At 40.6% G+C, this 72,089-nt stretch overlaps 1 pseudogene; it reads right to left on the minus strand.

The window, feature by feature from the left end:
• Nucleotides 1-10,067: 10,067 nt before the first annotated feature.
• LOC127444762 (serine/threonine-protein phosphatase 4 regulatory subunit 3-like) lies at nucleotides 10,068-45,619 on the minus strand (annotated as a pseudogene).
• Nucleotides 45,620-72,089: the final 26,470 nt, after the last annotated feature.

Genomic DNA, 72,089 nt, shown 5'->3' on the forward strand with positions numbered 1-72,089 from the left:
TTAAAAATGGTACATATATTGCCAATTCTCCAAGGGTAAGCAAATTTTGCGCACAACTGTAAATGGTATTAGTGTTAAACACTGCAGGCAGTTGTGTTATGGCAGAGTTGGAACTACACTCCGCAGGAAGCTTTATCTCCAAGATCTGGATTAAGCACTCTTGATGAATTCAAACTAGATCTTAAGTCATATTTATATCTCTCTAGGTTTTGTGAATTTGGTATATGTACTTTTCTGTTGTGTGCTTAATTGCTCTATTAATGTTTTTTTTTATTTATTTTATTTTATTTTTCTCATTATTGTATGTGTTAGAAAGTGAAATAATGTGTGCAGCCATGATTGCAGTTAATCTTATTAAGACTGCATAATATGAGATTCTTGCTGAGATGTCACTGTAGACATTTCCTCCCCTGGTGAAGCAGTGGTCCAGGTGAGGTGCTTGGCCTTGTTCATTACTCTTTATTAGTCTGGACGTTATCCCTTAGTGGGGCTCTGTGACAAGATCCGAGGAGCTGCTGCATTCGATTAGTTCCATAGCTTTCCTGCTCTTTGTGTGATAAAGAGCCCATCATAGACTCTGTGTTCAGAGGTCACAGATGTAAATTCTCTCTACGGAGAGGCTGGACTACTCTGTGCTCCATGGTAGCTCACAATGTGCTGTCCATTCTCTCAGGCTCTGCTGAAATTCTCTACCATCTCACTGCACTAAAGTCAGTCTCAGTCTAGCCAATGAGAAAGTCAGTCTTTGTGTTAATTAGCAAAGTTCTGGCCTTCTGTATCTGAAGTAAACAAAAACTTATCTCCTAATAATTCTCTCACTTCCTGGTAGCAGATATTCACTCCAGTATGCTCAATGGCTTCCACTCTTTTCATGCATTTATCAAAGCCTTGATCTGATAAATGACATTCTCTTTCATCTCTTTCATTGTTGGAGGCAGCCAGAACATACTGCTAAATATCTAATATTGTTTTACAGGGTTTTGTAACAAACAATGTGGGTTTGGACCAACACAAATAATTATTTATTTTGTGAACTATTTATTTAACCATTCTTTGAGGACCTCAGTCAAGTACTGTGATATGAGTGTGCTTGATAATTTTGAAAGCTAACTTGAGAAATAATTAAAGTCAGAATATTGGACAGTGAGCCAACATTGTGTGACACCTATGACGCCTTAATTCGAGATGACTTTTTTGCATTGAAACTTTGGTTACACAATCTTGCAAGCACTGAACTTGGAAATTCAACAAACTAAATAAAGAGTGGATTGATTTACTTCATTAAAATCTAAAAATGTACCCAGAGGTATTTTGTGTTTGTTATGGATCATTTATGAAGGATGCATATGGATTGCATGTGTGGAGTTTGACCACGTTTTTTTGCACATGTGAGGACTGGGTATGTAAATTTAGAATTAATCATATCTTATTTAATTATTTATAGCCCAGTGTGTTTTCCAATTAAGTAAACGTGTAATGATAATTGTATTGTTTTAAACTGTTATACATGTCCTTAAAGCCTGGTTAAAAATGCTTTGAGTGATTTAAGCATGTGTTATATGTATAAAATATTGTGAACAGTGTTGGGTGTAATACATTACTAAGTAATTAATTACTGTAATTAAATTACTTTTTCATTGAAAAAAGTAAAGTAAGGGATTACTCTTAATTTTTCAGTAATTTAATTACAGTTACTTCTGATGTAATTGTGGTAAATACTGTATAGACTATATAACAATTCTATATAAAACAGTGAATTTAAAATCAAACTTTTATGTCTAATATTAAAACCTATGTTTTCTAATTTAATGCAGCCCCCTTAAATTCTTTGGCCAGTTCATGAATAATTTATTTGATCTTATATGATTTATTTGAAAGAATTAAAAGAACAATTTCATGTCTATCCTTATATTTTTTATCTGGTCAAGGTTGATAAGGGTTTTAGAAAGTAATTAGTAATAAGTAATGGAATTATTTTTCAGACAGATTAATTAGTACTGTTATTAATTAAACTGTAGAAGATGTAATTAGTAGTTAGTAATTCATTTTTTTTAAGAGTAACTTACCCAACACTGGCTGTGAATGATAAAAGCATGTATTAAGGTGATGTATACTAAAGCATATGGGTAGGCTAATGCCCTGTTTGTATTTTCATTTTGATGTTAGCCTCTCCCATATTTCATTTCTGTATTTCATTTTTGTATTTCATTTCCGTTTTTCATTTTACTATTATTATTATTTTTTAAATAAAATATGGCCCCATCAACCGCTGTTTTTTTAAAAAAAAAGTTTTTTTAACGGCCATCAGAATAAAACCCTAAAAGATATTTTTGTATCCTGTGTTGTTTCTTTATAACCCACCAGCTACATTTTTGGTACCAGGATTGGGGTATCTGACTGTTGGGAGTCAGGTTTTTTGCATGTTCATCTTGAAATACAGTAGAGGTGAAGATAGGTGCCTGAGGGACACAGAGTGGTGGCTGTCTTCAGTGGTGCAGTGGTCCACTGAACAGGCGTCGGCCAGAGGTGACATTGCGAGCTGACGAGACTGCTGGACGAAAGAGAGTTCTGCTGATTCCACGGTGGTACTGTTTGATGAGACACCTATCCAGTGACTTTCTACAAGCAAGAAAATAGGTATATTACACAGACATTCGGCAACATATCCTTTAGTTTCAGCGTTATAGACTGATTAAGAGACTTTTTGCCCATAAGTGAACTTTCACAGTTTTTTTATTTATTTATTTATTTATTTTTATTGAGTTGAACTGAGATAATTTTAACATTTAAAAATGTCACAATCTGATGATGATTGTCCAGTATTACAAAACACTGATGATGAACATGGTGCAGGTAGTAGTATGCATGATATTCAGGGACAGATTCAAGAACTCAACAGAAAGCATGATGAGACTATGGCAGCTATCATCAATTTGAGTAGTGAGCCAACCAGGTCTTATGAATATGTGCCAAGAGAGCACCACATCCAACCATTTAGTGGTGATTTCAGCAAATATGACATGTTGATGAGTTCATTGACTAAGTAGACAGGGTACTGCATGCTAGAAATCAGACCACAGAGGACCAGTTATACCTCATAATCTCCCTCTTAAAGGGTGCAACCTTAGAAGAGGTCAGATTACAGATGGGGAATGAACCAGAGTGACCATGTGACCACTTTGTGTACCTTAGAGAAGCTTTTCGAGAAAAGCGCAGTGTGTCTCAGTTATTGCAAACATTTCTTAGCCATAAGCAAATGGAAGGTGAGGATTTTCATACTTACTCTAATGCTTTGTCCCAAATTCTGAGTTCTATCCTGAAGCAGTCATCAAATGCAATATCAAATGTGAATTTGGCAATCTGAGATCAATTCACTGAGGGGATTAGGGACACAGGCCTTAGAAGTGAGCTTTGTAAGCTTGTGAGACACAAGCCACAGTCAACACTTATTGAAGAGTGCAGGGTCAGCCATGATATGGCACCCCTGGAGCAGATAGAGTAAAGGGCATTGCTCAAGCAACCAACAGTGGCATCTTGGTGGTGCTGGGGCTTGAACCCCCAACCTTCTGGTCAGTAACACAGAGCCTTAAACACTGAGCCACCACTGTCCCATGAAGCCCTTATGTGGTCTCTAGAAGATCCTAAATCTCGTGTCACAAATTTAGTCAGCAACAGAAGTGTTGTGTCGGAGACAGCAGAAGCTCAGTGCACTGCTGTTGGTATACCTGAGAAAAACCCTGCTACTCTTGAAGACATTTTAAAAATTGTAGCAGAACAAGGAAAAGCTATAGGAGAGCTAACACAAGCTGTCGAGAAACTTACTTTGCAGTGCACTAAGTCAGTGCCTATGGCTCAGAGTAAACCCAAGATGCAGCCAAGGTTTACAGATGATGGTCAGTCAATATGTTTCCAGTATAATGGTGTAAGACACATAGTTAAGAGGTGTGTGAAGAAAAACAAACAGACTGTCACAGAGAATGCTAAATCATCAGTACAGCACGAAAACTTGCACACTATCTTGCTCTGAGCCAGGCAGTGTGAGGGCAGTCCATAGGCTCAGCCAATATCGATACCTGTCATGACCGACTACTCAAGCATGCTCTGGGAAAATGTCTTGTCGATAATCTAAACATTAGTGGAGTAACGGCCTCTTGTTTACTTGATACAGGAAGCCAAGTCAGTACTTTTACTGAGAGTTTCTTCAGAGAACACCTGTCTGGGGAGGATGAAGATATGCTGTCCACAGCAGGTTGGCTGAAGATTACAGCTGCCAATGGTTTAGACATACCTTACCTAGGTTATCTTGAGATGGAGGTTGAAACCATGGGTATAACCTTACCAGAGTGTGGTTTTCTAGTAGTCAGAGACTCACAGAACTCTTCTGTTGTACCAGCCCTCATTGGCATGAACATCATTAGCAGATGTAGACAACTGGTTCATGCAGAGTTTGATACTACTCTAGGTGGAGAGTTGCAGTCTGATTGGAGGGAGGCATTTCAGCAGATGCAGAGTGCCAGCAGTCTAGAAAAGTGAAGCGTAGTCTGAGTAGCTGGAAAAGACATGGTACACATACCTGCTTCATCAATTACTATAGTAATGGTCAAGGGATCAAATAATATGTTACATGATTATTCATGTGACTTCCTGTTAGAACCAGTGAACACACCCTTACCTGGAGGTCTGATTGTTGTTCCCTCTCTTGTGTCTTCAGAGAAACTGCTGTTCCTGTACAGGTTGTGAATCTCTCCCCAGAAGATATCTGGTTGCAGGCCAGAACCAGACTGGGTACTCTGTCTCGTGTTGAGAGTGTGAAGTCCAATGAGATGTGTGAGGTGAGATTTCAGAGAATTTCGGCTAATATCGAAGAGGTTACTGTAAATACAAAAGACAGTCAGTTATTGGAGGACAGTTCCAAATAGTTTCTCAACAAGTTACACATTGGTGGTACTCCTGAATAGCAGGCAGAACTGAGTGATTTGTTGATGAAGTACTCTGATGTTTTTGCTCTCGAGGATGAAGACCTCGGTTTTACAGAAAATGTGCAACATGAGATTCATGTGGTGGATGATGAACCGGTGGCCCAGCCTTATAGGCATATCACACCCACTTAGTATAGGGAAGTCAAAGAACATATCACCAAGCTCCTTAACACTTTCACATGTACGATCAATCTGGTGTGATTACACTAGGCTAGGCTCAAACGCGTATGATCAAACCTGTGCGATATGCATTCGTGCTGCTGTTTACAATAATAAGAAGGACTGGAGTGGTTGTCAAAATGTACCAGCTGCTCAAATAGTCTTTTCAACATCACAATATCTTTATTTGTATGTTACAAACTTCAAACAATTACTAAATAAAAGTATAAAGCTGTTACCGTCGGAGCACACTGTTGTTTCACAACCACTTCCTGGGAAAGTGGAAGGGCAAAGTTTTTAGAACCTTTTATGCTCCTCATTTTGACTCTGAATCCCATCTTGCATTGCAACGAAAATATGGTGCCGCACATTCGCAATCACATCTTATCTATTGTAATCAATCATTGTAAACATCTTAAAACCACATTATATGTTTGATAATATATAATCTGACATTCTGTGCATCTGCTGTGATATAATCTGTCCTTCAATGCATCTGCTGTGAAGTGTAAAGTAGGATTTGTTTTAATTACATTACATATATGCATTAAATAACTCCAGCTGGAGAAACTCACGTGCAAAAATATTAAGAAAGGAGTGATCCAAGAAAGCACTACTGTTTATGCTTCACCTATCGTGCTAGGCAGGAAAACTGATGGCAGTTTCAGGCTGTGTCGATTACTGGCAGTTGAACTCAAAGACCAAGCAAGACATGCTTCCTCTGCCTAGGATAGATGAAAGCTTTGATGCACTACAAGGAGCAGTTATTTTCTTCCATTAATTTAGCAAGTGGATATCATCAGGTGGCTGTCCATGAGCGAGACAGGCATAAGACTGCATTTACACCACCATTTGGGATCTTTGGGTATTCTCGGATTCCCTTTGGTGTTTGCAATGGACCTTCGACGTTTCAATGTCTTATGCAGGCTTCCATGGGTGATCTAATTTTTCAGATCATTCTAGTGTACCTTGATGACATACTAGTGTACTCGCCCAATTTTCCTGAGCACTTGCAGAGACTGGAAGTAGTCTTTAACAGACTAAAAGGAACAGGTCTCAAAGTTAAGCCTGAAGAGTGTCATTTCCTGCAGCAAGAAGTCATTTTCTTAGGTCATCAGATCTCAGCTTGAGGTATTGGTACTGATATATATATATATAGTTGTTAGCCGATACCGCTTCAGAACTCTTTGTCTCTTTCTTTCTCTCTCAGTGTAATAGAACATTTGATTTGAGAGTCCTGGAAAGGCTTTCCTGTTATTGATAAGTTCGGCCACCTGCCGCAACTGATGTGATGAGTGGCTCCAGACATTCATTACTGAACTCCAACACATTTACAAATCTTTCATATGACCAGTGTGGCCACACCACACCACCATTAAATGTGCTCTCAGTGCACACCACTCTTTGATTAAGACCAACCAGGTCTCACATGTATGAAAGGTAATGTAAATGTAAATTTGTCATTTTATCTTCAAGCTGTTCTTTATATCAAAATAGTCCTTGGAAAGTTTGTTTGGGCTGACACATATAACTAACTCTCAATTTAAATTTTTGCTAATATCCCTAAAATGTCAACATGATTACACAGGAAATCGACATGTCACTTCCAAATGTTTATGTACCCTAAAATTTACTTATTCTGCCGAATTAGTTAAACATGTTTACCTTTTAGTCTGGGACTGCTGATAGCGTGTTGCGTGAGCAACCTCTGAGGCATATGTTATGGTCTCATGGAAACCAGGAATTAAAAATGGTGAGTGTGATTCAAGGTTGAATTTTCACTCTAAATTTGCATTTTACTTCACTGACGGTCGTTTATGGTTGGGGTTTGGGTTCGGGGGTAGAGTTAATAAAATATGCATTCCTGTTTATCATTACATAATTTACAATGATGTATGATGAATGATAGCATTTAACCTCAACAAAACTTCCAGCTTTGGCCACTGGGGGCAATGGTTAGAATTTCTGTAGCACAGACTGATTTTGCAGCAGAATAACTTTCAAGCTCTTGTTGCAGAATCCACAACGTGATCAGTTATAAACATAAATTCGTGAGGAGCTTATTAATCAAATCCTTTCCATCATATTTCAAGGATATATACGCATCTGCTAACCTAACATCCTCCACCTCCCCAACCCCATTTTTTATTTTAAACACCTACATACCATTTATAACTATTAGTTCTCTACCCATTCATAATTCTTGCTTTAATCAAGTAGTCCTGGGGGATTTTAGAACGTCTTGCTCTTGAGACCCTCTGTTATGGAGAGTGCAGCAAATCTGTTTACCTCTGTCATGCTCGAGAATGGAAAGAACTAGTGAACTCAAGAAGTGTCCGGGCCTCATCCAAAACCAGTCACTCAAACATGAAAGCTTTTTGTAATGCTGTGTTCCGTGTTTATAGTGCAAACATAACAATTTCTTAAATGCAACCTCAAAGCCATTGAGAAATTTTGAATTGCACAAATGATGAAATTACTGTTAATAGAGAACTGATGCAATCATTTGGAGTTGGGTTGCACCCAATAATTACCATACCTCTTGATCCCATTTTTTGGAATAAAAAAATAAAGAAAAAAAATAAATGAATGTAATACTTTTTTACCTTTAAAATTATAATTTCCCTGCTAATGCAGGAGCGGCACTCTGTAATGACAACTTTCATTACCTCTCTCAGTCTCGTTTCAAATGCTGGTCTGTGATATTGCCTTAGAACGAATGATGCTGTGATGCAATCAGCTTTTTATCCAGCTCTGGATTTTGACAAGTGCAATTAAAGCTCCTTTAGCTGTCATCTGGTAGGAAAGGGCACATCCAGTTCCCTATCTGTCACTCACTCGACGTTGTGTCGATGTAGTGACACTAGGGGTCACACTTGGGAGCCCCTAACACCTCTGCTTTTTTGAAAAAAGGCCAATGAGAATTGGCGAGTGGAATATGCATGCCACTCCCCCGGACATACGGGTATAAAAGGAGCTGGTATGCAACCACTCATTCAGATTTTCTCTTCGGAGCTGAGCGGTTCTATTCATTGAAGCTGTATTCATCCACGAAGTTCTTCACCTCATCTGCTGGATTCTACGGTGCATTTCAGCGGCTTCTCCCCCTCTGCACCCGTGGAGTGCAGAGAACGCCCCTGGGTGCTTCGGCAGAAACAACTAAAAGTGTATATTCTAAAAAAAAAAAAAAAGAGTATATTTTCTTTCTAAAAGAGCGGCACACACGGAACGTCTTTTTAAAGATGCCTTTCCATCTGTGTGTTATTCCTGGTTGCGGTCAATATCTCTCCGCTTCTGACAGCCAAGATCGCTGTCTTTCGTGTCTGGGCGCTGCCCATGCAGAGACATCATTCGTGGATGGGTCTAGTCCTCACTGCGAGAAAGCAAGCCACCCCAGCGTCTCCCCGCCTCGGTCCTTCTACCTACGGGCATGAGGCCGTGCCGGTTAGCACTGCGGGCGATTTGGGGAACTCAATGGGACCACCTCCGCCGGGTATCCCTCCACGGACCTCCCATTCTCCAGCACGCTCGCTTGCTCCGGTCAGGCGCTCGGACAAGATCGCCGGACGGACAACAAATCATCGGTAGCGTACATCAACTGCCAAGGTGGTCTACGCTCCCATTGCATGTCACAACTCAGACCCTGTGCAAGGTCAGGGAGGACGAGGAGCAGGTCATCCTAGTAGCACCCTACTGGCCCACCCACCAGACGTGGTTCTCAGATCTCACGCTCCTCACGACAGCCCCCCCCCCCCAGGCAAATTCCCCTGAGGAAAGACCTTCTTTCTCAGGGACGGGGCACCATCTGGCATCAGCGACCAGACCTCTGGAATCTCCACGTCTGGCTCCTGGACGGGATGCGGAAGACCTAAGTGGCCTACCACCCGCAGTGGTAGACACGATCACTCAGGCTAGGGCTCCCTCTATGAGGTGCCTGTATGCCTTGAAGTGGCATCTGTTTGCTAAGTGGTGTTCTTCCCGACGCGAAGACCCCCAGAGATGCGCAGTTGGATCAGTGCTTTCCTTCCTGCAGGAGAGGCTGGAGGGGCGGCTGTCCCCCTCCACCCTGAAGGTGTATGTAGCCGCTATTTCGGCGCATCATGATGCAGTAGATGGTAAGTATTTGGGGAAGCACAAATTGATCATCAGATTCCTGAGAGATGCTAGGAGGTTGAATCCCTCCAGACTGCGCCTCGTCCCCTCATGGGACCTCTCCGTAGTCCTTTGGGGTCTACAGGGAGCTCCCTTTGAGCCCTTGGAGTCAGCTGAGCTTAAGGCACTCTCTTTGAAGACTGCCTTCCTGACTGCGCTCACTTCCATCAAAAGCGTAGGGGACCTGCAGGTGTTCTCTGTCAGCGAATCATGCCTGGAGTTCGGCCCGGGTTACTCTCACGTCATACTGAGACCCCGACCGGGCTATGTGCCCAAGGTTCCCATGACTCCTTTTAGGGATCAGGTGGTGAACCTGCAAGCGCTGCCCCAGGAGGAGGCAGACCCAACGAGACTGTGTCCCTCTTGCCACAACGCTGAACTACCAGCTGAAATAGCCAGGACCTGGTCTCGGCTCCTCAGCACTGAATGAGTGGTTGCATACCAGCTCATTTTATACTCGTATGTCCGGGGGAGTGGCATGCAAATTCCACTCGCCAATTCTCATTGGCCTTTTTTCAAAAAAGCAGAGGTGTTTGGGGCTCCCAAGAGTGACCCCTAGTGTCACTACATCGACACAACGTCTCGTTCCCTCTATCAGGGAACGGAGGTTACGAAAGTAAACAGGATGTTTCTTTTACCATCATGTGAAACTTTTCTCTACATGTATCTCCATCGTTTCATTCCAAGACCCATTCTGTCTGTCTCATTTTCTCTCTCTCACACTGTCTCAATCACACTTAAATACATATTTTCTCTCAGAAAACTGATGTTCTGATGTCAAACATGTCTGAAGTTGTTTGCCCCTTTTTCCTCCAAGTGATATTTGACAGTGCCTCTACGTTTAAAGATGTCTGACTCCATTACATCTTTGTCTTCACAGAGCTTAGTAATATTCTCTGTGATGACACATAATTTATTCTCATCCTGATAAAAGTACAGAAAAACTTTCTTATATTTACTTCTTGAGGGCTTTTGTCATTTGTAATCTTCAATTGATAATGCAGTCTAACCTTAGATGAGCTTCCAGTATTTCTTATTTGTGCTTTTTCTTCTACATTATTAATATTATGACATTTTTTGCTTTGTTACAGTAAGATATACTGTATATACATATACAAGCACATATATGTACACATACTATATCTACATACAATATTCAGAATACATGTTTATTCAAAATGTATTTATCATCAATTTATTTATTCTATTAATTTACAAATACATACTGGTTACACATGCAATATGAAAACATACTGTAAATAGGCAAATCTATGACAATGAATAGCTTAAAGGGGACCTATTATGCAAAATTCACTTTTACATGGTGTTTGAACATAAATGTGAGTCGGCAGTGTGTGTACGCAACCACCCTACAATGTTAAAAGTCCACCCACTCCTCTTTCTTATATTTCTATTAATCTAAAACAGTGTCTCAAAGTGATTGGTTTTCGTTTCTGCCCACGACTGGTGACGGACTCCACCCTGTTATCATAGATCCTCCTCTGAGTGATCTACACACAGTCGGACACTTTTTTCCACGCTGGAGCAGCTACGGTGAGAAGAATAATGTCTCAGCTTCGTAAGCATCATAAGTGTTCTGTTGTTGGCTGTAAAAGTGAACATAAGAGTCTTCATGTACTCCCAGCATCAGAGCCACTGAAGACGCAGTGGACAAATTTTGTTTTAGAAGCAAATGTGCCCCAAAACATACAAAAATTCGTGTATGTTTGTGCAAATCATTTTACACCGGACTGCTTTGTGAATGAAGGTCAATATAAAGCAGGATTTTCCAAAAATTTGATTCTCAAGCATGGATCAGTACCAACTATTCATGTTCCAGCTTTATATCCTGAAGATATAAGTATCGCACTTTATATTTTGTGAATGTTTGCAAATCGCCTTCCCGAATGTGCTTGTTAGCTGATTCCACGGCTAATGCAGCTAAAGTTACCATTGTCTCTGATTGTATTCACGGAGACCAGAGCTATGTTGTTATTTTTACACTTACTGTCTGTATAATTCATAACCGCACCTTTATTATGCATAATACAGTAAGGTGATTGTCTTTTTGAAAACTATGTATGTTTTCTGTGAACATAAGAGAGTTGTACTAAAAGTGGAATGTTTACTTGCAAAGGCCAGCACATCTGCACAGACTGTAGTCTGATTTGTTGTTGCTGTAGTATCCGAAGCACGAGCTGTAAAGGCACAGCCCTCTTCCGGAAAGGCAGCAGCTCATTTGCATTTAAAAAGACACACACGAAAACAGCGTGTTTTTGATTCCACCCAAAAAGAGGCATTTACAACATGGTATAATAAATGATCCGTGGGGTATTTTGAGCTGAAACTTCACAGATACATTCTGGGGACACCTGAGACTTATATTACATCTTGTAAAAAGGGCAATAATAGGTCTCCTTTAATGTACACATTAGTGTCATTGCAATTTAAAAACTACAAAATTGAATATTTGACTAAAAAATTACTGTTCAAGAGAGACTGTATGAAAAAAAAATTGACAACATGACCTTGTGTTCCACAGAAGAAAGAAAGTCATACTTGTTTTGAACACCATGAGGGTGAGTACATGATGACAGGTAAACTATCCCTTTTCACTTTAGAAAGATAAATTCACAGTACTCTGTTCTGTTTTCAATGCAAACTTCAACAGACTTCGTTAAACGTTGAACAAGAGGTCAAAGGGCCAAATATTGAGTCATAGACATGAAGCTCACTAAGGTCACAATTACATTAGCACTCCATTCAGTGTGATGCTTGTGTTGTAATGTATCAGTGTGATGACTTGAAGGCCAAGTTTGCATGCTTCTTTCACTGAACACAACTTGCTACACTTTTAAGCTAATACAGTTTCTATGTTAATCAACTGCATGTACAATGCAGTGCCTCAGCCTGTTAACTGAGAGATCGAAAAGCCATTCATTATATAAAGTAAATGTAAGTGACTATCCAAGGGGAAAAAAAGAGTGAGGTGAATTTCAGACTTGCTTAGGGAAGACCTTTTATTTCAAAGGAGTGAATTAATATTATCGATCCAAAAAGCCCTTAATAGTGTTGTTTACTCACATTTACAGAAACCAGGGTTCAAGCCTGAACAAAGCACTGTGCTAAACAATGTCGTTGAACTTATTAAAACATTACTCAGTGGATTCCAGAGGTTTGAGTAGCTCACCAGGCCAAATTGATTTATGGTTTCACACTCACTCTAACTGGCAATGGCTTTTAGCTTTCACATATTGCCCAGCATTCCTGTTGGTCAAGCTGTGTCTTTCACACTTACAGGACTGAATTGAATGCTCCCAAGGGAAGAGATTGCTCAGTCCAGCTCTGTAGAAAACCCTGTTTATACATAATCACACACATCTGTCAAATGATTAAAAGACTGAGCATTCTAACATGGTTGATAATGAATTTCATGGCTAGTAGCTCTCTTTTAGAACAGTGTTTCCCAACCTTTTTTCTGCCACGGCACACTTTTTACGACTAAGAAATTCTACGGCACACCACTATCCCACACAGGCTAATCATCGTCAATATTTTTCCTTTTCAAGAACTTGTCCATGTTTTCTGTCCGTCTTAGTAGCGTGTTTACTTGTAATGTTTGAAATTCGTCTATGCCAAAAAACAAAACAAAACAAAAAAAAAATTCACATAGGTAGGCTACGCTGTGTGAGGTCACAGGTGGCAAGAGCGCTAAATGGGTAATGAAAAACAACAAATTTGCTTCTTTTCTAATTTGTAGATTTGTTCTTTCAATGCCACAAAAAATTACAGGGATGCAAACTCGGGCAAAAAAGGTAAGACGATCAATGGTCCACAAAAATTTTTTCTGGGGATATATATATATATATATATATATATATATATATTTAAAGAATAAGCTAAAAGCACCAATTCCAATTATTCAAGTTTACAATTGTGCAGAATTAGCTGCAAAATAAAGAGTATTTTGGTGAGGCTTGCTTCTGTTTAACAAATTTGTTCAATTTTATTAACGGATTAGTTCAGTGACCCCTTCTGGAAATGTCACTACGTGGCGACAAATGAGCGTCTTATGTGCTATGAGTGAGTCAGTGAATCATTTTGAGTCGTTCATGACCGAAATCTACCAAGAGACTTTATAGTGTTTAAGCATTAAAAGAACAAATCAGATCTATAGTCTTCCTTCAGTCTGAGCATTATTTTTCATCCAAAAAGACAACAATAATAGTCTAATAATAGTGAGTTTCAACAATGTCCTTACCTTCTCCTTTATTAAAACTTGCATGGCTACAAATCTACTGACTTCAATATAAGAATTATAAACACAAAGCAGATCTATGGTATCATTTTCCTACAGTAGCCTATTTAAACTGCTGAGTATGGCTTTTATCAGAAAAGACCACAAATAATAGACAAATAATAATAATTTTGAGTTTCAGTAATGTTCTTTCGTCATTGTAAAGCACATTTCACGAGTTGAGTCGAGGCGTCAACGCTCCGTTCAATGCCAGCGTCAAGCGGCGCATTGCCCTCCACATGACAAGAGTTGCAGAAAGTGTCACAGAGCAACGATTTTACAAATCTGCCACATAAAAAAGCGGGAGGTGTGCACAATATACATTGAAAACATGTATTTGGAAGAGAGAAAAAAAGCTTGCAGTTGCTTAGGTCTAAGCGCTTTCTTGGTGAAATTAAATTAGTTCAATAACTGGGGTCTCTGATTTTCTTAAACGATAAGGTAATATTTAATTAAAAGAAATTATGAGACATTCAATGTCTCCACAAATTTGGACAGTTTTTAAATATTTCTTGTTGCTTAGTACTCTCAAAGACATTATTGGTGAAGCAAAAACGTGTGTGTGAAAAACACTTTGCTGTAAAGTGGCGTCACTTCATAGATTTCAATGTATTCTGCAGCACTTACACGAGTCATGTGAAAGACCCTTAATGCGTATAAATATCATTCACTTTTGCACATTTATCATTGCTCTTCACAATCACAAATGTGACCGATTATGGTTTCAAAACAGCGAATTTCTCCGAAAGGTGAGGAGTTTGGATCCCTGAATTTTTTTTTTCATGCATTTATTTATTTTGTGGAATTTGATAATTTTCCCAGGAACACCTTTCACGGCACATAGTGGTTGGGAAACACTGCTTTAGAACACTATGGGTTTTTCAAAGTAAAGACAATGAGGTGGTTTAATGATTAGGATCTCATGATTTAAATATATCCCAGCTCAGTAGGTCCTTAAAATGCAAGAGGATGGTGATCAGACTTTCGAAGCTCCAAAATCACAGACAGTCAGCATAAATGTCATAGTGTAACAAACTGGCCATGGAGACGGTGCTAGGATCCATGTGCAGGAAGTTTATTAAAAGAGACACAAGCAAACAATCCAAAACAGCAGGCAGAGAGACATAGTCGTTAAGCAGGCAGATAAATCCAATAAACCAAATAGACAGTCCAACCAGACAAACAAAACAAAGTGTAATCCAAAAAGCAGTAAATCCAGAAAAACAGGCAATGGTCATAACATGAATCAAGAAACAATGGCAATGGAAAAACACTCTGTAAGGCAGGGTAAACTGGCAATACTTCGCAATGAACAATGGAACTGCATGGCTATATATACATGTGGTAAACAGGAAATGAGCAGTGAAGAAATGGGTGAAGATCAGTATTCGGGAGAGGGCTCCCTCTGGTGGTTGGTAGGATGGGTAACAACCTCAGATGTTACACATAGATACGACTCTAGCGGTTCTATTAATGTCTTCTAAAGCTATACCATCGCTTTTGGTGCAAAACAATGATAAATATTTAAGTACTTTTTAACTATAAACCATCACTTCTGGTAAGCATCATGAGAGGGTGGCGATCATGCAATCTCTCGCATGACATTGCTATGTTAGGGACGTAATCTCACATTCTCCTCTCGATTGAGACATCCAGGATAAGCACACAGACGCAGTAAAAAAAAAAACAAAAAAAAAAACAGATACAAATACAGATCTAAACCAAAACCATCAAAGCTTCTGTACAGTGTTCCTCCTACTCAGCTGTAAACAGTGCTGCTCTTACGTCACATGCGCAAACTGCTACTGACTGGAAGCAATTTTTTTAAGAAGTACTTAAATATTGATCTTTTTCGCACCAAAAGCGATCGTGTTGGTTTAATTTAACAGTTGGAGTCGTATGGATGACATTTATGCTGACTGTCTACTTGCATTTTAAGGACCTATTGAGCTAAGATATTTTTCAATTTTTTTCAAATGTGTTCTGGTGAAGGATGAAAGTCATACACACCTGGGATATCATAAGGGTGAGTAAATGATGAGAGAATCTTCATTTTTGGGTGAACTATCACTTTAATTCATCAACGGAGAAAGATTTTTGTTTTTAGGGACAGACAGCACTCCATTTTATTTTGGGTTGTTGCTTCTGGTCAATATGTTATGTTTTTTTTTCTTTTTGTGTTTTAATAATTGGCTTTTGTCTACATGTTTTGGATTGCGAAACCATACCTGTGACCAGCTCGCTGAGGGGACTTAACTTTGTGTCATGTTTATGTGTTAGTGCAAATGTGCATTTCTATGTACCTGCATTTCACACTGCCATATTCTAGTTATGTATCTATATAATGGATCACTGTGCAGTTTTGGCTGTTACAGGAGAGAAGAAGAAGTACATGAAGAAATAGGGTGGGTTAGATAAAGAGATGTCAGAAAGCAATCATCACCAACTGCAGTTTATAGTAAATACCATATATTTACAACTGTGGCAGTGTTTCACAAGCTATTTTGTCTTATGTACCCCCATCATTTGGATTCATTATTACTTAATCAAAACCAAACCAAATATGTTCCTTTTAACTCATATTATACTGGATATAATTTAGCATTATAATTAATATTATTAAAGTCTTTTTTAAATAATGTGGATGAAAAATAGGTTCACCAATTTGTGTGTATGTTCTGCTACACATTCTGCATTATTACAGATTTTATTTTGTCTTCTTTCATTACAAAGGAAATAAAATATATAAATAAATATGGGATTAAATCACAATTAGTTAACTCAATCGATTATTTTGGTGTAAAAAAAAAAAAAAAAAAAAAAAAAAAAAAAAAGACAAGAAATCTTTCCAAGTACCCACTGGAACTTGCTTACTGTAACTACCCCAGGGGGAACACAATAGCCCTGATTGAGCATAATTTAACAATGGCATAATCAAAATGATCGCTTATGGAAATTATATAAGCCTACTGTATATGCCTTCTCGTTTGTTCTCTGACCTAATCAGCTGGTTTTGAGAAAATATTATTTTTATTTTTTTCAACATGTATTCCCTGCTGAAGACTACTGCACTAACTACACAGCTATCACCAGGGGTTGACTTAGCACTAAGCAAATGTAGGCAACCTCTTAGGGCCCACAGAAGCCAAGGGCCCCTTAAAAATACAAATAATAGGCTTTTTTATTATCATTAAAGCTAAATAACGTGTGCTGAAATTCTAAATATCATTGTTATAATGGCGATATGATTGATATCGCTGTTATTTTCAGCACCATCAATGCAAGCAACCCCCTCCCCCCTCAGATCAGGCTGTAATGGAATATTCCAAGGTTTTATGCATCTACACAAGTTCATAAAAACGTGAAAGTGAGTGATTTCAACATATACTCTGTTGCAAGTTACAAGCTAAGCTACACTGTTGCTAGTTCAGTTTGAATTGAATTTGTGGAGAGAAAAAATGAAACGGAATCAAGATTTCCTAAGGCAACACCGTCTTTCCCAATTGATCAGATTGCTGCACAGCCTGCACTGCCACCCGGCGCTGCTTCCATGAGCACAGCACTCACTATAGTCACCAATACACAGTGTTGATGATTATGATCTGGGCATTGACACTCATAAGAAAACATTTTTCTCAGACTGTTGACTCGTTTTCACAAAGTCAACTTTTAGTCTAATAATTTGGATATAGTTAACTCAAGGTCAAGTTGATGGAGGAAAAGTGCATTAAGAAAGAGGGAGAGTGAGAAAGAAAAAAGGCATTGTAGTGGTATATACAGTATTGTAGTTAATAGTAGCCAGATTGTATTTTTTTATATAATGTGCTGTCAGACATTATTATTCACTCCTTTTTAGAAATTTGGCACAGCCAGGGAGAAAGACAACCACGGACATATTTTTGTTTGCTGTTTGCAAAGTCTAGTGCTGTCACATAGACAATGAGGTATCTCAGGACACTTATTGTATTTCAGTGAAATATTTTCTCCATACCATTCCATAATATATATATATATATATATATATATATATATATATATATATATATATATATATATATATATATATATATATATATATATATTACACCTTATCCTTGAGTAATCATGCTAAATTGCTAATTTGGTACTAGAAAATCACTTGGCATTATATCAAACACTGCTGAAAGCTATTTGGTTTGTTAAAGAAACTTTGTGTTTGTTTTTGAGTTGCCACAGTATGCAATAGACTGGCATGTCTTAAGGTTAATATTAGGTCACAAATGGCAAAAAAAGAAACAGCTTTCTCTAGAAACTCGTCAGTCAATCATTGTTTTGAGGAATGAAGGCTATACAATGCTTGAAATTGCCAAAAAACTGAAGATTTCATACAAAGGTGTACACTACAGTCTTCAAAGCAAACAACTGGCTTTAACAAGGACAGAAAGAGATGTGGAAGGCCAGATGTACAAATAAACAACTAAACAAGAGGATAAGTAGTTTGAGAAATATACGCCTCACATGTCCTCAGCTGACAGCTTCATTGAATTCAATCCGCTCAACACCAGTTTCATATAAAACAGTAAAGAGAAGACTCAGGCGTGCAGGCCTTATGGGAAGAATTGCAAAGAAAAAGACACTTTTGAAACAGAAAAACAAAAAGAAAAGGTTAGAGTGGGCAAAGAAATGCAGACATTGGACAACAGATAATTGGAAAAGAGTGTTATGGATCTTAACCCCATTGAGCTTTTGTGGTATCAGCTAGACTGTAAGGTGCATGAGAAGTGCCCGACAAGACAGCCACATCTATGGCAAGTGCTACAGGAAGCGTGGGGTGAAATGTCACCTGAGTGTCTGGACAAACTGACAACTAGAATGCCAAGGATCTGCAAAGCTGTCATTGCTACATGTGGAGGATTTTTTGATGAGAACTCTCTGAAGTAGTTTAAAAGTTTTGAAAAAAAAAATTCAAATTGTAATAGTAATTTTTCACGTTATTAATGTCCTGACTACATTTTGATCAGCTGAATGCCACTTTGGTGAATAAAAGTACCAATTTCTTTCCATACGAGCAAAATCTGTACATTATTCCAGACTTTTGGCCGCCAGTATATATATATATATATATATATATATATATATATATATATATATATATATATATATATATATATATACTGTATATATATATATATATATATATATATATATATACACTACCGGTCAAAAGTTTTTAAACACTTGACCGAAATGTTTCTCATGATCTTAAAAATCTTTTGATCTGAAGGCGTATGCTTAAATGTTTGAAATTAGTTTTGTAGACAAAAATATAATTGTGCCACCATATTAATTTATTTCATTATAAAACTAAAATGTAATTAAAAAAACAGTTTTTGAAATTGATGACTTTGACCAAATAATAAAGAAAAGCAGCCAATAAGTGCCCAACATAGATGGGAACTCCTTCAATACTGTTTAAAAAGCATCCCAGGGTGATACCTCAAGAAGTTGGTTGAGAAAATGTCAAGAGTTCATGTCTGCAAATTCTAGGCAAAGGGTGACTACTTTAAAAATGCTAAAATATAACACAGTTTTGATTTACTTTTGGATTTTGTTTAGTTACAACATAATTATAGTTCCATTTATGTTATTCCATAGTTTTGATGACTTTATTATTATTCTAAAATGTGAAGAAAAAATATATATATAATAAAGAATGAGTAAGTGTTTCAAAACTTTTGACCGGTAGTGTATATATATATATATATATATATATATATATATATATATATATATATATAATATTTCTCATACAGCACCTTTAAGAGAAAACTAACATAAATGTGTGTCATTGAAGAGGGCCCCATCCCTGTACTATGCCTAGTGCCCCCAAATCACTAAATCTGCCCCTGGCTATCACCTGAAATAACTAGGTTTTATATTTTCAAAGGGTTGAGCACCTCTGTGTCAAAAAGACCTTAAACACTTGTAATGCAGAGCTATTCAGCATGTCTTTTTCTAGCGAGGAGCTGTGCTCTGAAAAGGGGAAATGAAAAAGATCAATGTTGGAGAGTTTAATGAGGATATAAGATGTCTCTGGAGGCCATTTTCCTCCCTGTCAATTTTAAGACCATTTCAGGCCCAGTCCAATGTCAGGCAGATTTGCATTTGATTTATAGTCACTGTCACTGAGATTCTGACAGATGAGTAAAACCAAAATATTCTCATCTTTTGCTCTATTCGCTCGGGAACATAAACACAACCATAAATTTTGAGCTTTTTCTTGAATCCTTCCCTTTTGGCGCACTTCTAGACAGGGACAAATTGCCCGCTTCTGGATTAAACAGGAACAAACCAAAAATCTGCACAAATTGTTCTTTGTTTTAAATTGCATAAACTACATGCTGAGAGGTGAATCTATAATCTGAGTAGGCCAATTTAGTTTTGAACTGCTGGTACATGTATTTATTGGTACTCGTTGTTTATAGACCTGTGGACATATAAATAAAAATGAAGAAATCACTCTCTGCATCCAGTACTCTCCACGAGCAGCTTGAGAAAGCAATAAACTTCAACATCAATACATCAGAGCGAAAGTCATACCTTCATCTCCTCTGAAATGAACCCAGTGGTCCCCTCCCACACTTCAGGCTCTCGTTTTACTGCAGTTCATTCGCCTGAAGGGCTAAATTGTCCCCACTGGAATATTGGCTCCAAATATACTATTACAAAGCAATTTTATGTTGGTTCAATAAGCATGATGTGACTGCTGTTTTGATGTACCAGTCTTTTTCATTATTAAGGAAAACTTCATCCCCCTGAGATGCACACTAATATCACATTTAACAAAATTCACCAAAAATGTGGATATACTGTGGTAGAAAGAAGAGATGCAGGCCATATGCTGTGTCTGAAAAAAAATATCAACTGTGAAACAACTGTTTTGCTGCCATTAGTGTATCCTTCCCTCTTAAAAAAAAATCAAAACAGCTGCTCACCAGCAAATATACTGTATTGTGTTTTGAATGCTGATCCACAACACAGGATACGGGTGTGTTGGTGTTCCAACAAGGCTTTTTGTCTAACCAACCAGATTTCCTTGGTTTACCATCATTACCAGAAAACCATACAAAGCTAAGTTTTGCTGGAGAACAACTTGGCTATTTTGGTTCATCTGATAGACCAGCATAAACCAGCCAAGACCAATATAGGAATTGCATGCTGTTAAGCTGGTATTTTCAGCAGGGTTTCTCAAAGTTGTGTGCTTTTATTACAAAAATGCTTAAAAAAGTTACACATAATGTTCCAAAAACTAATTTAAGTGAAAAAAAAAATTATTTCCCTTGCACCAAATTAAAGAAGTTAAGGAATCAATTTTCTTGAGCCCTGCTTTTGTTGATCCTGTGTGTGGTGTGAAGTTAACCCAAAGAAACTCAATGTTCAGGGAGTCTGTGTCCACAGGTACTCAATTAAACAGTCTGCCTTACCATAGCACAGGCGTTTAATGTGTTTTAATAAATGTTAAAACTTCATAAATGTTTATGATGTTTGGTGACTAAATCCCTGCAAAGTCATCACATAACTTATTTTACTTTGTTCTGAAGGTTTATGAGTTTTACCTGCAGACTGTACTGAGGTTGTATCAGGAGGCTTGCTGCCTCAAATGCCAACACATTCTAATAATGATACAAGTGCCATTGACTCTTGCGTGGCTTGTGACTGATTGCAACATTCTAATATTTGGATTAGGGCTGTAAATCGATTACAATTTTTAATACAACTAATAACATGACATGCCGATTAATTAATCGCATGCATCATTATTTACTAAGAATGGCCCCCAAATAAAGGTCATTCATAATTCATAAATAATGCATAATAATTAAAATATTTATAAATATAGCATTTAGGGCCTATAATAAATATATAATACAGATTTAAATTCAGTTAGAAATAAATTGCATTATTGTGGCAGATAAATAAAATATTGATTAGACAATACAACAAGTGGCTTAAGAATTCAATATATTGTTTGATTTATTCTCATGTCTTTGAACAAACCTACAGTTGACAGTAATCTGTGTTGCATTGAGTTCTTCAATGTGTCCAGTTCTCACAGTACGTGTTATTGCGTTTCCTCTGCACTATTTTTAATTGTCACTTTATGCACACGTGCATGCCTCAGATGTACACGTCTGGAGCATCTCACTGGTATTTAGCGTCATAAACACGGCATATTTCTGACGCTGTGTCAAGTTAAATAAAGTGGAAACCTTGAAAATCATGTCTCAAGATTCCTGTATTCTGTTGTGCTTTGCCCACCTTTTGTGCTTCCTCAATAAGCAGTTTCTTTCTAGCAAGTCAGTCCACTGCTGGCCATCTTTGGAACACTCTCGGGAGGCTATTTCCAGTCATGCCAGTGCAGCTCCTATCTACTTTAATGGAGACAGACCAAAATCTCAAAAATGGTTGGTCAAGCTTACAATCAAAGAACATATTTCAAATCAGCAATACAATCTGACAATACTGGTCATAATTTGTGATTCTTTACCTCATATTACACAAAAAAAAAAATTAAAAAAAATAAAAATCCTGCCTTGTATAGCTAATGTGCATGCTTGTTCTAGATTTGATTGACAGGCGATGTCTGTATCTAAAAGGTGATTCTCTCTTTTAACTGTAAGGCGGGATTTCTGTTGACCGTTGGGCGCTCAGAGCTCCTTGGTTGAGCGTTCCAATTTCTCCCATTCATTTAAATAGAAGTGGCCCATCTCTGCTAAATAATCTCTAGCGGTTCTCATTCAGCGGCTGCGCTTCTTGTGAGGTTTGTTAAGGCGCACTGCCACCTATAGATGCGGCTCATAAAAACAGATGTACTTCAAGCTTGAACAATTGCCGAGTTTGGAATGGCATACTACCATAAAACAATTTCTATATCTTCCATAGACAGAGTAGTATGGGTAGTATGCCATTTCAGCTGTTTTTCTGTGTAAACAAGTGGCATACAAGTGCAACTCCTATCTACTTGAATGTGGAAAGACCGAAATCTCCAAAAGGGTTTTTCAAGATAAAGAGAAAAGAACATATTTCAAGTCCCGCCTTACAGGTAAAAAAGCCATTCACCTTTTTAGAAACAGACATCACTTGTCAATCAACTTGAGAATGTGCATGCGCATTAGCTATACAAGCCGGGAAAATGTAGTTGTTACTGCTGATTTAAAATATGTATTTTGATCGTAATCTTGACCAACCGCTTTTGGGATTTCGGTGTTCCCCTATTCAAGTAGATAGGAGCTGCACTGTCATGACTGGAAATAGCATCCCGGGAGCATTCCAAAGATGGCCGACAGTGAACTGACTTGCAAGAAAGACTTTGACTTAAACATAAACGTGCAAGGATGCGCTTTAAGTGCTTCTTGAGTTGCTGTCCATGTGCGAGGTTCTGAAATGTGACTATAGTGCTGCTCGTCAGTGTAACTTATATTTGTGCGTTACTTTATAAACATTTGTAATTTACCTCACTGAAAATGTTTATACACATTTAACCTAATTAATTACACAAATACAAATTGTTTTTCAATAATTTTGTGTAGAACTATCGGACCCATTTTATATTAGGTGGCCTTAACTACTATGTACTTAAACATTTGATACAATGTACTTAGTATGTACATACATGTTGTTGCATTGCAATTACATTTAAAGTACTTGCATTTAATTATATTCGTAGTAACACTGCTTACTTTACCCCTAACCCAATCCTTACCCCAAAACCTAACTCCTAATCCTAACCCTAACCCACCCTTACTCCGAAACCTACCCTACCTCAACCTCAGTAGCAGCAAATGTGGAAATTTGCATAACAACGTGTAGTTACACAGTAAATAGTGTTGTATGTATTTAATGTTAGTACATAGTAGTTAAGGCCACCTAATATAAAGTGTGACCGAACTGTTTATTTTACACAATCACTGCTTCATTCATCAGGTGTGCATTTGTATTATTCTGTTTTCACAAATTACTCTGTTGGTAATAAAAGTTTCCAGGATCAGTGAAGGCAGCGGAGGCCTTGTGTATGGTCCTACCAATGACAAGCATTAGCTGAGGGGGAGGTTTCATTCTCAAAATGTGGCCCCACAAATTCCACAATTTTAATTTTAATTTTAAAATACATAAAGAAACAGGCTCATGACAAATCTTTCAATAAGTCAATACACCCTAACATTCTGGTTTTACCCACAGACTTTAAGCCATGTTGCCATGCTGTTCTTTAGAATGACTAGTGCAGTAAAATTATTGGGTAAAATGAATGATAGGCTACATCAAGACTTTAGGTTAGAATTTAATCAGTAGGCTATAATCAGCATGTACATGTCACCATTTCCTTTAAGACTCTTTTAAGAATTTTTAAGCAAATTTTTTAATTCACTAGTTCATTTTAAATGGTCCAGTGTAACAAGTGAATTTTTAAATGCATGTATCTATCTCAATTACTATGAGTTTAAAAAAAGTTGCATGCATCATAATTATAAGTGACCAATAAGATGGCTTTAATATGTTTTTTTAATCATTATTATGTCTGTTAGTGTCTATGTGCATTCCTTATTGAGCGTGCTAGATGTGCGCATCTTATAGAGAATGCGATTATTAGAGAATATTAGAGAATCTTATTAGAGAATGCGGTTGCTAATATTAATCTCAATTCTCCATTACTGAGCACATGTGCCTCTCCTTTGTGATTGGTGCACCGTGCATTAAGTATTTTATTGATAAATGGTGTTCATAAAGAGGATGTTTGTTATTTTCCCTCTAAACTATTTAGTGCTTCTCTTGCATTTCTTTTACAAGAGAAGCAGCAGGATCAACTCTGCAGATTTGTTCTCTCTCTCCCAGTTAGTTGCACATTTGCTTTTTATTCTTGCACCTGAACCCAACAGTACCAACACTAATCTGTATATATTATTAGGCTGAAGTGAGTTGATGTGGTGAGCTTAGTGTATAAGAGCCTTTCTCACTGGTAAGGCATTTATTTGGGCTTTAGTGGGTTAGTTTATAAAGGGTTCCAAATTATTATGTTTTTTAAGTGTATTCATAATAAATTTGCCATTGCAGGTGCGGTGTGGCCCTGTAGAACGCTAGCTGCTGTTTATTCATACCTGTTTCTTTACATTTCTTCCTGCATGCTGTTTCATCAGAGTCGCTTCATTGTTTGTTTTGCTAAACGTATTGCACTACATTTGTCATGTTTCTGCATTATACAGTGCAAAACATTAAAGACAGTGGGGAAAAATACCTCAGTATATATAACATAAGTGTGTATACTGTATGTTGTTCCAGAAATTAAAACCCAACAGATACACATACAAAATTTTTTTTATAATAAATGCTTGCCCAATAAGAGCTATCTCTAACGAGTTGGGCTCAGGTGCATTCAATAAGACAGAAAATCAGATCCAGATCGGGTCTCGTGATAATGTGGGAAATTGCACTATATAGTAACTTAACTTACATTTACACCACCATGTTTAATCCACATTAAGTAGAACTGAAACTGGAGCTGGCAGGTCCAAAAATGCTAAACTAATGCTGAAACTTCTACGTTATCTCCAGAAGTTGTTGGCTTGCTCGTTATTTGTTTGACATTCGGTTTCTCCTACCCATGGTCTCTGGAGTCGACAACATTATCATTAACACAATTAGGTTAAAGAATATATGACTCTATCATACAGGCATAAAACATTGAACTCAAATGGTCAGTGCTTGTTGTAGCTGTAGAATTATGCCTAAAAATGCTCAGCTGGGCTTTCATTTACTAGCACTTGTAAGGGAACCTCTTAGGGAATCTGAAAATTCCACCCATAGCACTAAAATGTCAGAGGTGTCCAAGTATTCATTCATCAATTAATTAAATTAAAGTGTAAGTTATGCATACAATTAACAATATTTAGAATGTGTAAATGTTTTTTTTTTTTTTTTTTTTTTTACAAGTGTTTAAGACAGAACATGCAAGACAGTTGCACTGAACACTTAGACACCACCCAGATAGCAAGGAAAGGTCGATTCAAATATTTTTAGTGGTAAGGGTCGGAATCAGTCGTCGATCAATTCTCAACATTGAATCAACATTCACTATTTGGTCGGTACATCAGAATGTTGTTAGGTCGAAAATAGAACATGTATTCAACATGTACCACCGACCCATTTGGTCGAAATTTTAATGTTTGTTCTATGTTAAACTTGAATCTACACCGGCCCAACCATCAGTGGATGCGTCGCTAGAAAAAGGTAAGCATAAATGTACATTTATTCATCATTTTACACAATGTTTTGTCAGTCTATCATTGAATATCACTTTAGATTTGAATTGTTTTATCCCTCAGAGTTTTAAAAACATTCCCGCTCGGTAATTTTGTAATTAAATGCCCTATTTGCGCACTGCCCAGTTTTCCGTGAGGCAGCCGGTAACTGAGGTAAGATAATGCACCACGTTGGACTCATTCCAGTTGTTGTAGATGGTCAACTTCAACCTGATCAATTTCACTCATATTTTCTAAACTTTAACTTTAGTTCATTCATTTCTCTATCTACCACTCGCGAATGTCCTAAGACGCGCGCGTGAGCCTGCAGTGGTGCAGCGTGCGCCATAATTTCAATAATACACAAGGTGAATAAATGTTAGAACTGTCATTACTTTCTCAAAGTAAACAGTTTCTCAAATTTTTTTTTTAGGGAAAAACCTTGTGGCATTTTCTGCACTAATGTTCATAGAGGTCCAAATGAGCATGGCTTAAGTCTTAAGTTATCTTTATAATATTACATTTGTATGTCTCACATTACAATATGTCTCAGTAACATACATTTAAATACATTGTCATCTGCTGTACCTATAAATTATGCTGGGAAACAGTTGGTGTCTTTTGTGTTTTACCAAAAGAATTAAATATGATGATTTGATGATGATGATGATTAGTAGTAGGACTGTTAATAATACTGCTTAATAATGTCACTTGTTCTTGTATTTTTTTTTTTATTTGCTTCATGCTTCAGAAGGTAATAGTTTTTAGACAATAAAATGTTTTGCATTGTTGAAACTTTTCAGCTGGATTTTCTTTTTCTTTATTCTTTTTTTTTTTTTTTTTGGAGGGATTTCCTTTGCAGTAAATCCACTCCACAGAGGCTCAAATACAGAAGATAGTGGTATTATTTTTGAGAATTGTATTGTAGTGCCAAATATCTGAAGATAATGTTTGATATACTGTAGGGTGGCGTTAAAATAAAATAGCCTGGCAATTCTAGTTATTTATTTATACATTCATAAAACTTGAGTTTATTATGGAATGACCCACTGTTGAAATATAGTTTCACTGTGTTTGATGCCTTTTCATTTACCTTTAGGGAGGAACTTCTCAACAGAGCCGCATCACAGCACATCACTGAATGGTAAAGGCTTTCTCATCACTGATCACAATTTTCCACCTTTGCAAGCTTACATGGTGCAGATGAAACAACAGATGTCAATGGAAATAAATGTTGCCTGTAGACTTACTGATGCACATGAATTACTCCAGAAAAAGTACTTATAAAATATTTTGTAAGCCTGCTGATCATTAAATTAAAAGGGCAAGAACTTAAAAATACCTAATAAATTAATTTATGAAAACAAAGGAATTTATTGCTATTTTCTAACATATATTTTTTTAAACATTTAAGTTTTTTTTTTTTTTTTCAACACACTTCTTTTATTGACAATTTTGCAGCATGTAGCCTATTTTTCATGGAAAGGTAGGAACATTTGCCATGAGGTCACTGGATTTCTCACAATGCTGCCATTTTACTTTAAATTAAGATTGTGAATTGATGCCTGAGTTTTAATACAAAGTCACATGACCTCAGTATTTGCAAGGACTCTATTTTCAATAATTTTCACAGAAATTTGGCCAACTTACTCACTGCTCCTCACTTCAGCCTCTCAAATTCTGTATTGCCCAGAATACAAAAAACTTTATAGGGTTTTAAAGGCATCATAAACGTTGTTATAGTATTGGGAATACTCCTGTGACTAGATTTGATACTGAAGTGGGTAATATGGCAATATTTGAATTGCATTGTTTTTTTATTGCAGGTCTTCTGTTTATCTGTGAGCCCCAGTTGAAGACCGAGAACTTATAGATGTTAGCCTTAACCTGTTTCAACCTGGACAGACATCTATTCCAGTCCTACCTACACCACACAAGACTTTTTTCCGCTTTTATAAGGATGGCTGTCTACTTGCAAGTTCTCTTCAAAATTAGATGTATGCAAATATAACTTGAACTGCAAGAGCAAAGAACTTAATCTAGTTGCAGAGAATTCCTTAAGTTAAAGGGATATTTCAAAAAATGTAAAATTCTTTCATCATTTTCTCACCCCGATTCCATCCCTGACATGTATGACTTTCCCCTTCTGTCACTAACTCGATGTTGTGTCGATGTAGTGACACTAGGGGTCACCCTTGGGAGCCCCAAACACCTCAGATCTTTGAGAAAAGGCCAATGAGAATTGGCGAGTGGAATTTGCATGCCACTCCCCCGGACATACAGGTATAAAAGGAGCTGGCTCGCAACCACTCATTCAGATTTATTCTTCGGAGCCGAGCGGTTGTGTGTCAGCAAGCTGTCTTCCAATACTGGTCCATTCACCTCCCAAGAAGCGTTTGCTGTTGGATATACGGCACATTCCAGTGGCTTTTCTCTTCTTCTGCACAGATCTGTGCAGATTACGCCCCTGGGCGCTTTGACAGCGCTAAGAGAGTTTATATTCCTACAAAGAGTATATTTTCTCTATTAGAGCAAACACATTGACGTGAACGTCTTTTTAAAGACGCGTCTTTTTCAAGATGCCTTTCCGTCTTTGTGTGATTCCTGGATGCGGTCGCTATCTCTCTGCTTCCAACGGCCATGGGCGCTGCCTCATGTGTCTGGGTCATAACCACACTGAGGCAGTGTTCGTGGATGGTTCATGTTCTCATTGTGAGAATATGACCATGGCAACGTTGCAGTCGCGGCATTCCTTCTTCCGGGGGAAAGCCACTCTAGCCACCCCCGTACCGTGCCTTCTATCTACAGGCATGAGGCCGGCCCGGCTGGCTCTGGAGGCGATTTGGGGGCTTCAGTGGGAGCGGCTCTGCTGGGTAAATCCCCGCAGACCTCCCATTCCCCAGCACACTTGTTTACCCCTGGCGAGTTCCCAGAGGAGACCAGCTCACCCCAGGGCCAGCTTAGTGTCCCTTTCGGCGCTCTGGAGTGGGATGAGTGCTCGATCACTGCATCGGAGAGCATACTTGCGATGTCAGACACCGAGGACTCGACTGGGCTGCCACCTTCTGTTCGGCCCGCCCAGTCTGAGGCTGACGGCGAGATGACCGCCATGCTTTCCCGGGCCGCTGTGTGTGTCGGGTTGGAGTGGAACCTTCCACCCTCCCCTGAGCCCTCACAGCTAGATGATTGGTTCCTAGGTTCGGGGCGGCGCTCACAGCCATGCACCCCCCTGGTCCCTTTCTTCCCGGAAGTGCACGATGAGCTGACGAGGTCGTGGAGGGCACCTTTTTCTGCCCAAAACCGACCTCCCAGCTCGTCCGCTCTCACTACACTTGATGGCGGGCCGGCCCACGGGTATACGGAGGTCCCTCAGGTGGATAAGGCGGTTGCGGTGCACCTGTGCCCGCAAAGCGCAGCCACCTGGTGGGATCGCCCGGCACTCCCTTCCAAGGCCTGTAGGACGATGTCGTCTCTGACGGCCAAAGCCTACAGCGCCGCTGGTCAGGCCGCCTCTGCCCTGCATGCCATGGCCCTCCTGCAAGTACACCAGGCCAAGGCACTAAATGAACTGCACGTGGGTAGTCCTGATCCTGACGTGATGAAGGAGCTGCGCTCAGCGACGAAGGTCACAGCGCGAGCACTCGGGCAGGCGATGTCCACCCTCGTGGTCCAGGAACGCCACCTGTGGCTGAATCTGGTCGAGATGAGGGACGCAGACAAAGTTCGCTTTCTCAACCCCCCATCTCCCAGATCGGCCTATTCTGCAACACCATCGAAGACTTCGCCCAGCAGTTCTCGGCGGTGAGGAAGCAGATGGAGGCTATACAACACATCTTGCCCCGGCGCGGCTCAAGATCCCGTATCCCGTCTGCTCGCCGAGGGCGTCCCCCCTGCGGTGGTGAAAGCCCAGGGGGCTCCGCCTCAGCCCGAGCCCAGTTCTTGGCCCCAGCGTAGAGCCCCCCGCAGGAAGCTGACGCCCCCTGCCTCATGGGCCGGCACGAGGACCCGGAAGGCTCCTAAGTGCCCCTGAGATGGAGCGAGATGGTCTGCTGCAAACTCGGAGCTGGTATCCAGACAACTCCATCCCCTGGTGGAGGGCCGGGAGGTAAATCCTTGGTTTTCCTTATGTTTGCTGCACGGCAAATGGGCTGCGGTACCCACATTCTCAATAAAAGAGCAGTTTCCTCACTCCCTGGGTCACATAGCCAGTGTTTACGACTGCTGTTATCTAGGCAACTGGGCAATGAGCACCAGCGACACTGTGAACGCGGGCCCCCCGTCTTCGCGCATCCGGTCGCACCACACTCACACCCATGGCCAGGTGGTTGTGACGGATTACGAGGACTTAAAAAGTCCCTCCTCCCCCATCGCCGACCCCCCGACGCCAGGTACATGGAGCAAGGTAAGTGCTTCGAGGGTCCCCTCAGTGCAGCCATGAGTTCGAGATGAAGTGAGGCTCCTTGACATGGCATCCCCTGCTCCCTCCCGCTGCAAGGCCCCACCCACAGGTACATTAAACACGATCATCCCCTTAGTGCCCCTCGCCCGGAGCTTGGACGTGTGGCTAGCGCTTTCCAACCTGTCGTGGTGGTTGGCCAGGACCATCCGACTCGGCTACGCGATTCAGTTCACAAGGCGCCCGCCCTGGTTCAGTGGCGTCCGCTTCACTTCGGTGAAGGGCGAGAACGGTGCCACCTTGCGTGCGGAGATCGCGACCCTTCTGCATAAGGGCATGATAGAGCCTGTCCCTCCAGCTGAGATGAAGAAAGGGTTTTATAGCCTTTACTTCATCGTACTGAAGAAAGGTGGTGGGTTGCAGCCAATCTTGGACCTGCGAGTTCTGAATCGGGCCTTCCACAGACTCCCGTTCAAGATGCTTACTCCAAAGCACATTTTGGTGTGTGTCCGGCATCAAGATTGGTTCGTGGTGGCAGACCTGAAGGATGCGTACTTTCACGTTTCGGTTCTACCTCTACACAGACCCTTCCTATGGTTTGCTTTCGACGGCCGGGCGTATCAGTACAAGGTCCTCCCCTTCAGCCTGTCCCTGTCCCCTCGCATCTTCACAAAAGTCGCAGAGGCAGATCTTGCCCTGTTAAGGGAAGTGGGCATCCGCATACTCAACTACCTCGATGACTGGCTGATTCTAGCTCACTCTCGAGAGTTGCTGTGCGCACACAGGGACCTCATGCTCAGGCACCTCAGCCAGCTAGGGCTTCGGGTTAACTGGGAAAAGAGCAAGCTCTCCCTGGTTCAGAGCATCTCGTTTCTCGGCATGGAGTTAGACTCAGTCTCGATGATAGCGCGCCTCACGAGCGAGTGCGCACGGTCGGTGCTGAACTGCCTGAAGTCGTTCAAGCAGAGAACAGCGGTTCACTGAAACACTTTCAGAGGCTTCTGGGGCATATGGCATCCTCTGCGCCGGTCACGCCACTAGGGTTGATGCATATGAGACTTGAGTCCCGAGATGGGCATGGTGCCATGGCACACATCGCGTGGCCATCACGCCGATCTGCCGCCACTTGTTCAGCCCTTGGACAGACCTTGCATTTCTATGGGCAGGAGTTCCCCTACAGCAAGTGTCCAGGCGTGTCGTCAAAACAACAGACGCCTCCAAGCGAGGCTGGGGCACCATGTGAAACGGGCACGCAGCCGCTGGCTCCTGGACAGGAGCGCAACTGTGTTGGCACACCAACTGCCTCAAGTTGCTGGCAGTATTGCTCGCCCTGCGGAGGCTTTTGCCATTGATCCGGGGCAAGCATGTGTTGGTCCGGACGGACAACACAGCGACAGTAACGTATATAAATCGCCAAGGCAGCTTACGCTCACATCACATGTCGCAACTCGCCCGCTGTCTCCTCCTATGGAGTCAGCGGCGACCGAGGTTGCTGTGTGCCACTCACATCCCAGGCAACCTCAATGCCACAGCGGATGCGCTGTCACGGCAGGTGACGCTCAGGGGAGAGTGGAGACTCCACCCCCTAGGTGGTCCAGCTGATTTGGAGTCGGTTCGGCAAAGCACAAGTAGACCTATTTGCCTCCCGAGAAACCTCCCAATGCCTGCTCTGGTATTCTCTGACAGGGGCCCCCCTCGGCCCAGATGTGCTGGCACACAGCTGGCCCCAGGGGCTGCACAAGTATGCGTTCTCCCCAGTGAGCCTAATTGCACAGACCCTGTACAAGGTCAGGGAGGAAGAGGAGCAGGTCAACCTCGTGGCCCCGTATTGGCCCACCCAGTCTTGGTTCTCAGACCTCACGCTCCTCGCGACAGCCCCTTCTTTCTCAGGGACGGGGCACCATCTGGCACCCGCACCCAGACCTCTGGAACCTCCATGTCTGGCCCTTGGATGGGACATGGAAGTCCTAAGTGGCCTACCACCAGCAGTGGTAAACACGATCACTCAGGCCAGCGCTCCCTCCACGAGGCAGCTTTATACCCTGAAGTGGCGTCGGTTCACAAATTGGTGTTCTTCCCGTGCTGAAGACCCTCAGATATGCGCAGTTGGGTCAGTGCTTTCCTTCCTGCAGGAGAGGCTGGAGGAATGGCTGTCCCCCTCCACCTTGAAGGTGTATGTGGCCGTCATAACGGCACACCACGATACAGTGGATGGTAAGTCCTTAGGGAAGCATGACCTTGTTTTTAAAAAAAGTATCTGTTTAAACAAGATGAGGACACCTGTTCAACATTTAGATGCTGGGAACAGGATATTTTTTTGATTCCCAACTTTAAAGTGTCATCTCTCTTAGGAAATGTTTTTAAAACCTGTTCACGCTTTTGGTGCGGTCAGGATAAGGGGGGACTTTTTATTTTATTCTATATTATGTTTGTACAAAGTGGTGTGTCTGCATTCCCATGGGAAAATGTTTCGGCCAAATGCTTTGCAGTGTTTAGGAATTTTGTGTTTTAAAATCTTTGATCTGATCCTCTCTAAAGTGACATCCTGGATACTTGAACAACAAAAAAACAAAAACAAATGGCATGGTATGGTTGACAGTCCTTTTAAATTATACAAACATAGGTTATACTATCAAATCTACCAAGATCGTTTTCAGTTCTAAAAGAGTTTTTAACAAAATATACATCCAAGAATTAGTTTACTCAATGAATCATTTGTACTGTATATCGAGGTTAATATTGTCAATTTCATGTCTGTGTTTCTTCACACACAATCGTCTACTAAAAATGAACTAAAACAATCAATAATAATCTAATTAAAAAACAGCTACAACTGATGTAGCTATTTCTTCTTCTTTTCGTTGTAAAAAGCAAGCTGAACTGATAATGTTTTTCACTTCTCACCATATGTTTTTACTTCTGTAAGTGGTTAAATCATTTATTTGGTATTAGGTAATAGCTATTTCCTACTAAAATGTTTTTACGATATTTATACATGTGTATTAATCGGTAGTCAATCTAAAAAGAGTTTATTTTAAGCCGTAGTAAAAAAAACTAATTACCATGTGGTGTACATGTGTTTTTCATGCAGATAATTTGGGTACACCTCCCCACCATAACTACACCCCATTTTAAATAGATTGTGGGTTGTATTTTGTTTTCAATAATCACTGTAGCGGTGTTCGCATTGAGGTTTGTACGCAAGACCACGATGGGTTGTTTAACGTGTAACATTACTCTTTTAAAATGGCATTTATTTTCAAAAGTATGTGTTGTTTGTACAATTTATTTATTTATAAAATATTTCTAATTTACAAGAAAAAACTTACAGTTTGTAACTTGATGTTTAACAAGCTTTTAAAAAATCCTGTGTGTATGCAATTCAGGACATGTCGATGACCACGAAAACTTGGACTGCATTGATCAACTGTGTAAGTTTACATAAAGATCATTTTCTTGTATTTATATATTTGCTATTAGAAGTGTGTAGATGTTATGTAACTATTTTATTTTAATTTTAGTGTCTGGTCCGTTAACTAATAATAGACCTATACAGATCAGAGCGGTGCTGTCAACAGAGGTGTTCTACACGGTAGGTATACATTATTTGCTGTCTCTCTCGATCATACAGTGTAACAATGTTGCTAAAACAGAATGTGATGATGTGCAACAAAATTTACTTTCATAGCTACTATACAGAAGATGAACAGATAGGATAAGAAAGACAAAGTTTAACATTAGCTAAACAAACAGGGTTATGTTACTAAAACCCAACATTGCATTTAATTTCATTTTAGCTGTAGCTTTAACAGAAAGAGTTTTACACTTTTTACTTTTAACAAAGAGGAGAAAACGTGTTTCTAAAACAATAGATATTGGCTGTGAAGCAAACTCATTCAGATTTTCATTTTAAACATAATGAATAAATGGTTTAACCTAGATAAAGTTTAGCATTAGTTTAACAAACATGGTTATGTTACTAAAACTTTCTTTTAATTTTAGTTTTGTCTTTAACACAAAAGTGTCTTACATTTGTACATTTATCAAAGATAAGAAAGTATCTTTCTAAAATGATGAGTAAAGGATGTGCTGCAAACTAATCCACATATTCACTTAGCATTACAGTATTTTATCAAACAGGTTTGTGTTACGTCAACAACGATTTTATATCATTTTAGTTGTATCTTTAACACTTGTATCTTTAAGTTTGTTAAATTTTACTTTTAACAAAGAGGATAAAATGTTTTTCCAAAACAAAAAAGATGAACGTTGTACAGCAAACTCAGTTACTTTAAAGATAATGAACAAATGGTTTAACAAAGTCTAACAACGTTATGTAATCAAACAGAGTTATGTTATTATAACACAGTAATGCATTTCATGTCATTTTAGATGTAGCTTTAACATAAATAGTCTTACATTTTTTACATACGAGAAGAAAATTGTATTTTTAAACAATAGGGATTAGATTGTGAAGCACATCTCTAGCATTGTCACTTTAAAGATGATGATCAAAAGGTAAAAGTTTAGCATTCCAGTGTTTTACCAAACTGGCTTGTGTTACTGCAACATAATATTTATTTTTACACATTTCTAGCTGTATCTTTAATACAAATGCTTTTTTTTTTTTTTCTTTTTTTTTACTTTAACAGTGAGATAACATGTGTTCCCTATCTGTCACTCACTCGACGTTGTGTCGATATATACCCGGACATACGGGTATAAAAGGAGCTGGTATGTACCACTCATTCAGATTTTCACTTCGGAGCCGAACGGTCATGCTCACTGAGCTGAATTCGACCTGAAGGACATGTACTTTCACGTCTCGATTCTACCTTGACACAGACCCTTCCTGTGGTTTGCATTCGAGGGTCTGGCATATCAGTACAAGGGCCTCCCTTTCAGCCTGTCCTTGTCCCCTCATGTCTTCACGAAGGTCGCAGAGGCAGCTTTTGCCCCGTTAAGGGAAGTGGGCATTCGCATTCTCAACTATTTTGATGATTGGCTAATCCTAGCTCACTCTCGGGACATGTTGTTTGCACACAGGGACTTGGTGCTCTCGCACCTCAGCTGATTAGGGCTTCGGTTCAACTGGGAAAAGAGCAAGCTCCTCCTGGTTCAGAGCATCTCTTTTCTCGGTTTGGAGTTGGACTCAATCTCTTTGACAGTGCATCTAATGAACGAGCGCGCACAGTCGGTGCTGGCCTGATTGAAGGCGTTCAAACAGAAAACAGCGGTTCCACTGAAACTTTTTCAGAGACTCCTGGGGCATATGTCATCCTCAGCAGTGGCCAACCCGCTCGGGTTGATGCATATGAGAGCGCTTCAGCACTGGCTTCAGACTCGAGTCCCGTGATGGGCATGGCGCCGCAGGACACATCACGTGGTCATCACGCCGGTCTGTCATCGTCTCTTCAGCCCTTGGACCGACCTCTCGTTTCTACGGGCAGGTGTTCCCCTACAGCAGGTCTCCAGGCACGTCGTGGTCATGACAGATGCCTCCAAAATGGGCTGGGGCACTGTTTGCAATGGGCACACAGCCGCCGGCTTATGGATGGGCCCACGGCTGCATTGGCACATCAACTACCTCGGGTTTTTGGCAATTCTGCTTGCCCTGTGGAGGTTCCGGCTGTTGATCCAGGGCAAGCACATGTTAGTTCAGACAGACAACACGGCAACGGTAGCATATGTCAACCGCCAAGGCGGTCTGCGCTCTCATTGTATGTCACAAATTGCCCACCATCTCCTCCTCTGGAGTCAGCAGCACTTCAAGTCGCTGCGAGCCACTCATATCCCAGGCGTCCTCAACACTACAGCGGACACACTGTCATGGCAGATTACCCTCAGGGGAGAGTGGAGACTCTACCCTCAGGTGGTCCAGCTGATTAGGAGTCGATTCGGACAGGCACAGGTAGACCTGTTTGCCTCCCAAGAATCCTCCCACTGCCCGCTCTGGTACGCCCTGACCGAGGCACCCCTCGGCATAGATGCGCTGGCACACAGCTGGCCTCCTGGCCTACGCAATTATGCGTTTCCCCCAGTGAGCCTACTTGCACAGACTCTGTGCAAGGTCAGGGAGGACGAGGAGCAGGTTGTCCTGGTAGCACCCTACTGGCCCACCCAGACATGGCTCTCGGACCTCACGCTCCTCACGACAGCCCCCCCTGGTGAATTCACCTGAGGAAGGACCTTCTTTCTCAGGGATGGGGCACCATTTGCCACCCGCAACCAGACCTCTGGAATCTCCATGTCTGGCCCCTGGATGGGACACGGAAGACCTAAGCGGTCTACCACCCGTGGTGGTAGACACGATCACTCAGGCTAGGGCCCCCTCTACGAGGTGCCTGTATGCCTTTAAGTGGCATCTATTCGCTAAGTGGTGTTCTTCCCGATGGGAAGACCCCCAGAGATGTGCAGTCGGATCGGTGCTTTCCTTCCTGCAGGAGAGGTTGGAAGGGCGGCTGTCCCCTTCCAACTTGAAGGTGTACATTGCTGCTATAGCAGCACACCACGACACAATGGATGGTGAGTCCTTAGGGAAGCACGACCTGATCATCAGGTTCCTGAGAGGCACCAGGAGGCTGAACCCCTCCAGACCGTGCCTCGTTCCCTCATGGGACCTCTCTGTAGTTCTTCAGGGCCTACAGAGAGCCCCTTTTGAGCCTTTGGAGTTAGCTGAGCTTAAGGCACTCTCCTTGAAGACTGCCCTCCTGACTGCGCTCACTTCCATCAAGAGGGTAGGAGACCTGCAAACGTTCTCTGTCAGCGAAACGTGCCTGGAGCTCGATCTGGGATACTCTCACGTGATCTTGAGACCCCGACTGGGCTATGTGCCCAAGGTTCCCACGACCCTTTTTAGGGATCAGGTGGTGAACCTGCGAGCACTGCCCCAGGAGGAGGCAGACCCTGCCCTGTCATTGCTGTGTCCGGTGCATGCTTTACGCATCTATTTGGACCGCGCACATAGCTTTAGGATCTCTGAGCAGCTCTTTGTCTGCTTTGGTGCACAGCGGAAAGGAAGCGTTGTCTCCAAGCAGAGGATCGCCCACGCCCAGGATTTGCCGCCCCCAGTAGGGCCATGAGCCCATTCTACCAGGGGTGTAGCGGCCTCCTGGGCCCTGGCCAGGGGTGCCTCTCTAACAGACATTTGCAGAGCAGCAGGCTGGGGAACACCCAACACCTTTGCAAGGTTCTACAACCTCCGGGTGGAACCGGTTTCGTCCCAGGTAGTGGCACGCAATACAAGCAGATAAGCCCGGGATAGCCGGCCGGGTGTATCGCTTGCACATACCGCCTTTCACCTCCTCTGAGCTGAAGACGTGCGCCATTAATTCCCAGTAGTGTTCACAAACTATGTTCCCTGTTTGACCTCCTCCGAGCCCTGTGGCAGTCGAGTTTTCGGAGAGACTCACTGCCGGCCCAGTACATGCGCTAAGAGCCCTGTTCTGGGGTAGGTGCTCCGCATGTGGTGGTTCCCTGTAAGGTAACCCCATGCAATGTATCTCTTCCGCTAATTCGTTTCCCTGTTGGCAAACTGCATCTTCCTTGGGCAGAGCCCCCTCTGCCACAGTCTCCATGTTTGTAGCAACTCCTCCCCCATTGGGTAGGATCTACCATGAGACTCTCCACATGGTCGGCAAGACCATGTGATGTTTTTTCCACTTAAATATCACCCCCTCTCTTTGTGCGAGGTGTGGTCTCTGCGGTGTCCTCCCCTTGGGAGGGACACCCCCTGACTAGACCTGGCGGCCCAGTCGGTTAATCCCCCTTGTTTTTTAGGGAGTGGAAAAGAGGCCACGACTGGGTTAGCCTGTCTCTATCTTTTGGGTAGTCGACTTGTCCCCAAAGGGCCGTTCGACACTCATAACTATGTTGGGGCAGGTTACGTGTCGGCCTGCTGTGCTGGCTACAAGGCACACAGTTGTCTGCCCGTCACACACCACCAGTTCACATAACACAGTTCAGCCAGTTGCGGCATTTTGTATAGGGACCTCTAGTGTCACTACATCGACACAATGTCGAGTGAGTGACAGATAGGGAACATCATGGTTACTTGCGTAACCTCCGTTCCCTGATGGAGGGAACAAGACGTTGTGTCCCTCCTGCCACAACGCTGAACTACCCGCTGAAATGGCCGGACCTTATCTCGGCTCCTCAGCATAAAACCTGAATGAGTGGTTGCATACCAGCTCCTTTTATACCCGTATGTCCGGGGGAGTGGCATGTAAATACCACTCGCCAATTTTCATTGGCCTTTTATCAAAGACCAGTGTAGAAACTTTTAACAGAGGAGAACATGTATTTTTTTAAACAAAATGTATTAAGTTGTCAAGCACATCTCTAACATAGACACTTTAAAGATGATAAACAAAAAGGTTTAACATAAAATGTGTTTAACATTTTTATTTCAACAAACACTATTTTAAGTAAAATATCATGCATTAAATTTAAAATGTATCTTTAGCACAAAGAATCTTACATTTTTCTGATCAAAGTCCTTTCACAAGAGCTTCCAAATGATAATGGGGTGGGAGGATTTTCAAGTTAGGCACATACCCCCTGTTCACACATTGATCAGACCAGACGGGGGTCTTGTGTGATCTTGTTCAGAAAAACAAGATGGTGCGATGTGTTTCCTGGCATTTTAGGATTTCCTTTCACTGAAAAAACATTGTGACAACCAAATGTGTAAAAAAAAAAAAAAAAAAAAGGAAGAGAAAAGTTTTTATTGTCTTTTTCCCCCTCTTTTTTCTTCAAAGCAAAATGTTATTAAACCGTTTTAAAACATTGTTCACTGGTTTTCTCTGATACATGCTTCTGTTAACATGTATTTTATTACTTATCATGGCTCTGTATTTGATACATGCATGTCTTTAATAAGCTGGTGTGTAAAATTTACATCAGCAAGAGAAGTATAACAGATTTGCAACATCTTTAACAAATAGACTAAAATAGGTCTCTAAAGTAGAAAGTGTTTTCATGTTTAGTTTGTAAAAACTGAGAGTTGAATAATCAAATATCTCCAAAGAAAACTTTATGTGAAGTGGCCATTGCGTCATGAGGAGCTCATTTGTTTGCAGAATAAAATCTCCTTTGAAGTCTGTGATGGTTCACATGGTGGTACAATTAAACTTATGAATAAAAGGAAGCTAACAGTGTTTTTATTTCAAAGGGGTACTTTATCTGAAATGTTTGGAACTTAAACACAATTTTGAACAAAACATGTGTGATGGTAACCATTTCAATTTTATTAAAGCTGTACATTCCTCATCACCAATTCATAAAGTTGGGGAAATCCATTTTACACACTGAAATATTAATTAAAACAGTTTTAGTACAGTAGTAAAGTGATAACATTGATTTAGCGATCAGGCAGTGTAGCAAATGCTAGTCATATTACAAATAACAGAGATATAATTAAGAATAATAATAATGTGACATGCATAGGCTCTGCTGTGTATGTTACCTATATCGATTTTTTTTTATTTAGAGAACACAAGCAAAGGTAAAAGACAAAAAAAAAAATTCTTTTTGTCTATCAAGTGCTCCATGAAGGCATACTGTATACAGTATATGTGGCTAAAGAAATATTACCTTCTGTAATACAGGACAACAATTAAATAAAATTCCTTTAAAGAACAGAAATATTTTTGTAATCACTTGTTAAAATCAATACATAAAATTCAAAGTTTTTTATAGTATACTGTACACAGTTATCATAAAATCCCATGTAAATTCAAGTGTGAACATTACAAAGAAATGGAATGCTAGCATGCTGGACAACAATAAAATTACTTCTGTTACGCACACATAAGGCATCCTAACTCTAATTATTACCCTGAAACTATACATTCATGGAACTGTTAAGTCAGAGGGGTGTCATACACAAATGCACAGGCATTACTTTGACATTCATGTTTTATTGGTATTAACTTACTCATTCCTGGATCAAAACACACTCTCAGAAACTTGTACAAGTAAAACAAAATGTGTACTGTTGTGATGCCAACTGATCTTAACTACAGGATCTTAGCTTTACTGGTTTTTATTTCAAGAAAACAACTAAACTTCTACCATTTAATAATTAAATAACAAGTTTACAGTTCTGCATTTACTCACAAAGATATTCTGATGACACAAATGGATTTTTGTTTGTTGTAGAGTTATTCTCAATTGTAAATAGTTGTTTTTTTAATGTTGTGGTTGTTTCTAGTTTACAAAGCTGTCAGTTTTGACACATACACATTTTAAAGGTATCATTATAATATCAAATTCACAGCGATTAGTCTTTCTTATGTGTAAAGTTGTTAAGCCATACAGACACATTAAATTTGATGTACGTTGACTGAACCACAATAAAAGTTTCACCAAACCTGGAATAAAAGAATTTGCCATAGTACCAGATGATATTTCATTTATTAGCCAACAAACGTCCAGGTCAACTGCTTCTTAATATTGTCACATGGCAGGTGCCGTGGCACCATGCCCACCTCAGGACTCGAGTCTGTAGCCAATGCTGAAGTGGTCTCATATGCATCAACCCGAGGGGGAGAACCGCTGCCGAGGATGCCATATGCCCCAGGAGCCTCTGAAATTGTTTCACTGGTGCTGCTACCTTCTGCCTGATGGTCTTCAGGCAGGTCAGCACTGACTGAGCATGTTTGGTCATAAGACGTGCCCTGAGAGTGACCGAGTCCAACTCCATACCGAGAAAAGAGATGCTCTGCACAGGGGAGAGCTTACTCTTCTCCCAGTTGACCTGAAGCCCGATTCGGTCGAGGTGCTGAAGCACAAGGTCCCTGTGCGCACACAATAGATCTTGCGAGTGAGCAAGGATTAGCCAGTCGTCGAGATAATTGAGAATGCGTATGCCCTTCTCCCTCAGCGGGGCCAGGGCAGCCTCTGCAACCTTGCTCCGCAAGCCCGCAACATTGGCCTGTAACTGGGGTGGGCTGTCTCTCAATGGAGAACGAGGGAATGGGTGGTACTCACGTTCGCCTGATTGACCGGAAAGACTTCCAGCGCCTGGCTGTTGCAAGTGCGCTGGCCCAGGAATAAGGAAACTGCAATTTTATTGATGTGGGTGCCAAGGCCTAGGGGGCACTCAGCGATGTAATACTCACCACACGCTGGCTCCGGGGCGATGGTGGGGCTGGAGAGATGCCCCGGGCCAGACCAGTCAGGAGAAGTTGCCTCATCCCTGGGTGGCCCATATCAGGACTGCCTCGAAGCCCATCTGGGGTTCTTGGGGGCCGGCTGTCGGGCAGGTGGAGCCGACTTCCCGCAGGAGGATCTTTTTCTCTGAGGCCAGCGTGCTGGATCCAATGGTACAGAAGCTGGGGCCGGCACAGCAGGAGAACGGCTCTGGCGAGAAGCAGACGGGGTGTGGGAACTTGGTGGCCTGAAGGCAGCTGGGTCATGCCGTGGCAGGATGTGTCTAATCGCCTCTGAGAACTGATGGGCAAAATCCTCGACGGTGTTGCCAAAAAGCCCCCCTTAGGAGATGGGCGCATCGAGAAAGCAGACTTTCTCAGCGTCACACATCTCCACAAGGTTGAGCCACAGGTGCCGCTCTTGGACAATAAGAGTGGACATTGTCCGGCCCAGGGCACGCACTGATACCTTCGTCGCATGTAAGGCGTGGTCAGTCGCAGTGCGCAGTTCCAGCATCAGCCCTGGGTCGGTCCTACCCTCGTGCAGATCTTTCAGCGCCTTGGCCTGGTGGACCTACAGGATGGCCATGGCATGCAGGGCGGAAGCGGCCTGACCCGCGGCCTTGTAAGCCTTCATCATTAAAGAGGAAGAGAACTTACAGGCCTTGGAAGGGAGCCTTGGTCGGTCACGCCAGTTGGGGAAGCCCGACATATCCCTTAGCCTCTCCGCCGTCGAGGGTAGTCAGAGTGGACGAGCCCGCGAAGCGTGTACGGGCAGTAAAAGGTGCCTTCCACGAATTCGTTAGCTCCTCATGCTCTTCCGGGCACCGGGGCGGGGCATGGCTGTGAGTCATTCTCCGAGCCCAGAAACCAATCATCTAGCCGCGAATGCTCAGGGCAGGGTGGAGGGTTCCACTTCAGCCCGATGTTCGCAGCCACCCGGGCAAGCACGGCTGCCATCTCAGCGTCTACCTCATCCTGTGCTCTACCGCCCATGGGCGGGAGCTCAGAAGATTCGTCTGCTTCCGATAGCAGAAGCCCACCCACAAGTGGTGATTTCTCAGAATCGTCTGCACACTGTCAAGTTTTGGGATGTCCTGTTTTTTCACTCTGCTGTTCATATCAGAGCTTCAGTCATTTAAACATCTGAACATATTGTAGTCTACGTCCTCCAGACCTACCAGTAGTTCCAGGCCCTCCACTCTGACATACTCAAACATCTCAATGATAGTGGAGTTGATGAGGTTGCATCTGGATCCAATATTGAGGAACTGGCTCAAACTGGAATTTCCTTAGAATGTTTCTGTTATAATACTCATCCTTCAGACCAATGCTTTTCCTCATTAAACACAAAGAATATAAGGCTAAGAAAGCATGTTGAGATGCAGTAAGCACCAGCACTCTGCAAACGATGACTTTGTTGATAATGTAGCTCTTTATGTGATACGTGTGATGCTCCAGAAAGTGAGCAGCTGACACAATCAGAGCCAGCAGCTGACATGTCTGGAAATCATCTTTGCTGGATTTTTCTTCTATGGTTTTGGCCAGAAGTGGAGCAAAAAGCACATGCATGCAATGCTTTTAGAAGAAACTCAAGAACTTTAGTCTTTTCTGTTTTATTAGAAGTTGCCAGCATGTTCTCTGGGTCCACTAATGTCCTGAATAACCCCAGCTGGATCTGAGCAGCCATGCAAAATCGCATTCCATACGACAATCAGAGCTAAAGCAGATGTTCCAGTGGAATGGACCCCCTCAACTCCCTAAAGTCTCGGACAACCCAGCGTAAATTAGATGAAAGGGCACAGCTGTACAAACACACTGTCATACCAACAGGAGTAGATCTGGGGGAAAAACAACATAACTCCTCTGTCTTTGTTGTTAATCATATACCCCCCGACCCCCCCCCCCCCCACCCCACACACACTGATTAGGCCATCTGCGTGAAACTGAGAAAACTCACAATGCAAAGACTCATAAATCACTGATAAGTCACATCCCTTAGCAAACGACACTTCTGATTGGGCAGAATTTATTTGGGAGTTGGACCAAGTGGAAAGAATTAAAAATGCTATGCCTGAACACCAAAGGGTATTCTCTCTAGATTCCAGACGATGTACAATTCAGAAAAGCTTGGAACTCAGAGTTCTGAGGAGCGCTTATCATCACTCCATCACCCATCACCTATCCAGCATCCACGAATTTCAACAGAATTCCAAAACATTGACGTAACAGATAAATACTTTCTTTGGACCCAGCCAAAGAACCAAAGCAACGCAATGCAACTTAAGCAAATACAAACCTCCAAACTTTCGCTGAAAGTGCTGGTGTTTCATTAGATAATCGGATGATCTCAAATTAAGGCATACTAAATGAAGTATTGATGGTTCTAAATGCATGTTCTATAGACCCCATAAATGTAATTGTTCTGTTACAGATAATTTCCATTTATCTTCTGTTAAAGCTCACTTACCAATCTGGGCGGAAGAGTGGCTGAGGACCAGGTGACGGCATATCCGGGGACCAGCTAACAAGTTTTTCTCTCTCTCTCCTTTCTCTCTTGCTCTGTGTCTCTCCCACTTGCCCTTTCCCTCTCCCCTCTCCCTCCGCTCATCTCTCCCCAGGTTCCCAGGAGGCGGGGTGGACCATCAGCTGGCAGAACGGCCAGAAGTGCAGCGTCTCCCCTCCAGAGATGGGGGGGGGGGGTTAGTAGGCCAGTCCGGATGGCGCCCCCGCCTGAATTGGGCGGGGGAGGAATGTGAGGAGGAGGATGGCGTGCCCGGGCCGTGAGGGAGCTGAGTCACCCAATCAGCAGGAGAGAGAGATAAAGGGGAGCCGGAGATGGCAGTTTGGGAGAGAGAGGGAGAGAGAGAGAGAGAGAGAGAGACACGTGGCTGCTGTCTGTGTGTGTGTGTGTGTGTGTGTGTGTCTATGTGTTTTATGCTGTTTTAAGTTGAGTTTATGTCATTAAAGTTTACGTTGACTGCTCCGCCTCCTCCTTGCCCATCCTTTACCTGTTACAGTGATATTCTCAATGACCATGAAAGTAGTATTATTGTAAGAATTAACCTTACGTTCCGATCAACTCATTGCTGGCTGAAGACTTTGATTGGACATAAACATTAATTATTTTAATATTCCCAGAATTAATTGTTAATTCCCTTATTGAGCTAAATTCCTTGCAATAATTGTTGGAGAATGATGCAGGCATAAGGTTAAAGTCATAAACCAACCATTATGCAAGTTCTCTACATCTATTGGTGATAAATGCTGGCAATTGTAAATATACCTTGTCACAAAATCACTAATTCCCTACACCCTTTAACTGTACAGCACCACCCAACTCTGGATCCACATCACAGATCATATGCTCAATGATCAGATTTATCAACAGAATGTAATTATTGTTCTGTTAAGATTCCTGCATAACAAACTCTCGCACCATGGAGGGTTTGTACTCCTCCAGGTAGGAAAAGATTTCAGTGGCCCCTTCACACACATGCACATTGTCCATGCCAAAAATAATCTTGCAGCACTGCAGGATTCCGATGTTGGAAAGCATTTTAAAGAATGCATTTATGTTCTGTGGTTTTACCATTTGGGAGAACGCACAAAACTGCTTGAGGGAATTTTCCAATTCATGCCATTTGTCATCATCCGTGGCTTCATCGGTTAGCTGTGCTAAGAGCTCAGTCAAAAACGTCTCATCGTCCTGCACCATGCCGACAATCTCCACCTTGTTGAAAATATGAAGAAGTGCAGGGTGGACAGCATATTCTCTTCAATCACAAGGGGGTTGGCAACACCATGTCCTGAATGTACTGTACTGGGTGCATCTGGTGAATCTTCTGTCACAGCTCTGGGTCTGAAATGGGAATGACCTCTTTAAAGCATAATGTGGTGGTCAGGAAATCTCTATGCCTCCAGGGTTGGGGTAGCAATGGGTTGAACTCCAGACACATGATCACATCCATGATGCATTCTTCAGAAGACAGAACTTTAAAGAGCACTGTGTGGCTTAGGAGGATGCCTTTGATGATGTCATAGAGGTGGTGCAAGTTCTCCAGGTCCTTGCATACATGGAATAGCTCCAGCTGCTTGCATATGTAGCCCTCATTCTCCAGCGCTAGGGCCAGTATTTCCCATGGTACAGGAAAAGTTAAGGATGAAAGGCCAAAAAAAAAGAAAGAACATTTTTTTTTTTTTGCATTCATGCTTTGGCTGCATGTTTTTTATCTCATCTCTCCTCACCTCAAAAACTCTCATCCTTGTAATAGAGTTTTCAGTAATTTGGTTAAAATATTTCATAATATTGACTGGGTATGTTATGGAGAGTCTCAGCTGCAGACAGCAGATAACTGACCATCTCTCAACTGGTCAGAATAATTAATCTAGACTACATGAATTTACTGTGATAGAGCCATAACAACATACTGCATCAGCTTCACAACAGGTTTCCAGTAAATGCCAGGTATTTCACAGATCTGTGCATTCACTGAGCTTGGACTTTAAAGTTGAGGGCAGATTCTGTTTCATCTTACAAAGCGAGGACATTTATTGAATCAAGGGCAAAACCCTTTTCGAGTTGATTGCAAGGATGACTCTTACATGAGTAAAAGTGTACACTCTGAATGAGGACTAGCCTTGGGATGATCAGAAGATGGGGCATATCACCACCTACGTGGAGAGGCTTAAAGACATCTCTCTCCTGGTCCACACTGAAAGTGATTGGTCACTGCTGCTTGAATCAAAGATCAACCCCAACACCGCCTATCAGAAACAGCAGGACACATCAACAGCATGATCTGAAGCTGAAAACTTTTACCTGGCCCTCAGCTTTCAGGAAAAGGCTGGTTGTGAAGAGATCTGGGAGAAAAAATGTCAGATCCAGGGAAAGGACACATCAGTATACTCAGGAGCTGATAGAGTCTGAAGATGAGCATTTTGATGACATGTCCTCGCCTCGTCTTGAACTTCCTCCATGTGAGCTCTCACGGTTGGAGGAGGTGGCTGAGCTGGTGACCTCGTCCTCTGAGTCCCCAGCCACCTTGACCTCATCTTCTGAGTCCCCAGCAGACCTTGACCTCACCCTTTTTTTTGCCCTTTGGATATTATAATTTTGCTTTGTGGATTTCTCTTTGCTTTTGTATGCACTATTTCCCGATTGGATTTTATTTGAGTTTTTTACCTGTTTGGATTTTTTAATAAACTCACTCTTTTTTAATTTTTTTTATATTACTCTGTTTCTGAGTAGTCTTTGCAAGTGAGGCTCACTGCTTCTCCTGTGGCTCACCAGTTGAGTGTCCATCTTCCACACCATCATGATGATCATGATTTATGCAGAGTTATAGATCATGATAGAAGTTTCTGGTTCCAGCAGACCTAACTAAACCAGGGTTCAAGTCTCAGCTCTGACATGATCAAAGGAGGTTAAAATTGACTTATCCAATCATAATAGAGATAAGTTTGTTTATAGAACACTTGAGTTATAATAAAATGCCAAATGTGTTTGAAATTAACAGGAAATGGTTGACTTTTTCTGAAGTAGTTATTTTGAGTAAGTATTTTCTTAATTTGTTACTCAAAGCATCTTGCTATATCAAATCACAACACACATCACTCATTTCAAAGCAGCTTTACAGAAATCATTCATTAACAAAAAATGAAACTGTAATTTATATCAAGTCTTAGAGTGATCATTGTGTAGTTTGATTACATATGATTGTAAATTGTGTGTAAAAATGTAATTATTAAATAACAATTGTATTTAGAACCCCTGTGAGCAAGCTGCAGGTGACTGTGGCAAGGAACACAAAACTCCATAAGATGTTGGTTAATGGAGAAAAAAAACCTTGGGTGAAACCAGGCTCACTGTGGGGGCCAGTTCCCCTCTGGCTTACCAGCATGAATATAATGCCAATGTTAGTTATTTATATACAGTGCAGGTCATGGTTTAAGATTAGTAATCTAAGTAAATGTTAAGGTCCAGTGTTAATAATAATAATAATAATAATAATAATTAAATTATGAACAGTAAGATTAATGACTAATGTCTTTGAAGTCCATCCTGGATTAACTGCAGAAGTTCACATAGATGCATTCTCCTTTGTTAGTTGGCTGATGAAGGCTTTTGTTGGCAATTAAATGATTGTCTATGTATTCCATATCAAGAGTGTAGTTCATCAATAGACAAAGGTGATGCAGGCAGAGATCAATGAGGTGCATCGCAGTTCAACCTGCAGGTAATTTCGGTGAGGTTCAGTGGGGTCCATCCTAAATCCAAAGTTCAGGCAGTGGCATATGAAGTATCCAGTGTCTTACAGTTGGAGTTGGCATCAATTCATCCTCTGAAGTCCATTGTAAAAGACTGAAGTGATGTCTAGCTAGCACCAGCTGCATTTAGTCATCATCACTCAGAGACACATAGCAGTGGAGTCCGACACCAAGCAGGAACGGAGCTGGATCTGTCCGGCTCTGGTAACCTCAGGATATGAAATGGAATCAAATAGAATAATATTAGCGTAGATGTTATTCAATTTTATGCAGAGTTATAGATCATGATAGAAGTTTCTGGTTCCGGCAGACCTAACTAAAGCAACCTAATTGTGAGTTGATGGATAAATTAGGTGTATGCCTGGCTAAATAAATGATTCTTTAGTCTAGACTTAAACTGAGTGTGTCTGTGTCCCGAACAGTGTTAGGGAGACTATTCCATAGTTTTGGAGCCAAATAGGAAAATAATCTACATCCTTTTGTGGATTCTGATATTCTAGGAATTATTAACAGGCCAGAATTTTGTGATCGTAATGAACGTGATGGAATATAGCATGGTAGAAGGTCACTAAAGTACTGTGGAGCTAGACCATTCAAAGCTTTGTATGTAGTTAACAGAATTTTAAAATACATACGAAATTTAAAAGGTAGCCAATGTAATGATGATAAAATGTGGCTAATATGATCATATTTCTTGGTTCTGGTCAGCATTCTGGCAGCTGCATTTTAAATCAATTGAAGTTTATTTATTGAACTTGCTGGACATCCTTCCAGTAATGCATTACAATAATCTAGTCTTGAGGTCCTGAACGCATGAATTAGTTTTTCAGCATCAACAACAGAGAGCATGTGTCGTAACTTAGCAATATTTCTGAGGTGGAAGAACGCTGTTCTACAAACATTGGAAATTTGATTTTCAAAGGACATATTAGTATCAAATATAACACCCAAGTTCTTCGCTGTAGAAGACGACATAACAGTACATCCATCGAGAGTCAAATAATAATTTAGCGGCTTATTTTTAGAGGTTTTTGGTCCAATATTTAGTACCTCTGTTTTGTCAGAATTGAGTAGAAGGACATTTCTGGCCATCCGATCTTTGATTTCATTTTTCTGCTAATATTTCTGCTAATCATTGATTTCATTTTTCTGCTAATTTGGAGAATTATCAATTTTCATTGGGTTTAGAAGAAATATAAAGTTGGGTATCATCGGCATAACAGTGGAAACTTATTCCATGATTCCTAATAATATCTCCCAAGGGAAGCATGTATAAGGAGAAAAGCAGAGGCCCTAAAATGATCCCTGTGGCACTCCATACTTTTGTTTGATTCGACAATTTGTTGTTTACACATACAAAATGGTAGCGGTCTGATAAATAGGACCTAAACCATGCTATTGCATGTCCACTAATGCCAACATAATTCTCCAGCCTATTCAAGAAAATGTCATGATCTATCATGTCGAAGGCAGCACTAAGATCTAAAAGCAGTAGAAGAGAAATGCAGCTGCATAAGAGCAAGTTATTTGTAACTCTGATAAGTAATTCTGTCTCTGCACAGTGATGGGGCCTAAATCCTGACTGAAATTGTTCATATATACCATTTTTTCTGTAGAAATGAACATAGTTGGGAGGACACTACCTTTTCTAGTATTTTCGACATAAATGTTAGATTTGAAATTGGTCTGTAATTAGCCAATTCTCCAGGATCAAGCTGTAGCTTCTTAATAAGCGTTTTTTATAACTGCCATTTTAAAGTTTCTTGGGACATGTCCTTAGGATAGCAAGGAGTTAATATTATTAAGAAGAGGTTCTGAGATTACAGGGAATACCTCTTTTAAGTGCTTAGATGGTATTGGATCTAACATTCATGTTGTGGCTTTTGATTTTTTTATACGTTTTGTTAGCTCTTCATGACCTATGACAGCGAAGGATTGAAGTTGCTCATGAGGAAAATTATGAGACACTGTTTTCTGAGGTGAGGTGACAGTTGATTGCATAGTTCCAATTTAATTTCTGATTATTTCAATTTTATCAGTAAAGAAATTCATGAAGCCATTACTATTGTGCTGCGATGGAATATCTGGTTCAGTCAATGCTTTATTCTTGACCAGTTTAGCCATAGTACTGAATAAACACCTATTGTTGTGGTTATTTTCTATGAATTTGCTAAAATATGCTGACCTGGAAGGTTTTAGTGCCTGTCTGTTGCTACAGACACTATACTTCATGCACCGCGAAATACCTCTAATTTTGTATTCATCCACTTGCGCTCCATTTTCCAAGCTGCTCACTTGAGAGCATGAGTGTGATCATTGTATCATGGTGCAGGGCTTTTTTCTTGAATTTGTTTTAATCGAAAGAGGGCGACATTATCAAGAGTGCTGGAGAAGACTGTATTTATATTTGAGTATGTGAGACAATTCTGGGAGATTATTAGTGAAGCTATCTTTAGTGGTCAAAAGAATAGTTATATCTGAACGATAGCATGGTGTAGATTTAGTGACATTAGCTGATCGCAGCAAACAAGAGACGAGGTAATGATCTGAGATGTCATCGCTCTGCGGTAGAATTTCTATAGTATCAACATCAACTCCATATGACAGAATTAAATCTAGTGTATGATTATGGTGATGAGTTGGTCCTGTCACATATTGTCTGACTCCAAGAGAGTTGAAAATATCGATAAATGCTAATCGCAATGTGTCATTTTCATTTTCATTATCTATGTGAATGTTGAAGTCATCAACAATTAAAGCTCTATCTACATTAACTACTAGATCTGATAGAAAATTTGCAAATTCACCAATGAAATCTAGTACGGCCCGGGTGATCTATATACTGTAGCAAGTGCAAAAGGTGACAGAGATTTTTTAATTATATCTGATGGTGTCACATTAAGCATTATTAGTTCAAAAGACTTATATCCTGACTTATATCCTGTCCTCTGAGTAACACCAAAAATTTCACTGTAAATTTGAGGGAGTAGATTCATCTAAACTAATATATTCATCTGGTTTATGCCAGCTTTCAGTCAGAGTGCATCCAAACTATGATCTGTAATAATTGAATTTACAACTATTGTTTTGGTATAAATAGATCTAATGTTTAGTAGCCCTACCTTTATATGATGTTTATCTTACTTTTATTTTATTTTTTTCAAGTTTGACCTTAATCAGTTTTTTTCTAACTGATTCAGTGAGGGGTTTGTGTTTGGTAGTTCAGGGAACAGACACAGTCTCTATATGATATCTAAGTGATACAGTCTCTATGTGTTGTAGTTTATGTGACCTGTGTGATGTCTCAAGGCAGCTAGCAGATGTTCGTATTAACCAGTCTGTCTGCTTCCTGACCTGGGCCCCAGTTAGTCAAATACTATCACTATTAAGACTATAAGCCAAATTACTAGAGAGGAGAGCGGCATCTTCCCTGGAGGGATGGAGTCCGTCTCTCTTTAGCAGGTCAGGTCTACCCCAAAAATTCTTCCAGTTGTCTTTAAATTCTATGCTATTCTCTGGACACCACTCAGACATCCAGCCATCCAGTGACACTAATCTACTACAAACCTCATCACCATAATGATCAGGGAGGTGGCCAGAGCATATTACAGTGTCTGACATCATTTTTGCAAGTTCACACACCTCTTTAACATTATCTTTAGTGATCTCCATGCCTGAGTCCGCTCCACGCCATGTCACAGCCACGTCTGAGTCCACTCCATGCCATGTCACAGCCACGTCTGATTCCGCTCCACGCCATGTCACAGCCATGTCTGATTCTGCTCCATGGCATGTCACAGCCACGTCTGATTCCGCTCCACGCCATGTCACTGCCATGTCTGAGTCCGCTCCACGCCATGTCACAGCCACGTCTGAGTCTGCTCCACGCCATGTCACAGCAATGCCTCAGCCTGCTCCATGCCATGTCACAGCAACACCTCATCCTGCTCCACTCCATGTCCCAGTCAAGTCTGAGTTGGTTCCATGCCATGTCATAACCTTGCCTTCCATGACTCCCTGCTTGAAGCCCTTCTCGGCCCTTGTCTCCAAGTTTAATTATCCACCCCTGATCCACCTGCCACGGCCAATGAGCTGGAAGCTTCGTCTGTCCCAGAGCCAGCATTGCCAGCCTCGTCCGTCCCAGAGCTTGCGTTGCCAACTTCGGCCTTCCGGAGGAGAAGGAGGAGAAAGGCTTCCGTTTCCGAGTCTCAACCCATGTTTACGACCATAAAGGTCGTCTCCGAGTCTCTGCTCATGTACACAACCACAGAGGTCGTTTCCAAGTCTCAGTCCATGTTCATGACCACGGAGGTCATTTCCAAGTCTCAACCCACGTTCACGACCACAGAGGTTGTACCCGAGGCTCTGCCTACACCCACGACCACAGAGGTCGTTCCCGAGTCTCTTTCTATGCCCATGACCATAGAGGTCATTCCCGAGTCTCAGTCCATGCCCACGACCACAGAGGTCATACCCGAGTCTCCGTCTACGCCCACGATGACAGAGGTCATTCCCGAGTCTCAGTCCATGCCCATGACCACAGAGGTTGTTCCCGAGTCTCCGTCCATGCCCACAACAATAGAAGTCGCTCTCGAGACTCTGCTCATGTTCACAACCACTGAGGTCATTTTCCAGTCATCCTGGACTCTTAGCTTCGAGCCTGCCACGGCTCCGCCTTTTTATGGCTCCGTCCCTCGAGCCTCCTACGGCTCCGCCTTTCACGGCTCCGTCCCTCGAGCCTCCTACAGCTCCGCCTTCCACGGCTCTGCCTGCCACGGCTCTGCCTTCCATGGATTCGCCCCTCAAGCCTTCTGTGGCTCTGCCTTCCATGGCTTCGCCCCTCGAACCTCCTACGGATCCGCCTTCCATGGCTTTGCCCCTCGAGACTTCCACGGCTCCACCTTCTACAGCTCCGTCCCTCGAGCCTCCTATGGCTCCGCCTTTCACGGCTCCATCCCTCGAGCCTCCTATGGCTCCGCCTTCCACAGCTCCACCTGCCACGGCTCTGCCTTCCTTGGATTCACCCCTCGAGCCTTCCGTGGCTCTGCCTTCCATGGCTTCACCCCTCGAACCTCCTACAGATCCGCCTTCCATGGCTGTGCCTTCCACATCTCCGCCTGCCACAGCTTCGCCTATCGATCCTCCTACCATGGCTCCACCCTCAGAGTCTTCCATGGCTCCAGTCTCTACCCTGTGGTTGCCACCCAGGCCTCCTGACCCTGTTTCAGCCCTGCGGCTGCCAACCAGGCCTCCTGATCCAGTCCCTACTCTGGCGTGGTCTCCTGGCCGTCCACCTGATATATTCTGGTCTCCTGGGTCTCCTGGCCGTCCGCCTGATAATTTGTCTAATTAATGCCCTGTTGCTTGCTCATTCCTTGCTCATTCATTGTCATTTGTTATGTGTTTTGACCTCCCGTGTATTTCCTGTGTTTTCCCATCGTTGATGTTTTCTTTGTTCCTGTGTTTTACCTGTTATCCTGTACTTTGTTTATTTTATTAAAGAATGTTTTGCTGCACCTAGATCCAGCCTCCCTTCCGCATGTTACACCTGTCATTTTTGACCGGGAACACCAAATTAGGAAAAAAAATTCAACACGGCACAAGGGTTAAGAAAAAAAATTTCTTAGGAGAAATTATAAGAAGTTCATAAGAACGTTCCTAAGTGCAGTTGTTGAATTTTTTTAAGAAGTTCTCAAATATTTTCATAAGAACATTTTTTTCTTAGGAATAAAAAACAGGCTTTGACATTGTCTGATGATATAGCTTGCTCATGGAGTTGCCTTGTCTAATAGCTTACAACAAATTCAGTACTTCAACACTGGTAAATCATAACAATAAATGTGTCTATTAACCTTTTTAAGTAGCAAGCACCTCGTGATAATTTCTTTATTTTATGTAAAGTGCGTGAGATATGCTAATTTAACAACACTACCCATCATAGAAGAATTTACTTGCTTGTAATTAACATTTAATTTGACTTGGAAGAAATAAAAAAAACAAATACTTTAGTAGACGAGGTTCTTTTTGAGGGAATAACTACAAGGAAAAAGTTCTCCTTTGGAAGCTTGAAAATAATATCACGTCGGAAAGTAAGAGGCGGGTAAATGGGAAAGGGTGGCGGAGGCGGTCTCCGCTGTGGCCAAACCTGATAGGGATGTGGACAGGTGGTGAAAAAGAAAGTCTCAGCTAACTAATATTATAATTATTTTGTTTCTATGAACTCTAAAGATCATGGAGAGAGTGCACTACACAGCGCATCCCTTTGAATAAGCATGATTGGTCACCACATTAAGAAGCTTCAAAACAACATTTATTGTTTAAATTTGGTGATAACATTTACAAGTTTTCAAGCTGAAAAATAAAAAAATAACATAAAACACAAAAAAGTCGAAAACTTGTTTTAGTCTAAAATCACATTTTTTACGTAAACAGCCCATTATGACCATGGGTAAGTTACTTTAAAAAAGTTATCAACTACTAATTCCCGATTACTTCTCTAAAATTGTAATCTTATTACTTTACTGATTACTTAGTTGGGAAAGTAACCATATTACTAATTAATTTACTTTGAAGTTACTTTCTAAAACCAATCAAACCTGTGAAAAAACAAATGTGACACTACTAGCTCTTTTAGTACTTTAATATTGACTGAAAACAATAACAAAATTACAGCAATATGACAAAGACAGCAACTTGGCTAAAGAGATCCAATGCCTTTCTAAATATGCTGTAGAAGTATCTTCAGGTGTGTGTGTGTGTGTGCGTGTGTGTGTGTGTCCACACTAACTACAACCATCTTAGCTGTGTGGTATGTATGTGTACAGTATGCTTGTTTACCTGTGTTTGTGTTGGTGTGAAAGACAGAAAAAGAATACTAATGAATTGAAAACATTTCTGAATACATTTGCAAACAGCTTTGATAGTAAATCCATTGTGTATTTTAATGCTTGTTGTTTCTTTTCGATGTGAATATACAGGTTTGCTTGTGTGTTGTATCATGCATGTGTATGTGTGCATGTGCAGTATGTCTGTTTGTGTGTATGCATGTGCAGTACATGTGTGTGTTTACACAACATTACAGAGAGTGGATTATGTCTACCTCCTTGTTTGTGCTCAGACGAATTGAGTATCCTTTATCACTTGCACATTTGTAACGCTATTGCATTGTGTCTGTGTTTAATTTTGTACAGTACATAAATAACATAAAAGAGTTTGCTTAGCGACGTATTTTTCAAGATGCTGTTCTGCAAATGTTTCTACCTTGTGAGAAATATATCCCTCTGTCAGATGGGAACGTGCGCTGTTTTCATATACACCCGAAGCCGATCCCCTCTCCTCCCATGGCAGCTGCAGAGGGAGGCGCGAGGGAGGTGCGTGAGGATGGCATAGAGCGAGGCAATTTGAGGAGGATTTGTTACCGGTCCAGCCTTGCGTGCCTCTCTCCTCCAGCCAGGGCTGAGAGCAAGCTGACACAGAGCTCGCTGAGATTGATTGTGAGCGCATGAAATCTTGAAACGCTTTGCTTTCATTTTCAATTTGAATAAACAACTACACTCCGGGGCATCCATAGTAACACAGCTCACCCATCTGCCGTCGCCTCGATAGGCCATGGTGGTTTGTTAGAGCGCATGATCATTAGCTGACACAGCAACACACATAAAAGTTCTAACATAGGAATGTAATACATTTTGAAATGCATTCTACTTAATATTATTGTCTTAGCAATAAATGTGTAATCCAAGTAATGCAATTTTATTCATGTCAGTAAGTGTAATCAGATCACTTAATTTTTAAAAGTAACGTTACATTACTGCGTTACTGCAAAATGTTATTAGATTACAGTAACGTGTTACAAAGTTACACCCAACACGGCTTCTGACTCAACATGATAGAACGCGTCACATTTGAAACATACCAGTAAATTCATTAGACATCTTACCTTTTAGGATTTAAGACAACTGAGGTTATCCTAATTTTAAGATGTTATTTACGGCAATTTATAAGAAATTTATATTCAAGAATTTGAATGCTTCTTAAGTTTTTTCTTAACTCTTTCAAGAGTAGGTTCTAAATTCTCCTAAATGCCCCACAGAGTGTTATTTTCACACATACAACATTGTGTTCATAAGAATGCAAAGAATATAAAAACAGTTAGTAACCGTCACATATGTGTGACGCTACCTATGAAAAGGTTAAGAACAATCTTAAGGAAAAATATATATATATACTTTATTAAGAAGTTTTTTGGGAATACAAAATATTCTTAATTTTTTTCTTAAGTTAGAAATTCAGAAGAAAATGGTAGTTAAGAAGAATTTTCTTCTCAAGAACGTTTCGTGAATCCGGCCCCAGGAGTCAGTACCACAGAAGTAGCAAACTTTCAGTAATATAGCAGTGATTTGCTTCCTTTACTCTGGAGTGTTTGCATCAAAATTACCTCAGACATGTGGCATCTCTCTTCAGGCAATATTAACAAATTAAAGTTGAGAGTGTGTAAAGCGACTAATTTGTGAAGGCTCATTAATTAACTGCCAATATAAATATCCCATAAAATGGGAAAACTATTTTATTTCACACTTCTCAGCAAAACTTTGCTTTCACCTCCAAAACAACTTACTGTTGCCATCTGTTTTGACAAAACAGGCAACAAATACCCTCCCATCAGCTACAGAATTTAGAACATGCATGCTATAGACCTGAGAATAATAAATTGCCATCCTATATATCACATCCTTGTCAGTAATGTTTTTTTTATTTTTTTTTATTTCACCTTACTTCATGTTCACCATTGTTGGTCGCCTGATGGATTGTTATTGCATTCTGGAAATCTGGATTCTATTCAACCTTGTTTGCAGAGGGCATAACTCAACCTGATCCAATCTACTCAGCACCAGACCCCAAGGAAAATAAAAAAGGAAAAAGCTAGTCAACATCACTCTTGTGTTACAATCAGTCTGCTGACATTGTTTTTCACTGCTTATAAAGAAATCATACCTTAAATCACTGGTTCCTTATTAAGCATGCTAATTATCCACTGTCTTCTCTGACCATAAATGATTGCAAACATTAGTTGGTTTCTGTTTTTGTCCTTTTGTTCATTCCATATGTTTTATACCCTTGCATGGTAAGAACAAGCCTCTGTGCCTCTGAAACCCTATGGCTTCAGTCCATGAGAGATAATTAAGTATGGTATTTCATGGCTTTTCTAATGACTAGGTGTACATTGTTTCTTAATGCTCTACACATGAGCTGTCCTATCATTCTTCAGCTGTCATACTGTGCTCTTGGTCAACAATGCACTAATGGCACGCTAAATGCCATTGCATTCAAATTTAAATGATTTGTCTCTCAGACTCAATCAACAGTCATAAATTCCTACAGCAGATGCTTAATTAACGGTAATTACAACATTCACTAAATACTAGTCAGACATGAAATGACTATATAATACAACAATTTTAAATGATTTGTTGGTTCAATCTTAGATAAAATATTCAAATCATGTGTTTTGATGTTAGACAATACAAGATGTATGGCCTAGCAATGCACTCAAAATTCTGTGTCCACAATAAAGTCACCCCTAGAGTGCTGGGTTCTTCATATGTAGAAAATATACTATAAAACAATATTCACATTGCAACTATGCCAAATAACTGTGTTCAGCTGCATCTTATTAAATTGAACTGTGATTTAATTTAAATAAAATTATCAATTACCCTATACTCTCTAAGCTTGAACCTGAGGGGGTTCTCAGTTCAGTTTTCTGTCTGTGTGTAAGCTGGTTATAAAGTGTATCATAGAGAGAGAGAAAGCCTTTGAAACCCTTTGATCTATATAAAAAAAATAAAATAAAAAAAACACACACATACACTAGGTTACATACAAGTTTACATACACTAAGTTAACTGTGCCTTTAAGCAGCTTGGGAAATTCCAGGAAATGATGCCAAGCCTTTAGACAATTAGCCAATTAGCTTCTGATAGGAGGTGTACTGAATTGGAGGTGTACCTGTGGATGTATTTAAAGGCCTACCTTCAAACTCAGTGCCTCAATGCTTGACATCATGGGAAAATCAAAATAAATCAGCCAAGACCTCAGAAAAAAAAATTGTGGACCTCCACAAGTCTGGTTCATCCTTGGGAGTAATTTCCAAATGCCTGAAGGTAACACATTCATCTGTACAAACAATAGTATGCAAGTATAAACACCATGGGATCATGCAGCCATCATACCGCTCAGGAAGGAGACACATTTTGTCTCCTAGAGATGAACATAGTTTGGTGTGAAAAGTGCAAATCAATCCCAGAACAACAGCAAAAGACCTTGTGAAGATGCTGGAGTTAACAGGTAGACAAGTATCTATATCCATAGTAAAACGAGTCCTATATTGACATAACCTGAAAGGCTGCTCAGCCAGGAAGAAGCCACTTCTCCAAAACCACCATAAAAAAGCCAGACTACATTTTGCAAGTGCGCATGGGGACAAAGATCTTACTTTTTGGAGAAATGTCCTCTGGTCTAATGAAACTAAAATTTAACTGTTTGGCCATAATGACCATAATTATGTTTGGTTGAAAAAGGGTTAGGCTTGCAAGCCGAAGAACACCATCCCAACTGTGATGCATGGGGGTGACAGAATCATGATGTGGGGGTGCTTTGCTGCAGGAGGGACTGTTGCACTTCACAAAATAGATGGCAGCACGAGGAAGGAAAATTATGTCGATATATTGAAGCAACATCTCAAGACATCAGTCATGAAGATAAAGCTTGGTTGCAAATGAGTCTTGCAAATGACCCCAAGCGTACCTCCAAAGTTGTGGCAAAATGGCATAAGGACAACAAAGTCAAGGTATTGGAGTGGCCATCACAAAACTCTGACCTCAATCCAATAGAACATTTGTGGGCAGAACTGAAAAAGTGTGTGCGAGCAAGGAGGCCTACAAACCTGACTCAGTTACACCAGTTGTGTCTGGAGGAATGGGCCAAAATTCCAGCAACTTATTGTGAGAAGCTTGTGGAAGGCTACCCAAAATATTTGACCCAAGTTAAACAATTTAAAGGCAATGCTACCAAATACTAACAACATGTATGTAAACTTCTGACCCACTGGGAATGTGATGAAAGAAATAAAAGCTGAAATAAATCATTCTCTCTACTATTATTCTGACATTTCACATTCTTAAAATAGTGATCCTAACTGACCTAAGACAGGGAATATTTTCTACGATTAAATTTTAGGAACTGTGAAAAATGTAGTTTAAATGTATTTGGCTAAGGTGTATGTAAACTTCTGACTTCAACTGTATATATATAAATATATATATATATATATATATATATATATATATATATATATACACACACTACCGGTCAAAAGTTTTGTAGACAAAAATATAATTGTGCCACCATATTAATTTATTTCATTATAAAACTAAAATTTAATAAAAAAAAAAAAAAAAGAAAAAGTTTTTGAAATTGATGACTTGGACCAAATAATAAACAAAAGAAGCCAATAAGTGCCCAACATAGATGGGAACTCCTTCAGTACTGTTTAAAAAGCATCCCAGGTTGATACCTCAAGAAGTTGGTTGAGAAAATGTCAAGAGTACATGTCTGCAAATTCTAGGCAAAGGGTGACTAATTTGAAGATGCTAAAATATAACACAGTTTTGAATTATTTTGGATTTTGTTTAGTCACAACATAACTCCCATAGTTCCATTTATGTTATTCCATAGTTTTGATGACTTTACTATTATTCTAAAATCTGAAAAAAAAAATAAATAAATAAAAAAAAATAAAAAAAAACATTATAATAAAGAATGAGTGAGTGTTTCAAAACTTTTGACTGGTAGTGTATACACCGATCAACCCCCTCGTGCCACCAAACAAATTCTTCTCAGCACAATTGTAGAGAGTGGTTATCTGAGTTACTGTAGACTTTGTTAGTTCGATCCAGTCTGGCCATTCTCTGTTGACCTCTCTCATCAGCAAAGCATTTCCATCCACAGAACTGCCGCTCACTGGATGTTTTTGTTTTTGGCACCATTTGGAGTAAATTCTAGCGACCGTTGTGCTTGAAAATCTCAGGAGATCAGCAGTTACAGAAATACTCAAACCAGCCCATCTGGCACCAACAATCATGCCACGCTCCAAATCACTGAGATCACATTTTTCCCCATTCTGATGGTTGATGTGAACATTAACTGAAGCTCCTGACACATATATGCATGATTTTATGTACTGCACTGCTGCCACATGATTTAGCTGATTAGATAATCGCATGGATGATTGTTGGTACCAGAGGGGCTGTTTGAGTATTTCTGTAACTGCTGATCTCCAGGGATTTTCACACACAACAGTAAGGGCCATGCCCACTATGTACATTTTGGCATACTGTTTGATGATAAATCAAAATTTCAAAAATCCGGGGGGCCTGGGTAGCTCAGCGAGTAAAGAAGCTGACTACCACCCCTGGAGTCGTGAGTTTGAATCCAGGGCGTGCTGAGTGACTCCAGCCATGTCTCCTAAGCAACCAAATTGGCCCGGTTGCTAGGGAGGGTAGAGTCACATGAGTTAACCTCCTTGTGGTAGCTATAATGTGGTTCTCGCTCTTGGTGGGGCGCATGGTGTGTTGTGTGTGGATGCCGCAGAGAATAGCGTGAAGCCTTGTCTCCGCGATAATGCGCTCAACAAGCCACGTGATAAGATGCATGGATTGATGGTCTCAGACGTGGAGGCAACTGAGATTCTTCCTCCGCCACCTGGATTGAGGTGAGTCACTACGCCACCACAAGGACTTAGAGCAAATTGGGGAGAAAATGGGAGAATTTTTTTTATTTATTTTTTTATTGCTTTGATAACTTTTCTTACTGGGACTCTTCTGAATCTTTCTGCACTGGTTTAGTTCCGATCATGCACAAGGCCTAGGATGAGATATTCTTTTTTTTTAAAACAATCCAAAATAGCGGGAAATCCTGGGGGTGGAGCCAAAAATGGCTGGAGCTTAAAAGATTTGTCATGATGCAAGGAATCACAAAAAACAAACAAACAAAAAAAAAAACGGTTCAAGAGTTATGGTCCAAAACCGGTAGTGAGCCGGAGTACTAGCATCCCTGAAAGTTTGAAGTCTCTAGGCCTTACGGTAAGGTCTGCACGATCAGTTTTAGGGCAGAATAATAATAATAATAAATAAAGCTGCAAGCAGCAATTATCGGGGTTCAAGCCACTTAGGGCCTATAAATGCATATGAATAATCATGAAATGCAAAAATGAACAACTGGTTAACAATAGACAAGTTCTGTTGTACAAAGTTCCCTGTATGTCATGATAATGGACTGGTGTTTCACAGAATGTGATGTTTTGGAGATGAATGCAGGAATTGTATTATTTTGGTTGCCATGATGTGACTGTTATCAGAATGAAAGTCTAGTCAATATGTTGTTTTACATGAAACTTGTATGTGAGATATTTCTACTTGATATCTTTGATGTTTGATCATAATGGCATTTCCTTGCATGATGGTCATAATATTATAAGAAAACAAAATTGGAACGATTCTGTTAGCCTAGCAGGTGTTAGACTGTTATTAGAGAGATGTCAGAGCAACCATATTATAAATTATGTTGCAATGCTCGCATTTGCGTTACAGGTACTTATAGAAAGAGTACAATGTAGCAAGATTAGTACACGTGTCTTTTTAAATGTTTATTAAACAAGTGTTATAATCATCTAATGCAGAACCTTTGTTTCACAGAGTGATATTTTTTAATAAAAGTCAATGTATAGTACCAAGTTTCGGCATCTTTCTGGGTTTGGAATGTTTGTGATCTACATGCATCAACAGATCAACAGGCATCTGCATCTTGGCAAAAGTGGAGTGTAATATTTTGTAGGAATTTCCAAGTTGGAAGTCAAACATCATGTGGTGTGCCATTGCACTTTTCCTAGTAGGAAGGTGGAATTATTTGTTTATTTTTAATTTATTTTATTATGATATTTATGATAGTTTGGTCTGCATGAATAACAATATCAAGCAGCAATAAATTAAAGTTAATTATTAAAGAGCGATTTATAGTAAGTAGATAAAACACTCTGCATTTTTTTTTTACCAGCACAGGAACGCACACTCTGTAAAAAGTCTGTAAACACAGTTAAATATGTCTTAAGTGAAAACAGGCAAAAAAAATTGATATGAGCTGTTTATTAAGCTTTGCAGTGCGAGCGAGTACTGGTGTCATGTTAGATCTGCACCAAGCACTTCTTTGTCAAACACTAATTAACCTTTTCGTATGCAGATCTAAAATGAATAAAAACTTCAGAAGACAAGAAACACCTTTGATGATAAATAAATGGGAAATCCGTTGAGTGTGTAATGTTGCTTTTGTATAACTGTAACTATGAAATGACATAAGGAATGCTTAATTTTATGAAATAGTTATTAGAAATGTACAAGTTGGCAGCAATAGTACTTTGTAAAAGGAAAAAAAAAAAAAAAATCATAAAGTCAAAACAGTCTCTTCAAAATTAGGCAAGGATTACATTGGGGCCCCAGAGACAAAGCCAGAGTAGTGGGGTTTGGGGAATATTCTACCAAAAGATTACAATATTTCAATAAGTTCATCAACTGAGTGCACTTTGGTATGAATATTAAAAGATAAAATCAACTGTTTGTTTTTAAGCTGAATGACAGCAGTCCAGTATTTGTGTTTTAATATTTTTAGATACCTAAGGGGTATAGTTGGCCTTGTGACTAAAGAAAGATACATTATGGGGGTTCAGGTGTACCCCCGAAAGAAAATGTGGAAAAATGTAAAAGTCTGAATGGACTGTTTTTATATTTTGCATAAAGTGAAAATCTACCAACAACAAACAATGTACATCACAATAGTAAAGCTAAAAGTACTGTTAGCTAAAGTTAGGTAGGCCTATAAATGGAATATAAATATCAAATAATGTAAACATTCTCATGAGAACTCCACTATACTACTTGTAATATCAAATTTCAGTTTGTTTTTCTTTGCCATCTATGCCAGAGATGATGACATCTTTGATTAATTTTCACAAAAATAATCTGTTTGTGAAAGACTTCAAACATGCTGAACATAAAAAAATAATAATAATTGTTTAAAGACACTCTGGAAGCACATTGTCCAGTCACAAACCTGGTTTAGCTGAATGGTCAGATTCATTTCAGACATATGAAGTTCACTTTGCTTGATGTTTTCTGCAGTGTGTTTTAGTGAAAGATGGCAATATCTATATTGCTGCTGTAGAATATTTTTATCAAGTTGAATATAAATTAATCAAGTATAATCAATGTAAATATAGCCATTTTATTCTACAATTATTTCTGATGGTCAAGCATGAATCTTAGTGTGTGTATGGAGAAGCCTGTGTAGGAAAGGAATGTGCTCACATATAGTAAACTGCTCTCATGACTGCTGAGAAAATATATGTTGAGGTTCCTCCACAGGTGTCTCCTGTCCACTTCTTAAAATATACAGAATGGAGTCAAAGAATAGGAATGGTGACATGTATGGAATGTATTGGCCACTCCTTGGTAGATGATATGTATTTAAGCGGGTGCAAACCATTTTGTTGGAGTTGTTGTGATGGGAACAACTCGGCTTTTTTATCTCTGATAATAAAGTCTATCTTCTTGCATCAAAACCCCAAGACTTCAAGAGTGATGTTTCACAGAGGTGGCAGAAACCACATCATATTGGCGACGAGGATGGGATTGGAAGGAGCAGAAGGGTGAAAAATCACAGCTGGCGGACTAGACAGGCAACACAAAAGCAGGTGGCCACCAAAGGGGTAAGCATTTTTGCTTATAATTAATTTGTGTTTGCCCGTGGTGGTAAGAACACTCAAAAAGCTTCTCCAACTTTAAAGAACATAAAGGGTTTTGATTCCAGAAGAAATAATTGCATGCAATGATCTGTTTTTTCTGTTAAGAGGCCTAGATGAATAACAATAGTTGCATAGATAAAGTTAAAGGAAGCCCTAGGCAAGAGCCCTGTGGGAAATGCTCTGTTGTGTTGAGGAAGTGAATCACAGAGGTCAGGGTAGGCAAGAAGCCTAATAAATACGCTTTTCATCATGTTGAGGAAGTAAATCAGCGAGAAGGGCTGTTTGGTAGGTCACCTAAGAGAGGTGGTAGAATAATTGCGTTTTAGAATTTTACAGTATTTTTTGAGAGCTCTGTGTTTATAAAGGCCTTGTGTTTGTAAAAAGTGTGAACATTTCTGTGTCTGTGAGAGTGTTTATGTCTGTGTTTGAAAGTGTGTGAAGTGTGACTGAAGTACAATTGTGTATGGAAGTGTATGACTGAGTACAAGTATCAGCCCAGTAGAGGGACTGGAATGTATGATGCGTCCTTAAAATAAAAGGAACACAGAGTGTATGTAATATGAGCCCTATAAATGAGGGGACAAGTGTCAATTTGAATGTAATATGAGCCCTAAAAATAAAATAAAAAATTTAAGGGATACGATGAATGGAGTAAATGTTGCCTAATAAAGAAGGTTTGTCTTTTATATGTTGAATGTATGTTGGGAATGAAAGCCTGTCTCTTGTGAAAATTTGGAAAGGAATTTCCTTTGTTAACAGAGAAAACTAAAAATTTTCTGAGATATTGGCTTTGTAGGTTGTTTGGCCATTCTTCAAATTGTAGAATTTGTGATCCAGATAGAGAGACTCAACTTTTGCTGTGTAACTAATGAAGAGTATATATGCAATTTACAGCAAAGAAAATCTATTAAGGCCTATTTTCAACCTTCCATCAATATATGAGGCAGAAGAGATCTGATGATTAGCGGCAAAGAGGGCACTTAAAAATTATTCTGTTTGTATAGTGGAGTTAAAACCAATGATAAATATATATATATGGAAGAGTAAATATAATACAGTATAAACTGACAATAGGAAAAATAATAAAAATGGTTAGACAACACTGCTGTAAAACAAAATGTGCATGAAAGCAAAAAGTTAACTCTTAGCTGGCTGGACTAAATTTAGTCTCGGGCTGTTCTTTTCATGCCATGAAGAAAGCCTGAAGTAAAATGAACTAAACTTAGAGCAGCTGTTGTTGGACATGTGCCAGATCATAATTCCTAAACTAGACTGTAGCATAGAAATTGACTTGACTTCATGCAGTTAATTTATACATAAAAGTTGTATAACTATGCTTAGAGTTAAAGTTCATATCACAGTATCAAGTAAGAATATTGAAATTATAAAGAACTATAAAGTGATTGAATTCCATTTGGGAAATCACATTATCTGGACAACAATAAAGCTTTGAGTCCAGTGTATTGCATTAAACTAAAGTCAACTAAGTAATTGGATTTTAAACAAAGGTTGTATTTAAGATAAGTGTTATTATAGTACATAAGGTATAATTATGGCAAACACTCCAGTGGAAATACTAAAATATAGAAATCCACTGTGTAAATAATTGATTGATCAATCTCAAAGAAATGAGAAAGCGAAATAAACAAATAATAAAGGGACTTGTATGAACGTTGTGTATTGAAGAGTGAAGGTGAAACAAATTAGAAAAAATGTTTCAATATATTGGCTTTGCAGATTATTGTAGTAAAAAATAAATAAAAATAGTAAGATATACATTTATTCTCTAAATTTAATGATTAATCTAAATGAATGGTGATAAAATAATTTCTCATTCTTTATATGCCAAGTAAAAATAACAGTGAAAGAAATAAATACTCAGCTTATCTAAGTAAAAGCTGCCGTTATTGTTGTTTGACACTATTTGGATACAGAGTGATTCTAAAAGTAAATTGACAACATATAGGAAAATTTGTACATGTTGTTACGATGCTGGCACTGGAAATGGTGAAGACGATGATGAAGGAGTGAAGAGAACCCAAGTGCAGTTTATTTACAAAGTGTAGTGATCCAAACGTGAAATCCAATAACCATACTCCAAACGTGAACAAAAACAAAACATGAACTAGACTTAACATGGCATGACAACAGCATACCAAACACATACATTCAATACTTGACAAAGACACAATGGAAAACATGAGGCTTAAATACATGGACATGGAGGAACATAAACCAATGAACAAACAGAACTGATAACAAGCTAATTAAACAATCAACCAATGAAAAACAAGATACATGAACATGGAGGGAAAACATGAAATCACATGACAAGAGAAACAGGAACTAATCTTTTCAAAATAAAAGACATGAATCAACAAAATACACATGACATATCCCCCCACTAAGGGGTGGCTCCCGACGCCCCAACACAAGAACAAACACAAAAAAACATTACAAAGGATGAGGCACAGCCAGAGGATCGGAGAGCCATGGCGGAGCCAGGTGACCGACAGATAAAGGATGAGCCAGAGGGATGAGGGACCCTGGCAAAGCCGACAGGCTGAAGGATTGCAGTGGAGCCGAGGGAACACAGAGCTGAGGCAATGTCGAGGGACCGACAGGCCAAGGTGAAATCCAGGGCTTGGAGGGTCCAGGCGGGGTCGGAGGGCCGAAAGTTCCCCTTTCCTGCTCAGGAGAGCTAAGGGTGGGAACCATCTCCAGGTCCAACTGCTCAGGTGTGGCTGTGACGTGGCATGGAGCAGGCGGAGGTGTTGCTATGACGTGGCATGGAGCAGGTGGAGGCGTTGCTGTGACGTGGCACGGAGCAGGCTGCTTGGCGGCCATGTCGTGGAACTCTGGCTCGGCAGCGGCCATGTCGTGGAACTCTGGCTTGGCATCCGCCTCTCCCACAGTGAACGTGGAACCAATGATCTGTAGGGCGAGGTCGATATATTGAGTCAGGCTGAGGGAACTGCGACCGCCAGGCATCAAAAAAGAAATGGACTCATTCAGTCCAAATCTAAAACAGTCTTTGAGGGCAACCTCATTAAAGTCCACCTGGCAGGCTAGACTGCAGAAGTCCTCAACATAGTCCTCCTGGGGACGATTCCCCTGACGTAGGCGCAGAAGTAAATCTGCTGGGTTCATGGTTCGTCAAGTATTCTGTAACGATGCTGGCACTGGCAATGATGAAGACGATGACGAAGGAGTGAAGAGAACCCAAGTGCAGTTTATTAACAAAGTGTAGTGATCCAAACGTAAAATCCAATAACCCTAACTATAAACGTGAAACACAAAACATAAACATGGCTTGACTTGGCTAGAAGCAAAACACATCCGCATACATTCAATACCTGACAAACACACAATGGAATACATGAGGCTTAAATACATGGACATGGGGGAACATAAACCAATGGAAATGCTAAGATGTCAAGAAAATGGGAAAGAGAAATTAAAAAGAAAGGTGAAACTGATGAATAAGAAAATTATATTTTGTAACTTGAGTATCAAAAGTAAACCTTAAATGTGAAAACTTGACATTCTGTCTGTGTCTGTTTTATGTTCAGTTTATGAGAGAATAACATTTTTAACAATATTAAATTAAACACTATACAATCTTGATATCTGAATGTAAGAACCCATGATTATTTGTTTTGTTCTTGATTTTCTATGTGTTTAAATATGTCTGAAGAACAAATTTACATGTGAGTTGCAACTTTATCAGTGTAAACTTGATCAGCCAAAACTAAGATAGGTAGAGTTTATTATTTTTGTTAGGGACTGTCTGATGGAGAGACTGAGACAGATGTTGGTAGGGCCCAGAATAAAACAAAGACCTATGACCTCTTACTCTGTAAGGATGGCGCCAAGAATAGTCTACAGAACCTTGTCTCTCTTGATGTCTCCACTCAGACAGGGGCGCCCCGAATTTAGAAAAGAGAGATAGCAGATTATTTTAGTTAAAATTAGATATTTTTTTCTTTTATTTTCTTGTTTTATACACACAGTGTAGCACTGGTTGATTATGGGTACACTGAGAAGCTGCCTTTGTGACTAAAATTAAAGGAGAGAAAATTAAGAATTGTTCTCTGCAATTCCAATTTGCTGAAGTTGTGCTCTTAATACTTGTTTTCTGATCTTTATGTGTGGCACCCTTGCCAATACTGTGATGCTTTTTCCTTGGGTTTGTTCTGTGACCAATCATGCCAGATAAAATGGAAAATAAATTCCCAACCTACAATAAGGAGGAGGAACTAAGCAAATGTTATAAACAGTTTTGCTCAGATGCTCTGATATTTAACAAAATAAAAGTTTTTTCCTTTTGGACATGCATAAAATAATGTTATTCGTGCTAGAAGTTCTGATTTGAAGATTTAAGAAATATCTGTGATGTATTTGTAAAAAATTATTGATAAATGCTAAGGAAAAATTGGTCACGGGTAGCAGGTGAAACCCATGGAGAAACGTTAAGATTAAATTGAACATTGTAAATTCCTCAACTATGAATGTTAATAACTTCATATACATGCATCTATTCTGATAGTGTCTTTGATACTAACTATGTTTTACCCATTCTGTTGTCATCATTATGTGTATGTTGGTTCGTTAACTCATTCTTGAACCAGTCTCTCAACATTGCAGATGGCTGGGCCAGATGATTGTTATTAATACTGCAGGAGGAAGTCTGAAGGAAAAAAGACTGAAAATGATATGGGCTATTATCTGATTGGCCCTCCCGCTGTCATGATTGCTGGTAATCAATACTGATTTGACATTTCAAATGTGGATTCAGATTTCTCTGGATAAGTTGATTTCAGTCTTATACTTCCAGATTGCCATCCATGGGTTCAAGACCCATGTCTAAATTGTTCTGATTTCCAATAATGTATTTTGTTAACCCGTAATGTGTTCAAAATGCTGAAATAGATATTTAAAAGCAGGCATAGAATATTTTTTTAAGTCATAAATAATTTATCTGAAAACTCTGTTACACTTTGTATGATAGAGATACATGCATGTGGGGCAGAGAAGCTGCTGCCCTCCCGAACACCACAGCACCAATACTTTTTCCAATGGAAATCTGTGGTCAAATATGGTAATGCAACGAGCCCTCATTGAGATGCAATGGGGCAGAAATTAGTCTGCCCATAATGAAGTATCAAACCAAAGGTAATTTTAGTATTAGTTTGTGCCAGCAGTCTTACTTACTTATTGTCTTGACTTATGTTGAAATTCTGGTTTAGTTCCCTGTTCCTGTTTCCTGTTAGTTTTGTAGTCCTTTGTAGTTTCTTTTCATGATTGGTTTTCTCATTTTCCCCTGGTTCTTTGTCAGTCTTCATCTGTATTATGCTGTGCTTTGTTCCCTGTGTTTTGTTTCATTATGTTCTGAGTTACCTGGTTTACTTTTGTTTTATTAAAAAAGGCTGCATTTAGATCCTCATTCCTCTCCTGTCTCTTCACAGAAAGACTGACCAAGAACTGGATCTAGCGGGCATCAGGATTTTACTTCTTCAGCAAGGGGACCATCTAGTTGAGGATCACGGCCGTGAGTTTTTAGAGCTGGCAAATGTAGTGCACTATCCAGACCGCTCTCTGGTGGTTTTCTTCCGGGCCGGTCTGAATAGTGCACTGAGGGAACTCATGCCTCCGGCTGATCCTCACTCGATGCTCGGCGATTATGTGGAGAAGGCTCTGGAATTTTGAGGTTCCCCTTATACAGTGGATTATGGCAGGAACCCCGAGCCAAAACCTGCGTCCACGGCCCCTGTCTCGAAGCCTTCCACGGCCCCTGTCCCCAAGTTGTATGATCTGCCACTGATGTCGGTGCATAGGTCCATGAAGACCCTACCTCAAAAATTGTCTGTGCCCACGCCTGCCACAATCAATGAGCCAGCGCCCACGCCTGCCACGGTCAACGAGCTAACGCCCTCGGCCAACGAGTTGCCAGCCTTGTCCATCCCAGAGCCAATGTTGCCAGCCTCGCCCTTCCCAGAGCCAGCGTTGCCAACTTCGGCCATCCAGAGGAGGAGAAAGAGAAGAAAAGTTTCCGTTCCTGAGTCTCTGCCCATGCCCACGACCACGGAGGTCGTTCCCGAGTCTCTGCCCATGTCCACCCCCACGGAGGTCGTTCCCGAGTCTCTGCCCATGTCCACGATCACGGAGGTCGTTCCTGAGTCTCTGCCCACGACCACGGAGGTTGTTCCAGAGTCTCTGCCCATGACCACGGAGGTCGTTGCTGAGTCTCTGCCCACGATCACGGAGATTGTTCCCGAGTCTCATCCCATGTTCATGACCACGGAGTTCGTTCACGAGTCTCTGCCCATGCCCACGACCACAGAGGTCATTCCCGAGTCTCTGCCCATGCCCATGACCACGGAGGTCGTTCCCGAATCTCTGCCCACGACTACGGAGGTCGTTCCCGAATCTCTGTCCATGCCCATGACTACGGAGGTCGTTACCGAATTTCTGCCCACGACTACGGAGGTCGTTCCCGAATCTCTGTCCACGACTACGGAGGTCGTTCCCAAATCTCTGTCCATGCCCACAACTACGGAGGTCGTTCCCGAGTCTCTGCCCATGTTCACGACCAATGAGGTCGTTCCCGAATCTCTGCCCATGACTACAGAGGTCGTTCCCAAATCTCTGTCCATGCCCATGACTACGGAGGTTGTTCCCGAGTCTCATCCTATGTTCACGACCATGAAGGTCGTTTCTGAGTCTCTGCCCATGCCCACAACCATGGAGGTCGTTCCCAAGTCTCTTCCCATGTTCACGACCATGGAGGTCATTTCCCATTCATCTAGGACTCTTTGTCTCGAGCCTCCCACAGCTCCGCCTTCCACGGCTTGGCCCCTCGAGCCTCCCACGGCTCCACCCCCAGAGACTATTTCCCCAGAGGCTCTGCCCCCAGTGACTATTTCCCCAGAGGCTCCACCCCCAGAGACTATTTCCCCAGTGGCTCCGCCCCCAGAGACTATTTCCCCAGTGGCTCTGCCCCAGAGACTATTTCTCCTGCGGCTCCGCCCGCTCCCCCAGAGGCTCCTCCTACAGCGGCTCCGCTGCCTGACCCTGTCCTGCGGCCGCCTCCCAGGCCTCCTGACCCTGTCTCGGTCCTGCGGCTGGCTCCCAGGACTCCTGACCCAGTCCCCACCTTGAGGTCTTCTTCTTGGTCTCCTGGTCGTCTGCCTGTTCTGCTCTGGTCTCTTTGGTCTCCTGGCCATCCGCCTGATCTGTTCTAGTCTCCCTGTTCTCCTGGCCGCCCGCCTGATCTGCTCTGTTCTACTTGGTCCTCTGAGCCTGCAGCATCGCCCTGGCCTTTGTTTTTTGGAGCGTCTGGAATCTGCTCCTTAAAAGGGGGGCTCTGTCACATATTCCCTGTTTTCTGTCTTGATTTATGTTGAAATTCTGGTTTAGTTCCCTGTTCCTGTTTCCTGTTAGTTTTGTAGTCCTTTGTAGTTTATTTTCATGATTGGTATTCCCCTGATTGTTTCCCCAGGTGTTCCTTGTTCCTTTGTTTTCCCCTGGTTCTTTGTCAGTCTTCATCTGTATTATGTTTTGTTTCATTATGTTCTGAGTTACCTGTTTTACTTTTGTTTTATTAAAAAAAGGCTGCATTTAGATCCTCATTCCTCTCCTGTCTTGTCACACTTACAGTTTGTGAACATGGGGACCACTATTGACAAATGTGTGTAACAATGTGTCATTTCTATTGCAAATCCAGACAAATCCTGACAAGACAGACATAAAAAATGATTTGAAAATCAAAAGACAAGGGCAGGTAATAAGACTTTGTTTTATTCTATAATCTACTGACAACATTTCTCCCAAATTCCAAATTTCAATCACAGTTTTTATGCATCTTTGCACTTTAAACTGTGACGATCTGCACATGTTCAGTACTGACGCAGTAATGGTGTGATGACATTTCACGCACACATCACACTTTCATCACAGTGGCCATATTTGCTACCATCAGCGTAAAGAAGCAATAGCGGTGAATGGAGAAACATCTGTTAAACGATGTCAATAAAAGCATCCAAATGTTGCTTTTGATGCATGACAAGTGCCAGGAAAAGCGTGTTCAAGTCTGAAGTCAGCATAAATGTTGCCAGATTTGACTTTTGCTGACATTTAAATATATTTTATTCATGATTCATCTCTGGACGCCGGTGAGTCTGACGTGTGACCGGCAAGCACACACACCCAGTGGAATATCATCATAAACATCTCTCATTCAGGAGTTAAAAACATCTGTGATGATCCCTCCTGTATGAATGTAAGGAACACAGAAAGCAACCGAGGCAAACAAACTTATGCAAATATATGGAGTTTAATTACTACTGTGTTTTATTTATGCTGTCATGCATATGTTGTCTCTTTTGTAGCGTGGATAATTAAAAAAAATATCCAGCATTTTCCATATCAACTTTCTGTGTAAATATTTTTACATTGTAGTCTGGTGGCATGAATAAATTCTGTGCTTCAAAAGCTTATGTTTAATGACCAACGTTTGTATACTGTATAACCTAAATATATACTGTATAGTGACGTTA

This window comes from Myxocyprinus asiaticus, chromosome 8 (assembly GCF_019703515.2).
Source record: "Myxocyprinus asiaticus isolate MX2 ecotype Aquarium Trade chromosome 8, UBuf_Myxa_2, whole genome shotgun sequence".
Taxonomy (NCBI): Eukaryota; Metazoa; Chordata; class Actinopteri; order Cypriniformes; family Catostomidae; genus Myxocyprinus; species Myxocyprinus asiaticus.